General features: G+C 40.3%; 3 protein-coding genes across 3 annotated transcripts in view; 2 read left to right on the forward strand and 1 right to left on the reverse strand.

Annotated features, from left to right (window-relative positions):
* The first annotated feature begins 5,249 nt into the window (after window positions 1-5,249).
* Window positions 5,250-35,626, forward strand: LOC138963166 (uncharacterized). Its single transcript, XM_070335203.1, has 8 exons — window positions 5,250-5,379; window positions 13,277-13,436; window positions 21,455-21,676; window positions 21,922-22,073; window positions 22,888-23,019; window positions 24,393-24,572; window positions 28,852-29,085; window positions 35,346-35,626. The coding sequence occupies exons 1-8, from the start codon at window positions 5,269-5,271 to the stop codon at window positions 35,583-35,585; spliced, it is 1,431 nt and encodes a 476-aa protein (XP_070191304.1). The 5' UTR covers window positions 5,250-5,268; the 3' UTR covers window positions 35,586-35,626.
* A 7,577-nt stretch (window positions 35,627-43,203) lies between these two features.
* On the reverse strand, window positions 43,204-55,954 carry LOC138963172 (dehydrodolichyl diphosphate synthase complex subunit nus1-like). Its single transcript, XM_070335210.1, has 5 exons — window positions 55,578-55,954; window positions 53,909-54,040; window positions 51,587-51,748; window positions 48,914-49,013; window positions 43,204-46,886 (listed from the first exon to the last, which is right to left on the reverse strand). The coding sequence occupies exons 1-5, from the start codon at window positions 55,852-55,854 to the stop codon at window positions 46,796-46,798; spliced, it is 762 nt and encodes a 253-aa protein (XP_070191311.1). The 5' UTR covers window positions 55,855-55,954; the 3' UTR covers window positions 43,204-46,795.
* An 8,895-nt stretch (window positions 55,955-64,849) lies between these two features.
* Window positions 64,850-72,089, forward strand: part of LOC138963173 (polycomb protein EED-like) — a 21,296-nt gene continuing 14,056 nt past the window's right edge. Inside the window, exons 1-6 of the mRNA XM_070335211.1 lie at window positions 64,850-64,973; window positions 65,774-65,914; window positions 68,058-68,150; window positions 68,751-68,816; window positions 70,208-70,333; window positions 72,064-72,089. The exon at window positions 72,064-72,089 is cut by the window's right edge and continues 148 nt beyond it. Coding sequence (XP_070191312.1) covers window positions 64,851-64,973; window positions 65,774-65,914; window positions 68,058-68,150; window positions 68,751-68,816; window positions 70,208-70,333; window positions 72,064-72,089 — 575 coding nt within the window. The 5' untranslated portion in view covers window position 64,850. The remainder of the gene's footprint in view (window positions 64,974-65,773; window positions 65,915-68,057; window positions 68,151-68,750; window positions 68,817-70,207; window positions 70,334-72,063) is intronic.

Raw genomic sequence — 72,089 nt, forward strand, 5'->3', positions numbered from 1 at the left:
AAAATCAAGTACACAGATATGCTGTTATTCTGCTGTGGCGGTAAAGGCAGATATTGTGTGTTCTGTTTATGTTTTAGTATCGCTTAGTAAATGTTCTTTCGTCAAATGGGACTAGCAGACGAACTTTTGCACCCGTGTTCCAACGTTAATTACTGTATGAAGTTCAGTTTTCTGGGGAAAATAGTGTATGAAACCGCTTTATGTTGTTTAAATTGATGAGATGTGTGCATTTGGTTGCGTGTGATCTGTTTATAAAATGAAATATTGTTGAAAACTGACCGTCGGATTGCAGTCAGTGTTGTCGAAGAAACTGCGTTAAAAGAAGGGGAACTACTCTTGTCGCCAGAGTATGAGTTACTTGCCGTGGGAATTTGCTTGTGATGAACGGTTTGTGCACGGCAGATCTAGATTCAGAAAACAACCGAACTCATGGATTTTATATGGAGATTCATGTGTTCAGGCCTGTAGTTGTTAATTTAAATGCGGTATGTTTGTATTGTTTGCTCCAGAGATGTATACTTCGTACGTATAGAGCGTTCGGAACTTTTCAGTCGCAAAAGTAGTACCGAAACAGAACAGCTTCTCAACCCATTGCACTATCGAGGATTCAGGCTGTTGCTGGCTCGTTATTTGTTTGGTTGCTGGGTCATTATCGAAAAATAACTAGCTCTACAAGTTTACAGAGGTAAAGAAGCAGAGGGGGGAATAAATCTGGATATCTGCCACCTAAAAGTGAGTGATAGCCGGACATATGACCGGAAAGCTGTAAATACTATCAACTTTATCAAAATGGCGTTACATATGCGTGGTAGTACAAAAAAGCTACCAGTAATCCCAAATTATTTTTTTTTTGACAGGGACAAACCAAGGGGAACTTTGACGCCTCTCGGCGTATTTTTTTGAGACAAATGTCTCCGCAGCTGATAGTTGGTAGCCTTTATTGGATGTCGTTATTCAAATGCAATCCGTCAGAGACAGAAAGCTTAGAAAGGAATTACGTTGTATTGTTTTCCTGCTTTGCCTGGCTCAGGTCGGGAAATTCAGGACCGAAATGACCCAAGGTGCAACTCATTCCTTTTGATGAGTTTCAAGTTTCTTATAAAAGTTTTCGCAGCTGTTGGTAGACTTTATTGGATGTCGTTATTCATATGTATCCCTCAGAGACAGAGAGCTTAAAAAGGAATTACGTAATTGGTAGACTTTATTGGATGTCGTTATTCAAATGCAATCCGTCAGAGACAGAGAGCTTAGAAAGGAATTACGTTGTATTGTTTTCCTGCTTTGCCTGGCTCAGGTCGGGAAATTCAGGACCGAAATGACCCAAGGTGCAACTCATTCCTTTTGATGAGTTTCAAGTTTCTTATAAAAGTTTTCGCAGCTGTTGGTAGACTTTATTAGATGTCGTTATTCAAATGTATCCATCAGAGACAGAGAGCTTAGAAAGGAATTACGTAATTGGTAGACTTTATTGGATGTCGTTATTCAAATGCAATCCGTCAGAGACAGAGAGCTTAGAATGTTTTTGTTTTTGTGGTTTTTTTGCGCATGAAAAGACTTCAGGCCAGATTTTCTTTACAAAACCGGGGAGGTAGGGTAGGGGAAGGTTTTTTTGGTTTTTTTTTAGCATGAAAAGACTAGGTGTCTAAAGCAGAGTTTCACTATACTTTTTGGTTTGAAACGTTCACAAATGCTTTGGGTATTACCAAATGTAGGCAACCAGATGCTACAATGAATATATATTTTAACAAATCTCGGAAGAAAGTCTCTGCTGACTTTCAATTGTTTCTTTCACAATTTCTGATGTTTTATATATATATATATATATATATATATATATATATATATATATATATATATATATATATATATATATATATATATATATATATATATATATATATATATATATATATATATATATATATATATATATATATCGCAATAATTGATCATTTATGTCAAAAGGTGGAGATTTGTGCGCATGTTCGGGGTTATGCTCGATACAGACTAACACAGAACACCCAACCCCTAATGGGGAGCTGGGCCAATGTAAAAGCAATGTTTTGGCGTCAAAACATTTTTCAGATTGCTTCTAGATTTCTCTCAAAATTAATTAACTAGTTTAATCGATGTGCCAGCTCTGAGCAATAGCAAAATGGGCGGAGCTTAGGTTTGTTCCAGCTCTGACGCAATTCGCAAAACGGACAATATAAGGCCCGTATAGATGAAATATGTACTCCTGATGATAGAATAGCATATATTTAACACTTCCTATCAGTGGATGCATCAAAGTGGTGAAATCTTCATGTTATGCGGCAAAAACGAAATGTTCCAGCTCTGAGGTGTTTGATCTCCCTTTCCCCGTCGCGATATAACCTTCTTGGTTGAAAACGACGTTAAACACCAAATAAAGAAAGAAAGAAAGAGCCGGGGGAGTAACGAGCTGATCCCGAATATATGATAAATGTTATGCCCTTATGTTTTAAAATAAAGTCACACAGATGCGTCTATACAGTAATACAGTGCTCAGAGGTCCTGGATTTTGGAAGTTTAATAATGAGTTATTACATGATCTGCAATATGAACACTTTATGAGTTCGGCTATAGAAGAGTTTATGCGTGAGCAAGAACAAACGGATGTCCAGTTAAAATGGGAATTGCTGAAGAGACAAATACGAGATGAGAGTATAGAATATAGTAAAAGTAAAGCAATGAAAAGAAAAAACAAGAGGCGAAGCCTTCAAGGCTCACGTAAGAAATAGACAAACAGTAACACAAACTCAATCACTCCGTCACACATACACACCCACACACACAGTAAGCTTAGGTGACACAGTAGTTGCGCCTTTGCACTTGCACCCATCGGAAAGCCATACAATGACAAATTCTGTCCACCGTATTTCTTTTTCTTCATTCCACTGTTGCACTTGCAGTTGCAAACACAACAGTTTGCCTCGTCGTCTCCGCACTTTACTTTGCACCAAGCCTCGTTATCGATTTTTCCTTTTGCCCCCTAGTTCCGGTAGATCTGACAATGCCAGCGCATGAGCCAAAATTTAAGTGGAAAAGGTCTATTTGTTTTCTATAATGACGTTTGTCTCGGTGACTTTGGCATCATAAGCAGTGGAAAAACAGGTCCCTGCCAGACTTGCTTGACATGACCTCATTTACATGATATACACACGTGTGATTTGAACGATTATTATCTCACGAGTGTCTCTCTCACGTATGTAGGATAAATAAATATTTCTCTGTTAGGGGAAGGGCTCCTAATATGGACCGGCTCCTAATATGGACCACCTCCTGTTCTGACAAACTAACGGCGCTAGAGCGCTCAAAAAAATTTCGTTCGTTGTATTCACCCTCTCTTGATAACTTGCACATGTCAAAACAGTTGTAGAAACACAAACCTCAAACCCGTTTGGCTTTTTCTCTTTTTTCACTTTTGGCAGCGTTCACTCTAAATGTGCCGCCTAAAACGGACTCGTTTCTGTCCACAGCCAAAGCTTTTATAAGACAAAAATGGCTATATATGACAGCTAAGACAATATTTGTTACATTTTAACAGTGTGTAGACTGTGTACACCGAGTTTCTAATGCAAACAAAAAACAAGAGGCGAAGCCTTCAAGGCTCACGTAAGAAATCGACAAACAGTAACACAAACTCAATCACTCCGTCACACATACACACACACACACACAGTAAGCATAGGTGACACTGTGCAAGAAAGCGAGACTCTAGATCTGTCTGTCTGCATGTAGCCTACTTACAGGGACACGACTGCCAACTAGTCTCGGCCCGCCCAAAATAACAATGACCGAGACTTTCAGTAATTCCTTCGCGTGACGTCTAACCCTCTTACGTCATAATGTGACGTCTTAAAATGTTAAAGTTTCTACCTCAGACATACATACATACATACATACATACATACATACATACATACATACATACATACATACATACATACATACGCACGCACGCACAGACAGACAAAAGTTAGCATCGCATAGGCCACACTTACGTGAGCCAATAATAGCAAAACCTCAAAGTATGTGTGAGTCCACTAATATGGACCACCTTCAACAAATCGAATAAAATAAAGCAATTTTAATTAATTTATTAAGAAGCTTGCTTAAAATAACCTATAACTAGCCCTCGAAATATCAAAAAAATATAACACATTTTTGGAAGTTGATAATTATCACATCTCTCTGTGAATCTCTGAAGGAAACATGCTTTTCACATGTAAAACAAAACATTCTGGTGAATTTCAACAAAGCAGTACAATTTAGTTTATGTAGCTACTGCACTATGTTATTGGAACATCGCAACAACAGCAAAAGCTCACTGCTGACATGCTTGACTGAGCATTAATCTCGAAAGAGCCGTTTTCAGGAATTTGTATTCGAGTTTTATTCGCTGTGAGCTGCCGGTAACAATTAGGTGTAATGTAAGGCTTTCATTACTCTTAATGTCTGCTAATTTCAAAATGTGTCTGATCCATTCAGAACACAACAGGCAATGTTTATCAGTGATATCACTGTCCATCATTTATCCTTATCTCACCCTCTTCACCACCCCCACCCCCTCCATCTACCATCACCCCCTCACCCTTCTTCAACAGAAATAACACAACCTATGATAGGCTACTTTGTGCGTGTGTTAGTGTGTCCGAGAGAGATAGACAAGAAATTTCAAGCATCTCCACCATCTTGGTAGTATTATGACATTTATTAAAATTAAAAGTAACAAAAAAAAGCACCTACGCGGTTTCTTCGCAATAGAAACTGAACTCTGATGAAAGCAGTTACTGTAAAGTCACAAGCATCCGCCCTATCGCCAGGGGCGAGTACAATATTTGCCGGACTATGAGAAACCGCCTGGCAACTAACAGTGCTAGCCAATGCAAATGCTATTCTAATGCAACACTTTTGGTGTTAATATCGAGTCTTCAAGCCACATAACACGGCAAATCAACTGTGGTATGTACCGGGCTAGTGACATTTCTGCCGGGCGACTTTCTTGAAGTAACTCGCCCGGCTGGCGAGTAAAATGTGTTTGTATTTGGCCATCCCTGTAGACTCAGATCAATCACCACACCAGACAGGCGTACTGGGCGTCAAGGACACGCCCACTTAGCACACGATTGATGTTGCATCTAATACACGTGTGCTTCAAATGGCGTCGTGGTCACGTGAACATCTCGTCCAATCAAATAGTACCAAGGGTCTCTATTTAACTGCGGGCTAGGGGTTGGCGTCCGCATGTATGGAGACCAGTTTGCAGCAGATTGTGATTTCAGAACACTGTCAAAAATGGCTGTCTCACTCAGCTTCGGGGCCTGCTTTCTGCTGCTGGTTTGCTTGACCAACATGGTGAGTGGTATGCCGGGAATGTTTGTGTCAAGTTTAAAATCCATTTTTCTTATTTTTAATTTGACTATTTGTTTCAGTTGTGATTCTTCTTCAAAAGTCTGATACCATAATGTTGGAGTTCTATACGTTATCTTTGTGTGTGTGTGTGTATGTGTGGGGGGGGCCGGTAGCTCAGTTGGTAGAGCACTGGACTTGTGATCGGAAGGTCGCAGGATCGAATTCGGGCCGGGACGGACACGGGTCAACTTTATGTGCAGACCCAGTGACGGAAGCCATGTCCCACCCCCGTGTCATCACAATGGCACGTAAAAGACCTTGGTCATTCTGCCATAAGTGTGGGTGGCTGAATACACCTAAACACGCAGACACCTGGGTAGCGCGACTCCGTTGCTGCTAGCTTTCCACTGGGAGGAAGCGACCCGAATTTCCCAGCGATGGGACAATAAAGTAATGAAAATGAAAATGAAAATGAAAAAAAAAGTGTAAGTGTGAGTGTGTGTTGTTGCTCATGAGCATGTTAGGCCGCTTGATCATATTCATAACTGTATCCCGGCATATTGTGTTGCCACAAACATGTGAACGAATTGTTGATGATGCATTCCTTCCGTATCTTACAGTACTTTTTTGCAACTCTATCTCTGGATGTTATTACATTTAGACGCTTCATTCAAAACTTACTGCAACTACTTGCAGTTTTTCTTTCTGCTATAACAGCTACCAAATTCCTTTTCAGTTATTATGAATAACTTAGATAACTCTTTTTTTACCAAAGCCTGTATTGTACATATTTTCCCCCTGTTTGTGTATTCCCATTTGAGAGAGATGACTAGCCAGACAAGCACCCTACCACTGGCGACCTTCTTGTTTCTTACTTTGTTGAATCATGTCAGTTGATACGTGCACATACAGAGCCAGAATAGGGTGTTTTCATTCACGAGCAGCAGCTCAGGGTAGGAAATTGGCGTTTCTAAGCATAGACATGATTTCACCGTTTTTGATACTGTTGTTGCTGAACAAAGCAAACAGCATCACCTTGGCTGTTTTTGTACATATTGTACACAGTTCTGACTTTCAACTCATTGTCAACGCGAGAAGAAGATGTTTAAGGACTGACAAATGTAAACAAGTTTGACGCGACACAAGTGTTTTGTCTCACTATTTTGGTTCATTACGTAGAGGTTACATGCCGAGTCTCAGTGATTATTAAAAATAATGGTCGAAGTTGGCGGATCATGAAAAATGCGAGCTTCAGCGAGCTTTTTCATGACCGCGAACTGAGACCATTATTTTTAATAATCACTGAGACGAGGTGTGTAACCTCTTTATTCCTCCTTTCTTCAGTTATTCAAAGAAAAGAGGAGTTTTTGTGCGAAAGTTTGATCGAATCCGAATCACTCAACCAGTCAACCTGCGCAGGCGATCGATTAATGCGCGGTTGTATAGTTCCGTGCAAATCATTCCATTCTGTTAACACTTCTTGTCAGTTTCCCTGTTTTAGACTAAAATCAAGTACACAGATATGCTGTTATTCTGCTGTGGCGGTAAAGGCAGATATTGTGTGTTCTGTTTATGTTTTAGTATCTGGTTCTGGTTTAGGATAATGTTCTTTCGTCAAATGGGACTAGCAGACGAACTTTTGCACCCGTGTTCCAACGTTAATTACTGTATGAAGTTCAGTTTTCTGGAGAAAATAGTGTATGAAACCGCTTTATGTTGTTTAAATTGATGAGATGTGTGCATTTGGTTGCGTGTGATCTGTTTATAAAATGAAATATTGTTGAAAACTGACCGTCGGATTGCAGTCAGTGTTGTCGAAGAAACTGCGTTAAAAGAAGGGGAACTACTCTTGTCGGCAAGAGTATGAGTTACTTGCCTTGGGAATTTGCTTGTGATGAACGGTGTGTGCACGGCAGATCTAGATTCAGAAAACAACCTAACTCATGGATTTTATATGGAGATTCATGTGTTCAGGCCTGTAGTTGTTAATTTAAATGCGGTATGTTTGTATTGTTTGCTCCAGAGATTTATATTTCGTACGTATAGAGCGTTCGGAACTTTTCAGTCGCAAAAGTAGTACCAAAACAGAACAGCTTCTCAACCCATTGCACTATCGAGGATTCAGGCTGTTGCTGGCTCGTTATTTGTTTGGTTGCTGGGTCATTATCGAAAAATAACTAGCTCTACAAGTTTACAGAGGTAAAGAAGCAGAGGGGGGAATAAAGAATATTATGCTTCTTCGAGCTGGCGATGTGGAAAGTAATCCAGGTCCTGATAAATCGGAACTCAGCATTGTTCACATCAATGCAAGGAGTATAAAAATAATCTACCTTTTAGAACCAGAATCGCAAATGTTTGACGTAATAACAGTATCTGAAACTTGGCTTTCGCCAACAGACGAAAATAGCTCTTTACTTTTAGTTTTCACCCACCAGCTAGACTTGATAGACCTAACGATCCCCATGGAGGTGTTGCAATATACGTTAAGAATAACCTCTATTATAAACACCGCCCAGATCTGACTGTCCACAATTTAGAAGCTGTATGGGTTGAAATTAAAATCGACCAAGAAAGTCTTCTCATCGGTTCCTTTTATCGCCCACATAACGCAACCGTACTGTACTGGGACCTTATTAAAGAAAGCATTCAACTTGCAAACGATACCATGAAAAAGTTCATTGTCCTTGGCGACTTTAACTACGACTTTTTCAACGTGCCGACACCGCACCTAGTAGACATTCTACATTTATTCCAACTGCATCAGATTGTGAACATGCCAACTAGAATTACGAACAACAGTAGCACCTGTCTGGACCTGATTTTAACTCAAACCCTCCATTTAGTAAAGAGCGTCGACGTACTGGCACCCATATGCAGTGACCATAGCGTACCATGTGTTATTATTCATAATACAGCAAAGACCCAGCAGCCATTTAAAAGAAATATATAATAATTATGACAGATTAAACGTACAACATTTTTGTGCAGATTTATCAGATGTAAATTGGAATGACATTATCGGAAGCAACTCTATCGATGGTTGCGCCGATATTTTTTCAGTTACTCTTATGAACATCGCCAAACAGCATATGCCTGTCCGAACAATAACAGTTAGCCCTAAAGACGCGCCGTGGATAAACGCTGACACATTGTCACTCATAAATACACGAAAGCGGATTCATGCCAAAGCAAAGAGAACAAACTTACCAGAAGATTGGCAATTATTTCGCGAGGTACGAAATTACGTAACCGACAAGAAAAGAGAACGGATAACAGACTATTACAATGAAATGGATTCGAAAATATGTAACTCAGACAATATAAATAAAAAAAGATTGGTGGAAAATTGTGAAAAGGTTTATGGACAAGAAAGGAATTGGTTCTGATGAAATACCACCTATTGAGCATAACGGTAACATTTGTTATGACAACGAAGGAAAGGCAAACGTTTTTAACGACTTTTTTGCACAGCAAGCCACTCTGGATAATGTAAATGATGACCTGCCGATTGTTCCTTTCCTTGATTGTGAATTGAGCGAGCTAAACCTGTCCGTCGAAGAGGTGATTAACATTATAAAAAGTCTTGATACTAGTAAAGCATGCGGCCCAGATCACGTACATAATAGGCTACTTAAAGCAGCAATCAGTATTATTTCACAACCGCCATTACAGCGCTGTTTAATCGTTGCCTGAACGAAGGACAACACCCTATGTTATGGAAATATGCACATGTTACTCCGATATTTAAAAAAGGATCCAAAATGAGTTGTTTGAATTATAGACCTATATCATTGTTAAGCTGTGTGGGGAAAGTGTTTAAAAAGTGTGTCCACAACCATATATCTTTAATTTTGTGAAGTTGAATAACATAATAACGCCTGTGCAATCTGGTTTTATACCAGGTGACTCGACTGTAAACCAGTTACTCTGCACCTACAATGATCTATGTACAGCTGCTGATAAGGGACTCCCAACACAAGCCATTTTTTTTGATATGTCAAAAGCCATTGACCGTGTGTGGCACAAAGGCCTATTGTACAAATTAGAGGCCATTGGCATAAGAGGACGCTTATTACGTTGGATTAGAAGTTATTTAAATGACAGACTACAGAGCGTTGTTGTAAAAGGACACATGTCGGCCCCACAGACTGTACCAGCTGAAGTTCCCCAGGGATCTGTGCTGGGGCCACTACTGTTTTTGATATATATAAACGATATTGTCTTAAATGTTCAATCCACTGTTAAATTGTTCGCAGATGACACAAGCATGTACCTATCAATGAACGATTCCCAATTGCGTAAAGACATTTTGAACTCGGATTTACAGGAATTAAGTAGATGGGCCAACGACTGGAAGGTAAAATTTAATAATGAAAAAACTGAGCTGCTAAACTTTAAACGACGTGATTGCGACTTTGATTATTTGACATTTAATGACATTGATGTTCAGGACACTGCCAACCACAAACACTTGGGCGTTTTTTTACAAAATGATTGTAAGTGGAATGTTTATATTAACAGTTTTGCAATTAAAGTAATGTTATTGACTAATTGTTTGAAATTTTAATAGCACAAGTTTAGTAAAAAATCTTTAGAAACTATGAATAAATCCTACGTATTACCACACTTTGACTACGCCGATGTCGTCTGGGACAGTTGTACAGAAGTTGTATCTAACATTTTGGAACAGATCCACCTCGAGGCCTTAAGGGTAATTGTCGGAGCAGTTAAAGGAACAATCCACCAAAAATTATATGATAAATCAGGCTTCAGTAGTTTAAAACTAAGACGGGAAAAACATAAATTGATTTTGTATCATAAAATGGTACATGGGAAATGTTCTCAGAACGTGGCTGATTTATTGCCTCCTCTTGTCTCGACTGTAAACCCCTATCATAGACGGAACCCACTTGAACGGGTCGTACCACCACACAGAACTGAATTGTATAATAAGTCATTTGTTCCCAGCACTACCCGAACATGGAATTCTCTACCAGATAATATCAAATTAACAAAATCAATTAGCCAGTTTAATCAGTTTTTATGTCGTTAAGATAGTAAAGTTCCTCCTCAATATTATTATGGCAAGAGAAAAGACGGAATTATACACCGCAGACTAGGATTAAAATGAGCGATTTAAATGATGATATGGTGAAACGCCACTTAAGTGATATCCCGACTTGTCAGTGCGGATATCAAAATGAAAATGTTGAACATTATTTATTATTTTGTAGTAATTACGATGATGTCCGAAGACTAACTATACACACATTACCGAATGATCATGAAAATGTACAATGTTTATTGTTTGGTCTTCTAAACCTACGTTTTACCGAAAACATTGAAATATTCGAAAAGGTACATAGCTTTATAAGGTTAAGTGATAGATTTTGATTACCCTGTGGTCACCATGTCAATGATCCAGTATTTGATTATTGACCCCCCGCGGATTAGGGGGAAGAACTTACCCGATGCTCCCCAGCATGTCGTAGGAGGCGACTAGCGGATTCTGTTTCTCTTTTTACCCTTGTTAAGTGTTTCTTGTATAGAATATAGTCAATTTTTGTGAAGATTTTGGTCAGGCAGTATGTAAGAAGTGTTAGGTCCTTTGTACTGGAAACTTGCATTCTCCCGGTGGAGTGGTATATATGTTGTACTACGTTGCAGGCCCCTGGATCAAGTTTTTGATTGGTTGTTTTGGTTTAAACAAGATTTTATTAATGAAATACAGGGTGGCATGTATATACGATATAAACATTTGTGGCCACACAAATGATTGGTGCTTTTGTGAACTAGAAACAATTGACAAGTGGCTCTATCCCATCTCCCCCCTTTCCCCGTCGCGATATAACCTTCGTGGTTGAAAACGACGTTAAACACCAAATAAAGAAAGGATTTGATTATTGGCAGGTCATGCTGTTTTACGTTTTTACTGAAGGTCAAGTTTTGAGTAAATCTTTTTATTAAAGGTTTTTCTGTGTATTCACAGGACTAACCTCAGCTTAATAAATTAGTTTGTACGACAATGTAAATGAAATGTTTGCTGCTGCAGTAGGATTGATCTAGCAAGTCTGTGAAAGTCTCTCATCGTCTCTCTGACACCCCCCCCCCCCCCCACCCTCCTCCCCCGGGATCTCCCCGATATTGCAGTCCTTCCCGTCCTCTGTCACATCCTCTGATTATTTTGCTGCATTTTTTCCTCTTTTTTTTTGTGTGTGTGTGTGTGTGTAATTTTTTTTATCTTGTCTGTCTTGCGTCCTCATAAGGGTATAAGTGATTCTATGACCTTGACATAACGTGAAATAACAATTCCTATCTAGATGTACATATTTATAACCACACTTAATATAAGCTTAGCTTGCTGTGTGGCCACAAATGTTTATATCGTATATACACGCCACCCTGTATTTCATTAATAAAATCGTGTTTAAACCAATTGAATCCCGACGGGGCGAGGCCACGGAGTTAGTTAATGTAATTCAATCTGACGATGATCTCATTCCTGCTTTCATGCGGTTGTAAACAGACCAGAATTGGTTCTTTTCGATTCACATATCATTTTCAGTCCACGTGTTTCCGGACAGCAAACTCGAAACAATATTACCTGTTCATCCCAAAAGCGATCTTTGGAATTGACTGACGTAGTCTGGAAGAATTCATGCATCAACTTACGTCAAATATTCGACCTCATCACTTCGCATAACTTATGGTCTCGGTATTTCGTAGGCCTTGTTCATTTGTGAAATATCGAGGTGGTGATTGGGTTTGAGCTTCAGGTGAAACGTGGATGGCCAAAGTAAAAGCCAATCAGGCTGATTGTTTGATGTGTGGAACCATCGCGGCCTTTGGGTTCGTGTTTCCGAGGAAAATGTTTGTGCGCATTCACTCTCAAAGTAGACACGACCAAGCTAAGAAAAGGTCACACTCTCGCGGAAAATCGGAAGTTCTGAAAACTGAGAGAAGGTGTCTTTTGCGTTGTTTTGGGTGTTAAATACTGACCTACAATTACAGAGCAGACGTCGGCCTCCAACTGCACCTTTTTTTATTGAATATTTTATCTGCAAAAATTAATCACGATCATTAAGACTTGAAAAATAGAATACAGTCTGATGAAAATACGATTTCTTGGTTACAGTGAAAATGTCTTATTTCTCAGAATAACAATTGGTTCTTTTAAACGTAAGATCGGGAAAACCCTATCTAGCATCACACAGAATAATTATTGTTCATTACTCAACTATTTCTGCAAAAACTATAGTCTGTGTCAAACATTATAAATCGAGAAAACTAGACACTTTGATTTTGAACAAAAGTTAGTGCAAGCAAAAACCCAGTTGTCCTGATCACGAATCATTGTGTGAAACTTCCTGATTAACATTCTTTCATGAAGTGTACGTAATTTGCTAGCAATAGGCGTGTCCCCTGCTTTTAGCGAACACTGTTTTCGTGGTGCACTACCTGTGTTTTTTAGAGAGAAAAAAATTGCAACAATACACAACAGACATTATTTATGTTTATTTGAATGCATTGCAACATTGTTTCAGAGTGCAGATAAGAAACAAATCATTGTATGAAGCATTTGAAAACAAGTTGGTTGTATATATACTCAAAGACCCATCCAATCAATGTAGATGATTAACGCAACGACTCATGGTACGTTTGCAACTTATCTCCGCTGTAATCTCAATATAAACAACGAAAAGAAATAAGATGGCAGCTCTGTACAAAGTTACCACCTACTCGGCAAAGAAGTCATGGAATAGGCTATATACTTGTTAATATTGTTACATTGTTATGCATTTTTATCAACTGGTATTTCTCCTGGAAAGATCGCTATATATAATTATAATGATGGGTCAAGACCAAGGTCTCATGATGTAATCTCAGCTCTTTGGTCAAGGTCACAGCGGAAGGTCAAGCTCTTCAACTTCTAAACACGCAGCGCATGGAGTCCGCGGACAATACGACCTTCACCTTCACCGCCCAGTTCAAGGCGAACAAAAAACCGACAGCAGATTGGTGGGAAATTCACGAATCTACCGGGAATAATATTCTAACACGTAACTGGTTCATTTTCCGAATGAGATAAGAGAGTGTGTGCGTGCGTGTACGTGTGATTGTGTATGTGTGTGGGGGGAGGAGCGTATATGTGTTTGGGGGGGAGTGTGTGTGTGTGTGTGTGTGTGTGTGTGTGTGTGTGTGTGTGTGTGTGTGTGTGTGTGTGTGTGAATAGATCTCCTATGGTTGGGTTTATCTATAATAATAATATAATAATAACGGGCATTTATAAAGCGCCTTATCAAAAGTTCAAAGCGCGGGACAACAATACATGTATACAAAAATCATACAATCACTGTCAGATTCAAACAACACATCATGCACATCTCACATCCCCAGACTCTATACTAAGGAACTATCCGTAGTGTTGTTGGAACAAGTGAGTTTTCAAATTGGACTTAAAAGATGAAATGGATGGAGAGTGACGTAATTGAAAGGGGAGTGAATTCCATAACTGAGGTCCATAATACGAAAACGTGCGGAAGCCATGAGCCTTGCGTTTAAAGCGACCTTGACAGAGAAGTCGAGCATCATCAGAAGAACGAAGGGTGCGAGAGGGAGTGTAGAGAGAGACCAGTTCAGAAAGATAGGCAGGTGCCGATTCAGAGATGATATTGTAGCAGAAGCAGGCAGCTTTATACCTAATACGTTCAGATACAGGAAGCCAGTGAAGTTCTTTCATGAGAGGAGTGCAGGGTTGTCGATGCTGTGCTCTGAAAATGAGACGTGCAGCAGAGTGTTGTACTTTTTGCAAGGGTTGGAGAGTGGAGTCAGGGCAGCCTATGAGAAGGGAGTTGCAGTAATCTAATCTGGACAGAATGCAGGATGTAACGAGAGTTTTAGTGGCATCAACAGTGAGAAATTTTCTTATGGAACCTATTCTTCTGATCTCAAAGTAACATGTCTGACAGACTTTTTTGATGTGTTGTTTCATTGAGAGGTGGGAGTCCATGATGAACCCAAGATTCCTAGCACTATCAGAGAGAGAAATGTCACTAGAACCTACTGTGATGGAGGCTGGAAGGGAAGTGGTCGAACAGGAAGCTCCAGAGAAAAGAAGAAATTCAGTCTTGTCATCATTTAACTTGAGCATATTGTTTGTCATCCATGATTTAATATCTGAAGTGCAGTTTTGGAGAGTGTGCGTCACCGCTTGGATTTCTGTAGGCTTGCATGCTTGTTGGAGTTGTGTGTCGTCTGCAAAGAGGTAGTGATTGACTGCGTGTTGCTTGATGACGGCAGAGAGAGGAGTGGTGTATAGTACAAATAAAACTGGGCCTAGAACTGATCCCTGGGGAACGCCGAAACAGAGAGGAGATGGAGGAGATGAGAGATTATTGACAGACACATACTGACTACGGCCCTGTAGATATGAACTAAACCAGTGAAGAGCGGTAGAGTGAATGCCAAAAACAGATTCGAGACGAGAGAGCAGAACAGAGTGATCGATCGTATCGAACGCAGCTGAGTTATCCAAGAGAAGCAGAACTGATAGGTCATCATTATCCAGAGCAGAAAGAATGTCATTCACAACACGAAGCAAAACAGTCTCGGTGCTGTGGCCAGCCCTATACGCTGACTGAAGAGGGTTGCAGAGGTTGTTGGTTTCAAGGTGGGAGAGAAGCTGACTAAGCACTACTTGTTCCAGAATTTTAGAAATGAATGGCAAGTTGGAAACAGGCCTATAGTTTTTCAACTGATTTTTATCCAGAGATGGTTTCTTGATCAAAGGTTTAACTACTGCAGTTTTCAAGTCCATTGGCACAGTGCCAGAAGTGAGAGAAGAGTTGATTATGTTGGTTATGATGGGAAGAAAAAGGTCAAGGTTTTCATAAAACAAGTTGGTGGGGATGGGGTCTAGCTCACAAGACTTTGGCACTGTGTTCTTCAAAATCTTCAAAACAAACTGCTCAGATACAGGAATGAAGCTATCCAACAAAGAACCAGAGAATTGTGAAGCCGGAGGCGAAGCCACTGGTGGAGGAAAGCTATTTCTGATGGTTTCGATCTTCTCAGTGAAGTAGTCAGAAAATACAGTTGGCAGGTCCTTGGGGTCATGGGTGGTGGGGAGGCTGGAAACCGTCTGTTTTCCAAGCAGAGAATTGAAATTTTGAAAAAGTTCTTTGCATGTTCTACTACCTATAATCTGGGCAGAGAAGAAAGCAGTTTTAGCGCCTTCAACTAAGTCATTTACTTTGCGTTTGATGGTTTCAAAAATCTCTTTGTGAACAGTGAGTTTGGATTGAAGCCAGCACCTCTCCGCCTGACGACGTTCACGTTTCAGTTTGCCAAACTGCTCAGAGATGCTACTGAACCACGGGTTAGATTTCCGCTGACGAACCGTGCGTTGGCAGAGAGGGGCGTGCCTATCAAGAATTGAGCGCAACGTCTGGTTATATTCAGTGACAGAGCAATCTTGAGATAAACCAGCTACATCATGTCTAAAAGACTCCTTATCAATCTTCTTGATGCTACGAAAAGTTATTGTTACAGGGGCAGACACAGGCTTTGGAACATTTAGACGACATAATACGGCGTTGTGGTCAGACTTAAGGTCGTGACTGACAAAACATGAACTGACAATGGCATCAGAAGGGCGATGAATGACTAAATCTAACATGTGACCATGCTTATGAGTCGGAGAGTCAACAGACTGGTGAAAACTGAACATGTCGAACAAATCTGAGAGTTTCCTGGTGTTGGAGTCCTCAGCATTTTCAAAATGAAAATTAAAGTCACCCATCACAAGAGTTTTCCCAGGCAAAGAATCACAATGCTCAAGAAAGTCTGGAAACTGGTCAAAAAACATAGTGTTCGTGAGCTTATTCTTCTTGCTTGGAGGTGGCCTATAGACACAGGCGATGTTGATTCTAGAATCCTGAACGGTCATAGTCAGAGTAGCAGCCTCAAAGGTGGGGTGGCTCAGAGGTGATTGTGTGACAGTGCAATGTTTCTTCAGAAATCCATCTTCATTGCTTTCCGGCTCGTCAGATGATTTTGTTCAATTGATGGACAATGTGAAAAATAGACATGTTAGGTAAAATATGTTATTAAAAGTGAACCTGATTGATAAGACTCCACCATACTTGTTAAAATTGTCTCTGCTCTATACCGTGGAACCTCTCACCTACGTATACAATGTGTGTCAAATCAAAATACATATCCTAGTACTTTTTAAAATGCTAAAGTCATTCTGCTCCCGAAAATGTAAGACACCACTATGACCCTATTGATGTCCGGCACATCTCTCGATCTGCTCCCAATTTTATCTAAACCACTGTTTGAAAAAAACATATTCATAAACACCTGTTAGAATATATGGAGGACCAAACTATGTTCAACCCGTTTCAATCTCGATGTCGACCTAACCACTCATGCCGTGCAGCTCTCACGCCATCGTGCGATACTTGGCTATCTGCTATTAATAGAACTGATATAAATCCATGGTGCAGTGTAACTGGACTTTAAGAGTGCATTTGACCTTGTAGACCATTCTGTTTTATAAAACAAAAGCTAGATATATATGTCAGAAACAAGTCTGTTCGGTCTCTTTTTTTAAACATATCTTCTTGAAATAACACAATATGACTCCTTATTTGGTAAGACATCAGCTGAAGGTACTGTAGGGTCCTCTTCTGTTTTGTATATATATATATATAAATGATTTACCACTTCATATTTCAAATGATGCAGTAAGATGCGATTTGTTTGCTGATGATTCCTCACTTCACTCGCAGGGTGAATATATTGATGTAATTGAACAATCACTCCAAGCAAGTGAAGTAAACAGTTGGTGCTCAGCAAATTCAAGGATCATTCATCCTTCCAGAGCAAAGATCATGGTAATAGCAACAAGGCAAAAACATCAGCTGCAGTCTCTGAATTAAAAACTTTTGCTTCACTCGGATCTAATTGAACAAGTCAGAGCATCGTGTACTGGGGGTAATCATCGACCAAGAGCTGAAATGGCAATCACATTTGATCAATGTATGTAACAAAAATGTGTTAAGAAATGTGTATGTATTATCACAGTTAAAGCATTACACTGACGTTAAAGCATTTCACTGACGTTAAAGCATTACACTGACGTTAGCATTAAGTATGTTTCATCCTCCCCACGTAATGCCGCAAATCAATTATGCTTCGTCTCTTTGGGAGAGCTGCAAGGGTGTCCACATCAGTAAATTTACTGATGTGGACACCCTGCAGAATTCTCTTAATCGTTGTTTTGACCAGTGATTGCACCAGGCTATCCCGCTGTATTTAAAGCCTGTCCTTCATTGGCTGAAGACGACTGCGCCAAGTTAACTTCGCCAATCTGGCCGCACGAAGCTGTAGCACTGAGGGTTTGTTAAAAGAAAGACTTCGCGAAACCGACTTCGGGCTCAATTAAGGACAGGTTAAATATGCTAGTTACCAAAATATACAGGTAAATATAATATGCTAGTTACCAAAATATACAGGTAAATATAATATGCTAGTTACCAAAATATACAGGTTAATATAATATGCTAGTTACCAAAATATACAGGTAAATATAATATGCTAGTTACCAAAATATACTGGTAAATATAATATGCTAGTTTCCAAAATATACAGGTAAATATAATATGCTTGCTACCAAATTATACAGGTAAATACAATATGCTAGCTACCAAAATATACAGGTAAATATAATATGCTAGCTACCAAAATATACAGGTAAATATAATATGCTAGCTACCAAAATATACAGGTAAATAGAATATGCTAGTTACCAAAATATACAGGTAAATATAATATGCTAGTTACCAAAATATACAGGTAAATATAATATGCTAGCTACCAAAATATACAGGTAAATATAATATGCTAGTTACCAAAATATACGTATAGGTTACAACACGAGTGGTTTTTTATATGGCTTGTATTTCAGTCAAGACCCAGCGGATGAATATCATAGGGATTCACGAGCCTCTGGCGAGTGAATCCCGATGATATTCCCGCTGGGTCTTGACTGAAATACAAGCCATATAAAAAAACACGAGTGTTGTAAGCTGTATATCCCATGCGTACACCAAAGACAACGTGGACCACAATAAAGCACTGTAGTTGTCTGTGGTGTGTAAAATAGGTGAGCCAGCGAGGTGTGTTCCTCTTCACTACCCCATGCTAAAGCCACGTCGCCGAAGAAATGAAGTGCAAACAAGTGCATCCGTAAATGTGTGTTAAATCTACATTCAAACTACTGTTCGATTTGCTTTTGAATGCATTTTAGTTTCAAGATAGTAAAGAAAGCACACACAATCAAAGTTTTCATTGAATCAAAGACAGTTTCGATTTAGGTTCTGAGTCCGTCCAAGGTCACAGTTCCAGGCTACGGTTGCCAACACCGGTTTGGTTAACTCGGATCCCAATTCTAGTTTAATTTTTGTGTTGGAGTGTAGAATTACGAAAATAAACTAACATTTTACTGAATAACTTCCTTTAGATTTAAGCAGTCATTTCATGTTCGTGAAATATATCTCTTAGTTAATTTGTTCGATCGTGCTTGCGTTAATCAACCCATACCGGTAGCGTCAATTCTGTCTAAAACGGTGTAATGGCTGCTCCTTGAAACTGCGTGTTGAATACCGTTTGGACTGATTTTACTCCATCAGGATGAAATACACGTTTGCTGAGCTCTTGGATACTTTCATATAACCATGAACTTACGTCAGTGTAAAGCAAAAAAGTTGGACATGCTCGAAAAATGGATGAAACAGCCTGTGCTGGATGACGAAGCGAACCGGCCAGTCAAAAAGGTACACTCGTAACACGCAGTGCTAGTGCATCTTTGCTTGTTGGAACACACGGAGGAAGGGAGGTTACTCTAGCTTCACCTCAAATGAACAGCGAGGTTCGTTTGCTGTCACTATCAGTTGATTCTTCGCTTTTGTTCTTTTTTTACTCGACCTGCACCCAAAGTGTAAAGATAAACGCTTTGTTTACTGTATCGCATACCACAGATACGTATCATGGTTTTGTCCTCTGTGAATGTTGTGTTTTCTTTTGTTTAGCCATGTGAGCAATGCTCTTCATCAATCCACTGAAACATGTTCGGTGCAGTGTCAAGTGTAGGCAGAAGTATAGTTCCTCGGCCAAACCGGAATCGGTACGATGATATATTTTTTTGAGCCCATTATGTATTTATTGAAGCCGAAAAATACAACATATATACCCATAGTAGCATTACAGAGACAAAGAAGCAGCTCATGGGATATAGGTAAATATCCCATGACCTCCCTTCTTTGTCTCTGTTACTTCAGTATGGGTATATATGTTGTATTTTTATAGCTCAATAAATACATCATGGACTCAAAAAAATATATGATAGTGCAGATTCCGATTTGGGCGAAGAACTACTTTGCTCCCGACCTTTGACCTCGCGCCGAACAATGTGACACATTTGTATGAAGTTCCAAAATCGTATTGCACGGCTCAGAAAACCATATCAGTTGCACGCAAAAATGAATCTCAGAACTGATCTGATGTATGAGATGCAATAAGCAAACGTTTCTTTCATTATGAAAGCAATGCAGGTCGAAAAAAACGAACATTCAACTTACAAGATAACCAGATGCTAGCGAACCAAAACAAAAACACGAGTACTCTCCCTTGCTTCGTTAGCAGACGACTTTTGAGACCGTCCTTACCTGGCACGGTTGGGCTTCGCTATCAATCTATCGGCTGTTTCACGTGTTTCGCGAGCAAGTCTACTCTTTTGCCTGGCTCTGCAGTAAGTCCACATTGGCGATGAAGGTATCCGATAACTTAACATGTGTGTATTTTTCCGTAATCCAGTCATATTCCTTCAAAATGCAATCAATCGGCGGTGACAGACGTGTCGGTCGCGTTTTCCTCACACCCCATACCAGTTTAAGTTCATCCATGCAAACACACTCGCAAAACAGTTTATCACGTAGATACATTTCAAATAGGGAGCAAATGGTTAAATCTAAACCTACATATTTGTTCCCTAAAATTTGCTTCTCTGTCAATAAGTCTAATAACACACGTTCGAGAAAAACAACGTGGAATCGATTCTGAATCGAGTAAGCCAAATGGGTTTCGCCCGTTCTGCCGACCTGAAACGCAAAACAAAAGAATTGTGCGCTTTAACTAAATTAATTTCTATACGACTTCATTACTTTCTTGCAACTTATGAACCTTTACTTAAAGCTTTTAAATGGTCTGAAAGTAGTGTTACCGCGTACTTATCGATGCACTCATTCGTTTTATTTTTTCAGCGACGGTCACTTAGTTTAAGGTTGCAAAAGGGCTAAGTCTCGCTGGCAACAATGTTTTACACTGCACAGATCGCAACAGTGCCGCTAGTAGTCTACACTTTGTGTTTGATGGTAGAATGGGATATACAGATTACAACACTCGTGGTTTTTTATATGGCTTGTATTTCAGTCAAGACCCAGCGGGAATATCAATCGAGAGCCACTCGCCAGAGGCTCGTGTCTCCCGATGATAGGCTATTCATCCGCTGGGTCTTGACTGAAATACAAGCCATATAAAAAAACCACTCGTGTTGTAACCTACACATATAATATGCTAGTTACCAAAATATACAGGTAAATATAATATGCTAGTTACCAAAATATACAGGTAAATATAATATGCTAGTTACAAAAATATACAGGTAAATATAATATGCTAGTTACCAAAATATACAGGTAAATATAATATGCTAGTTACCAAAATATACAGGTAAATATAATATGCTAGTTACCAAAATATACAGGTAAATATAATATGCTAGCTACCAAAATATACAGGTAAATATAATATGCTAGCTACCAAATTATACAGGTAAATATAATATGCTAGTTACCAAAGAAAAATGTTTAAAGGGAAAGGGCATCTATGACGTCGCGCACATTGAAAACCACACGGTCTATGGCGATTTCTCCCGTTCGCTCTCACGTGAACTCATTCCTCTCGGAATTGTGGGAGATAAAATCAAATGTTGTTGAATGTTGCTTGGATCCAGGCTCCACACTGACATACGACGAGAGAAGCAAGGAAGGAACGACGTCCATCACGGTCACAAAGGAAGGTCACAGAGCTCGTGTTCGTTATCTGAACATCGGAGACAGAGGGTCTCACTACTTCCACCTGTTGTGGAAGACTACAGGCGAGGGCAATCTCAGTATGGACGTCAACTGGCCTGCGTCTCGAGTCACGCCTGGCACAGACGTGCCCTACTCTGCTGGTAATCGTGTGTGTGTGTGTGTGTGTGTGTGTGTGTGTGTGTGTGTGTGTGTGTGTGTGTGTGTGTGTGTGTGTGTGTGTGTGTGTGTGTGTGTGTGTGTGTGTGTGTGAAATAAAATATAACAAGCATCTTAAAAGATACTCCTTGCGCACTTGTCATTAACCAAGTATAGCCTATCTTAACAATCATAATTCATGTTATATGGCGTGTTTCTCATGAACTAATCTGCTCACTTTTTGTGGCAGGTAATCTCACCCCGGTAATTATTCAGGTGAATCAAAATGGAAGCAATGATGTTACCGATCGGTATGCGGGAAGGATGTTTCTGTTTGAAACACTGTATCACAATTCCACTGCCAATGCCGTGCAGGGAGGCGACCATCGCGAGTTCGTCAAGGTACAGTTCCTAAGTAATGTCCGCGGAGGTTGGTACGTCTGTCTCCGTCTGTGATTATTTATAATGTGAAAGTGTGTGTCCCTTTTAATTCAAACATAATACTGATAATAATGATAATAATAATGATAATAATAAAACATTATTCTATAGTGCTGTTCACCGTCAGATAACAGTCTCAAGGCGCTTTACAAATCCATCATACAATACAAGCATTAATAATTAACATCAAATAATTAACATAAACATCAAAATTTATTTTTCTCATAATGTTTTCGTGTAGATGACATTCTGTCGTATACAATCCTATGGTTATCTCGGCTTCTCATATACACTCCTGTGGTTATCTCGGCTTGTCGTATACACTCCTATGGTACTCTCGGCTTGTCGTATCCACTCTTATGGTTATCTCGGCTTGTCGTATACACACCTATGGTTATCTCGGCTTGTCGTATACACTCCTATGGTTATCTCGGCTTGTCGTATACACTCATATGGTTATCTCGGCTTGTCGTATACAATCCTATGGTACTCTCGGCTTGTCGTATACACTCCTATGGTTATCTCGGCTTGTCATATACACTCCTATGGTACTCTCGGCTTGTCCTATACACTCCCATGGTTATCTCGGCTTGTCATATACAATCCTATGGTTATCTCGGCTTGTCGTATACAATCCTATGGTTATCTCGCTATTGTATTCGCATTTGTGTTTACTGATTATGTTTGAATGTTTGTTTGCTTGAATACATGTATTATTTTACCGGATGCTTTCGCTTTGACTATTTAAGATGTATTTTCAACGTTGCATGCACAGACTGAAATGAGCAAGCAAGACGGACAAGTAGTGAATACACTCACGTTCTACGCAAACGAGACAACGTTCAACGGCATATTGAAGGGCGTCATATACACTCTCGTTAATCAAACGGCCGAGCCTGTAACATGGGTAAGTAACATACAAAACCCGTGATGAAAGGCAGCGTCAATAGTTTGAATAATGATTGTGCAAAACCAGTGTTTAATGGTAGTGTCAATAGTTTGAATAATGATTGTGCCTCACCAGTGTTTAAAGGTAGTGTCAATAGTTTGAATAATGATTGTGCAAAACCAGTGTTTAAAGGCAGCGTCAATAGTTTGAATAATGATTGTGCCTCACCAGTGTTTAAAGGTAGTGTCAATAGTTTGAATAATGATTGTGCAAAACCTGTGTTTAAAGGCCGCGTCAATAGTTTGAATAATCTCTCTCTCTCTCTCTCTCTCTCTCTCTCTCTCTCTCTCTCTCTCTCTCTCTCTCTCTCTCTCTCTCTCTCTCTCTCTCTTTCTCTCTCTCTCTCTCTTTCTTTCTCTCTCTCTCTCTCTTTCTTTCTCTCTCTCTTTCTCTCTCCTTCTTTCTCTCTCTCTCTCTCCTTCTTTCTCTCTCTCTCTCTCTCTCTTTCTTTCTCTCTCTCTCTCTCTCTCTCTCTCTCTCTCTCTCTCTCTCTCTCTCTCTCTCTCTCTCTCTCTCTCTCTCTCTCTCTCTCTCTCTCTCTCTCTCTCTCTCTTTTACCACACTTAGTATTACGTCAAAGATATGCTGTGCATTGTATATTCTGAATATATTTTTGTTGTACTATTAATTGCTACATGTTCGATTGCTACCAGTTTGTACTTATAATTACCTGCATAGTATGCATCCGATTATATGAATAACCACATATGTATGCTCTTCATGCCTCATCTTCATCATCATCATCATCATCATCATCATCATCATCATCACCGGCACGGTTGGCCTAGTGGTAAGGCGTCCGCCCCGTGATCGGGAGGTCGTGGGTTCGAACCCCGGCCGGGTCATGCCTAAGACTTTAAAATTGGCAATCTAGTGGCTGCTCCGCCTGGCGTCTGGCATTATGGGGTTAGTGCTAGGACTGGTTGGTCCGGTGTCAGAATAATGTGACTGGGTGAGACATGAAGCCTGTGCTGCGACTTCTGTCTTGTGTGTGGCGCACGTTATATGTCAAAGCAGCACCGCCCCGATATGGCCCTTCGTGGTCGGCTGGGCGTTTAAGCAAAAAAATACCCAAAAAAATCCTCATCATCGTCATCTTTATCGTCACGTGCTGAAGTTTTCCGACCTCCTTTTGTTCTTAAATTTTAATTTTAACTTTTTAAATGTTATCATTGTTCGTCCCATGGACAGATTGTAAGAAAAGGCGTAGCCTTAAATCTTAATCCTTGTTAAATAAAGTTCAATTCAATTTGTTTAATTATCTTCCAGTGCATATGAGTCATCATTTTGAAGCGTCGGTGGTTTACTTGTCGCGTTTTTTTCCTCCGCAGTGTTTTGAGATAATTGTACTGAGACTGCACGAAGACCAGTATGCTGGGCCCTTCCCAGATGGTCAGGTCTACGCCAAATGGGTCGCAGAAAAAACTGGATGCGCTGTCGATTCGGTTTACCCTTGTGGCTTTACTTGCCGAGCGTTCGGAAATAACCTGGACTCCATGCAAATCTACAAGGTAATCAAGCATTGACATTGTACTTATGCAACAATATATACTACCCGTCCTAACAAAACTAGGCAGATACGTTTAGTGCAGATGGTTGTGATGAGACGATTAATTTTATTAATTGTAAAATATATGGCTGGAAAGGCCATCCATTCTCGTACTAAACTAAGCAAAATAAGTATTGCACCCATTTTCGTAATTACTTCGGCGGTGGTCACGTGATACTTATAACAGAAATCTTTTGATCCGAAAAGTGTGCCAGGTAGCCAAGTGAAAGGCCTTTTATTGAATATATAGTTTGAATAACATGACACAGGAATGAATGTTTTAGTTGCCAGTTGGGGTACAAAAATGAGTACAATAATTATTTTGCTCAGTTTATATCCCGCAAACAGATTTATTTGACAGAATGCAGTGCCTCTGCATTGGATCCTTAAACACAGAAACCCTTCAAAATTAAATTCACAACAGCAAGGTTTCAGCGTTAAATTCGACCCACAAAAAACCCACCAGAACAGCTTAAACGGAACAAGGTTTGCTTGTCATTGAAAAGAACGATCAAAAGTGTATCCAAAACAGTCAGTTGTGCTCCTTCATCCATACTGTATCGTTACTAGTAGTGAATAGTAGTAGTAAGGAAGTAAGGATGAAGGAGTAAATCGAGACGAGGGTGTGGTGTGTGTGTGTGTGTGTGTGTGTGTGTGTGTGTGTGTGTGTGTGTGTGCGTGTGTGTAGAGCGATTCAGACCAAACTACTGGACCGATCTTTATGAAATTTTCCATGAGAGTTCCTGGGATTGATATCCCCGAACGTTTTTTTCATTTTTTTGATAAATGTCTTTGATGACGTCATTTCCGGCTTTTCGTGAAAGTTGAGGCGGCACTGTCACGCTCTCATTTTTCAACCAAATTGGTTGAAATTTTGGTCAAGTAATTTTCGACGAAGCGCGGACTTTGGTATTGCATTTCAGCTTGAAAGCTTAAAATTTAATTAATGAGTTTGCTCATTAAAATTGTCATTAAAATCGATTTTTTGCAAATTTAAAAGTTAAAACTTAAAATTGATTGCATCGTATTCTTCATCACATTCTGAATCTAAAAAAAATACATATATCATGTTTACTCTTAAAATGTGATCACAATTAACGAAAATAGAATAATTAGTTTTACGATTAAAATCTAAGAAATCGATCCAAAAATAATGTCATCTTATTTGTGATCATTTCCTGATTCCAAAAACATATAGATATGATAGGTTGTATTCAAAACAAGCTCAGAAATTTAACAAGAATACAGAAAAGCGCGCTTTCCTACTTAGCACAATACCCTACCGCGCTAATCTGGCGTGTCAATATCACTACGTTTTGCACGTGGAAGGTGAGCGATTTCCTTCACGCGGGGATTGACGAAGCTGTCTCAGTGAATAAATACAGTGCGTTCAGTTTCATCCCGTGAGTTCGACAGCTTGACTAAATGTAGTAATTTCGCCTTACGCGACTTGTTCATTTTTTCGATAAATGCCTTTGATGACGTCATATCCGGCTTTTTCTTGTGTCAGAGCAGTTAGGTTTTGAGATTGTGAAACCTGATATTACACCAGGTTATTATTCTGATCACTCAATTGTTGGTGTAAGTTTTAGAACTGATGTTGTTGAACGTGATAGACCCTTCTGGAAGTTTAATAATTCACTGTTGACAGATATGGAATTTGTAAATATAGTGAAGAAGGTTATTGTTGATGTAAAGATACAATATGCTTTACCTGTTTATAATGTGGATAATATTGATTTGATTGATGATGATGATTTACAGTCATTGATCGATGATCAGTTGTTTTTTGAGATGTTATTGATGGAAATAAGAGGTAGATGCATTTCATATTGCTCATATAAAAAAAAGGAAAATAACAGAAAAGAAAAAGATCTTCTTTCTCAAATATACACTTTGGAAAGCAATTTGACAGAGTATAATATACAACTTTTAGAGCAAACACGACAGGAGTTAAGTCAAATAAGGCAGAAAAAAGTGGATGGTATGATAATTAGATCCCGTGCTAAGTGGATTGGAGAAGGGGAAAAAAATACAAAATATTTTTGTAATTTGGAGAAAAGACAGTTTGTCCAGAAGTCCATGTGTTTTTTGCAGAAAGATAATGGTGAAGTTATTCATCATAATGCTTTGATTGTTAAAGAAGCACAGACTTTTTATGAGGAGTTATATACTTCAAGAGAAGCCGAACTGGTAAATCAAGAGATTGATGAAAACCTTGCTCATCCTGTATTAACAGATGCCGAGAGTAAACAATTGGAAGGTAGACTTACTCAATGTGAGCTACTCAAAGCTTTGAAAAAATTAAACAACGACAAAAGCCCAGGATCAGATGGGTACACTGCGGAATTCTTCAAGTTTTTCTATTCCGACTTAGGAAAGTTTATGTTACGGTCTATAAATTGAGGATTTGAGAAAGGAGAAATGTCAGTGACTCGAAGAGAGGGCGTTATAGTATGTATTCCAAAGGAAGGAACAAATAAAACACTTTTGAAAAATTGGAGACCAATTACTCTGTTAAAAACGGTTTATAAGATTGCATCAACATGCATTGCGGAACGGTTTAAACGTGTTTTGCCAAATTTGATTCATGATGATCAAAAAGGCTTCTTGAAAGGAAGATATATTGGTGAAAACGTCAGATTAATATATGATACCCTGTTCTACTCAAATAAACATAATATACCTGGCCTACTTTTGATGGTCGACTTTGAAAAGGCTTTCGACAGTGTTGCCTGGTCATTCATTGACAAATCTTTGAGCAAATTCAACTTTGGAAATGACATGAAACGATGGATTTTTACTTTTTATTGCAAAATTAAGTCCTGTGTTTCAGTTAATGGTCGGTATTCAGCATGGTTTAACGTAGGTCGAGGCACCCGGCAAGGGGATCCGCTGTCACCTTATTTATTTTTGATTTGTGCCGAAATATTGTCTCTTATGGTACGCCAGAACAAAACGATTTGTGGTATGAATATTCTTGGAGAAAATATTTTATTGTCACAATTCGCCGATGATACCAGTCTGTTTCTTGATGGTACAGAGCAATCATTTTGCGAAAGTATAAAAGTGTTACAACTTTTTGCATCACTATCAGGTCTGAGAATGAATTATGATAAAACAATTGTAGTTTGGTTAGGACCTTTAAAGTTTTGCAAAAGAAGATTTTTGCCTGATATGAATTTTACCTGGAACCCGGATAATTTTAAAGCACTTGGTGTTATTTTTTTCAATAAATGTATCCGAGGTTGTTTTTCTTAACTATAAAAATAAGTTAAAGAAAATTCAAAAACTTCTGAATTCATGGACCAGAAGGATTAACCTGACACCTTTTGGTAAAATAACAGTCCTAAAAACCTTGGCTATTTCCAAATTGACACATTTGGTTACGAATTTACCTGATCCTGACGAACAGTTTATGATGGAGTTAAATAATATTTTTTTCAAATTTCTTTGGGATGGAAAAAGAGATAAAATTAAAAGAACTACGGTCACCCAATCCTATGAAGATGGAGGATTAAAGATGGTTGACGTGAAAAGTTTTCTATCATCTCTAAAAATTGTTTGGTTAAAAAGAGTTGTTGGTCTTACTGGATTAATATCAAGATTATTGTTTAAAGCATGTCCATCTGTTATAACAATTAATATGAGAGGAGAGGAATTTGCAAATGTTTTGATGCAGAGAATGGAAAACCCGTTTTGGACCGATGTTTTTAAACATTATGAGAAACTACATGGAAAATGTGACCCTACAACCTTTAACGATTTTGTATCAGAATGTTTACATTATAATGTTAATATTCGCAGAGATAAAAAGACATTCAAAACTGGATTGACAATGGAATTGCTCAGATTGGTCATATTTTGGGACAAAATGGATACTTATCCTATAATGCATTTAAAATTAAATATTCAAATGTGCGAGGAGATTTTGTATTGTATCAAGGTGTAGGTAAGACACAGCTTATTTAAAAAAAACTGATTGAACATGTTACGGTCCCAAAATGTATAAAAAAAATGGTCTAAATCTTTAGACTGTTAGATAAGAAGGCTATTTTTCAACATGTTTTTAAAACAACAAAAGACACTTGTCTGAGATGGTTCCAATAATTATCATCTAAGTTTTGATTAGAATGGTTGATGTGTCAATGTCTGATAATCATTGCATGCACGTTATTTCCTGTTTGCAACATAGTCTTAAAATGCTGCCATAAGTGACCCGTAATTCCGTGTGTACCCAGCTGGACGATGATAGCACACGCACCCCAGTTGAAACGCAAAGCCTCCTGCTGTCGACAAGGTACGATTGGCAGACCTACTTCACACTTAACACGACTCAAGACTTTGGTGGAACGTACGTCTGTCAAGTCATGGGGAACAACGGAACAGTCGAGACAGAACTCCGACAGAACATCGTCAAGATTGAACAAGGAGCCAAGGTTCAAGCCTTCACAAACAAGACACTGGATGACGGGGTTCGTATGCCATGTAAACCATCGTTTAAACATACAATCCTTGCGGTGTAAACCATCATGTAAACATACATTCCTTGCGGTGTAAACCATCATGTAAACATAAATATCCCATGACCTCCCTTCTTTGTCTCTGTTACTTCAGTATGGGTATATATGTTGTATTTTTATAGCTCAATAAATACATCATGGACTCCAAAAAATATATGATAGTGCAGATTCCGATTTGGGCAAAGAACTACTTTCCTCCCGACCTTTGACCTTGCGCCAAACAAATAGATTGTAATACATTCTTAATTGCTTTGCTGCTTAAGAGTTCTATCCGCAGTTTTATTAACCCGTGCATAACACTAGTTTGAACAGTCGAACACTATCACAATGCCCATGGCTACAAACCAAAACAAAAAAACGAGTACCATCCCTTGCATCGTAGCAGACGACTGTTTGTGAGAGTCTGTCACACAGGTCTGTCAGCAGTGTCGGTGTGGGAACTGACAGAAGCTAGGGAGCACAGATAATAGAAGCCCTGTCACATAGACTAATCACACAATCAATACACATTTGGCTCATGTTTTAAATGACAGTTTCGAGTTTGTTAGTCAAACTCAAAGCAACAACACTGGTCTGTGACATGCGTAGCGGGACTGAGAAGCGTCCTCTTACCTGGTTTGGCTTCGCTTCGTTATCAAAGTTAACATCGGCTGTTTCACGTATTTTGCGAGCAAGTCTACTCTTTTGCCTGGCTCTGCAGTAAGTCCACATTGGCGATGAAGGTATCCAAGAACTTAACATGTGTGCATTTTTCCGTAATCCAGTCATATTCCTTCAAAATGAAATCAATCGGCGGTGACAGACTTGGTGTCAGCAATTCGCGACTTCACCAACTTGGTCCCGTTTTCCTCACACCCATACCAGTTTAGGTTCATTCATGCAAACACACTCGCAAAACAGTTTATCACGTAGATACATTTCAAATAGGGAGCAAATGGTTAAATCTAAACCTACATATTTGTTCCCTAAAATTTGCTTCTCTGTCAATAAGCCTAATTGTATAATAATACGTTCGAGAAAAACAACGTGGAATCGATTCTGAATCGAGTAAGCCAAATGGGTGCCAAACCGGTTTCGCCCGTTCTGCCGACCTGAAACGCAAAACAAAAGAATTGTGCGCTTCAACTAAATTGATTTCTATACGACTTCATTACTTTCTTGCAACTTATGAACCTTTACTTAAAGCTTTTAAATGGTCTGAAAGTAGTGTTACCGCGTACGACGGTCACTTAGTTTATGGTTGCAAAAGGGCCACGTCTCGCTGGCACCACTGTTTTGACACTCCACAGATCGCAACAGTGCCGCTAGTAGTCTACACTTTGTGTTTGATGGTAGAATGGGATATACAGATTACAACACTCGTGGTTTTTTATATGGCTTGTATTTAAGTCAAGACCCAGCGGGAATATCAATCGAGATCCACTCGCCAAAGGCTCGTGTCTCCAATTACAAACGTGAGGAGAGAAAAAAAAGAGATATTTCACCGGTTTGAACCCAAAACCCCGAACAAAAGGAGATATTTCACCGGTTTGAACCCAAAACCCCGAACAAAAGGAGATATTTCACCGGTTCGAACCCAAAACCCCGAACAAAAGGAGATATTTCACCGGTTCGAACCCAAAACCCCGAACAAAAGGAGATATTTCACCGGTTCGAACCCAAAACCCGGAACAAAAGGAGATATTTCACCGGTTCGAACCCAAAACCCCGAACAAAAGGAGATATTTCACCGGTTTGAACCCAAAACCCCGAACAAAAGGAGATATTTCACCGGTTTGAACCCAAAACCCGAACAAAAGGAGATATTTCACCGGTTTGAACCCAAAACCCCGAACAAAAGGAGATATTTCACCGGTTTGAACCCAAAACCCCGAACAAAAGGAGATATTTCACCGGTTTGAACCCAAAACCCCGAACAAAAGGAGATATTTCACCGGTTCGAACCCAAAACCCCGAACAAAAGGAGATATTTCACCGGTTTGAACCCAAAACCCCGAACAAAAGGAGATATTTCACCGGTTCGAACCCAAAACCCCGAACAAAAGGAGATATTTCACCGGTTCGAACCCAAAACCCCGAACAAAAGGAGATATTTCACCGGTTCGAACCCAAAACCCCGAACAAAAAGAGATATTTCACCGGTTTGAACCCAAAACCCCGAACAAAAGGAGATATTTCACCGGTTTGAACCCAAAACCCCGAACAAAAGGAGATATTTCACCGGTTCGAACCCAAAACCCCGAACAAAAGGAGATATTTCACCGGTTCGAACCCAAAACCCCGAACAAAAGGAGATATTTCACCGGTTTGAACCCAAAACCCCGAACAAAAGGAGATATTTCACCGGTTCGAACCCAAAACCCCGAACAAAAGGAGATATTTCACCGGTTTGAACCCAAAACCCCGAACAAAAGGAGATATTTCACCGGTTTGAACCCAAAACCCCGAACAAAAGGAGATATTTCACCGGTTCGAACCCAAAACCCCGAACAAAAGGAGATATTTCACCGGTTCGAACCCAAAACCCCGAACAAAAGGAGATATTTCACCGGTTCGAACCCAAAACCCCGAACAAAAGGAGATATTTCACCGGTTTGAACCCAAAACCCCGAACAAAAGGGGATATTTCACCGGTTCGAACCCAAAACCCCGAACAAAAGGAGATATTTCACCGGTTCGAACCCAAAACCCCGAACAAAAGGAGATATTTCACCGGTTCGAACCCAAAACCCCGAACAAAAGGAGATATTTCACCGGTTCGAACCCAAAACCCCGAACAAAAGGAGATATTTCACCGGTTTGAACCCAAAACCCCGAACAAAAGGAGATATTTCACCGGTTTGAACCCAAAACCCCGAACAAAAGGAGATATTTCACCGGTTTGAACCCAAAACCCCGAACAAAAGGAGATATTTCACCGGTTTGAACCCAAAACCCCGAACAAAAGGAGATATTTCACCGGTTTGAACCCAAAACCCCGAACAAAAGGAGATATTTCACCGGTTCGAACCCAAAACCCCGAACAAAAGGAGATATTTCACCGGTTCGAACCCAAAACCCCGAACAAAAGGAGATATTTCACCGGTTTGAACCCAAAACCCCGAACAAAAGGAGATATTTCACCGGTTTGAACCCAAAACCCCGAACAAAAGGAGATATTTCACCGGTTTGAACCCAAAACCCCGAACAAAAGGAGATATTTCACCGGTTCGAACCCAAAACTCTAGTCCACCACATGAGAACGTTCCCACACCATTCGTTTTCATTGTCTCAAACAAAAGAATATTGCTTACATTATGCCTGTTCGTAACTGAAATACAAAAAAAGAAAGAAACATTGAACGCTAAAATTCTGTCGTCTGCATCGAACAACACACATATAATAGTGTGTCATGGGATATCATATAACAGTACCTGCTATTCAGACTTGGTCGTGTGACAGACGTTTTCTTCCACACGAGATTAGTTGATTGTCTAACGAAGCGTCAGGCACTAATCTCGTGTGGACGAAAACTCTGTCACACGACCAAGTCTGAATAGCATGTATGTCTCACAGCTTCAACAGAGGAGAGAACAAACACGTGTTGCGTACTCACGCTTTGACAGGGCCCACACCAGCCATGACTGTAGAGAGATCTACTTATTTTACGGAAGTGACCGAACAACTAACAAGTCGCGTAAGGCGAAATTACTACATTTAGTCAAGCTGTGGAACTCACAGAATGAAGCTGAACGCACTGCATTTTTTCACAATGACCGTAGTCCGCCGCTTGTGCAAAACGGAGTGAAACTGACGAGCCTGTTTAGCGCGGTAGTGGTTTCGCTGTGCTGCATAGCACGCTTTTCTGTGCCTCTCTTCGTTTTAACTTTCTGAACGTGTTTTTAATCCAAACATATCATATCTATATGTTTTTGGAATCAGGAACCGACAATCGATTTTGGAAATTTAATTTTGATCATAATTTTTATATTTTAAATTTTCAGAGATTGTTTTTAAAGGCACAGTAAGCCTCCCGTAAACCCATCCCAGATACTGTCAGGCTTTTACACACAGTACAAACACCCTTCCATTTGAACGCTCACCAAACGGGAACATCCTAGGTGCCCTACGTAAAGAGCGAGCAATTTTCAAAGAATTTATTTTTGCGTGGTTTATCTTACCCCTGAGCCATCGTGAACCCGTGTGATCCAGTTTCCCTTTTTCACAATGCAGTCGTCAGTTTGTAATTTGAATGCGGCTCGCTGTGAGCTTATCTGCAATAGCACGTTATTATGTACCTCTGACTTTTCACGAAACAAACGAATGTGGTTCATAAGAACTCGAGCGATGGCTTTTGACTGCCTATAAACCGTCGTCTGCTACGAAAACCACGACCTTGCGTGACCCTGCTTCCGGGCTTTTCTTTTTTCAAACTTTCAAAACTTCGAATTGTACTGATCTTGTCTTGATGAAAAAATAATTCTTTTATTATTTAAGAATGTTTGTGTAACAAGCTGTCAATTTATTATTTAGATTTTAAAAGTTAGGTCTAGCGCCAAAACGCACAATCATCGCTCCACGGCTATCGCCAGTTGAAGGGAAGTAACTCATTTTTGACCTGAGTTCAGGATGGGTCCGATTGAGATGGTCTCAATCCGAAAAATTAATTCTTTAAAAATTGCTCGCTCTTTACGTAGGGCACCTAGGATGTTCCCGTTCGGTGAGTGTTCAAATGGAAGGGTGTTTGTACTGTGTGTAAAAGCCTGACAGTATCTGTGATGGTTTACGGGAGGCGTACTGTGCCTTTAATCCAAATATAACATATTTATATGTTTTTGGAATCAGGAAATAATGTAAAATAAGATGAATGTAAATTTGGATCGTTTTATTTAAAAAAAAATGTATTACCATTTTCAGATTTTTAATGACCAAAGTCATTAATTAATTTTTAAGCCACCAAGCTAAAATGCAATACCGAAGTCCGGCGTTCGTCGAAGATTCCTTTACAAAAATTTCGATCAATTTGATTGAAAAATGAGGGTGTTACAGTGCCGCCTCAACTTTTACAAAAAGCCGGATATGACGTCACACACAGACAGACAGACACACATACACCACGACCCTCGTCTCGATTCCCCCTCTATGTTAAAAATGACGTCTCGGTATGTGTGAATGACGTCACAGTCACCGTCACAATCTGTATCTTTTGAAGCATCGCATTCTTTAGGACGTCTTTCTGTGTCTGCATGCGCGAAATGTTTGTTCTTTTTGATTTGTTTGTCTTATCTGTTCACAACTCTGTCCTTCATAATTTAGACTGACAGGCCCCATGAGCAAGCCGGTTTCCAATGGCAGCTAAACTCGCGTATGAAAACAGAACTGTCGGGTGGGATGTCGTTTGCAGTATTCTCGGTGTTGTCGAATTTTTCAAGAAAAGAAACGATAAAACCTGGAGAAATGAAAGCCATGTGTGCACTTTCGGGCTTTTGGGGGGACGATTGCGAGTTTGACTCCGTTCTTGTCATGCTCCAAAGTGTGTAACATACAATCTTGCACACGTTTGCTTTAGTAGTGGCAAAGAAGGAAAGCGTGTGACATTGTGTCATGTCATATTTACGATTCACACTTGTTGTCAAATGTCAGCCATGACGTGTGTATAATGTGTGTAATGGCGTCATGATTTTAATGCAAATAGAGAATACTACATGGCTTGCTGTGTCGTACCAGATTTACACGAGTTGTTTGTTTAAATATTGAACTGCGAGCACTGCAAAGCAACGAGTGTAAATCTGGTACGAAGCATCAAGCCATGTAGTGTTCTGTTTATCTTACATACTGTTCTTACGTGTATTTGACTGAAAATGTCCTGCAGTCGAGGCAGCTAAATTGAAGACGCTTGTTTTGGAACCTCGATCTCTTCTAAAGCCTCGTGCAATCTATAACGTCAAAGCAAAGAAACGTCACTCTGAAAGTATGGCGTGACGTGTTTGTTCTAAAAATTCATCCAGAGTAATTAGCGAGCGCAATTTGTTTTTCTATAATGACGTTTATTTCGGTGACTTTGGCATTATAAGCAGTGGAAAAACAGGTCCCTGCCAGACTTTCTTGACATGACCTCATTTACATGATATACACACGTGTGATTTGAACGATTATTATCTCACAAGTGTCTCTCTCACGTATGTGGGATAAACTTAAGTTTGCACTACCACTGTTAAATGACTATCACACAGACGATGGAGCTGACCTGTACCGCAGAAGGCAGCGGACCTTTAATGGTTTGGCTGGGGATGCCCACGGTGGACCCTCTACAGGCAGGGAGGGGCGGGGTGGTTTCCTACTCTGCCGCTGCACCGTCTGTTGAAGGTTCGAACCACACCGTCACCGTTGTGGCCGTCGTCAACACATCGTCTCCCACTTACCACTGTGTTGCTACCAACAGGGGCAAGCAGGATGATTGGGCATTCTTGTAAAGCCGAGCGGATATAGCCTCACATAAACTTTTAACTTCCTGCGTCTGTGCCTTTGATGTTGTGGTGCGATTGTATGTGAAAGACTCTTCTCAGGATGACATTCAAAACACACGCACCAGACGAACAGACGAACGAAATATGAATTCAACAAGAATGTATTAGAGTTCCAAATTGTTTTAAGTTAAAAAAAACAACCAATCACAAAAAACATACATGTGGGTTAATTCACACAAAAAACATACATGTGGGTTCAATCACAAAAAACATACATGTGGGTTCAATCACAAAAAACATACATGTGAGTTCAATCACACAAAACATACATGTGGGTTCAATCACAAAAAACATACATGTGGGTTCAATCACAAAAAACATACATGTGGGTTCAATCACAAAAAACATACATGTGGGTTCAATCACAAAAAACATACATGTGGGTTCAATCACAAAAAAACATACATGTGGGTTCAATCACAAAAAACATACATGTGGGTTCAATCACACAAAACATACATGTGGGTTCAATCACACAAAAAACATACATGTGGGTTCAATCACACAAAAAACATACATGTGGGTTCAATCACACAAAAAACATACATGTGGGTTCAATCACACAAAAAACATACATGTGGGTTCAATCACAAAAAACATACATGTGGGTTCAATCACACAAAAAACATTCATGTGGGTTCAATCACAAAAAACATACATGTGGGTTCAATCACAAAAAACATACATGTGGGTTCAATCACACAAAAAACATTCATGTGGGTTCAATCACAAACAAGTCGCGTAAGGCGAAAATACAACATTTAGTCAAGTAGCTGTCGAACTCACAGAATGAAACTGAACGCAATGCAATTTTTCAGCAAGACCGTATACTCGTAGCATCGTCAGTCCACCGCTCATGCTCATGGCAAAGGCAGTGAACAAGAAGGGCGGTTTAGAAGTTGCGCTGAGAAGGATAGCACGCTTTTCTGTACCTCTCTTCGTTTTAACTTTCTGAGCGTGTTTTCAATCCAAACATATCATATCTATATGTTTTTGGAATCAGGAACCGACAAGGAATAAGATGAAAGTGTTTTTAAATTGATATCAAAAATTTAATTTTGATAATAATTTTTATATTTTTAATTTTCAGAGCTTGTTTTTAATCCAAATATAACATATTTATATGTTTTTGGAATCAGAAAATGATGGAGAATAAGATAAACGTAAATTTGGATCGTTTTATAAAAAAAATATTTTTTTACAATTTTCAGATTTGTAATGACCAAAGTCATTAATTAATTTTTAAGCCACCACGCTGAAATGCAATACCGAAGTCCGGGCTTCGTCGAAGACTACTTGACCAAAATTTCAACCAATTTGGTTGAAAAATGAGAGCGTGACAGTGCCGCCTCAACTTTTACGAAAAGCCGGATATGACGTCATCAAAGACATTTATCAAAAAAATGAAAAAAACGTCTGGGGATATCATACCCAGAAACTCTCATGTCAAATTTCATAACGATCGGTCCAGTAGTTTAGTCTGAATCGCTCTACACACACACACGCACAGACAGACACACACACACACACGTAAATGTAAGAACATACATGTGGGTTCGTTCATAGAAACTATGTCTAGACTTAGCCACAATATTATTGCAACAAATGTTGCACCACAATTACAGCATTAATTCAGTCCCGTGTCCTCTCATTAAAACTTTATATGCCAGTTAAGGCTTTTCACATAACTGTCAGGATAACTTTTTGTATTAAATATTATTTCTTTAACATGGATCATGTGACCGCCGTTCAAATAAGGGTATCCTCACAATCGACTTGACAAAAATGGAAGGGCCAAATAAAAAATCGACAAACAATCACAATAGACAAAACTTTGCAACTTTGACGTACGAGAAGAAAGTCAAATGAGTTATCTACCCTGAACAGATTGTTATGTTTAGCTATTTTGCGTTGGCAGTTTGCGTATTTCGTTTGCTGCTGTATTCCTACTGCTGCAGGTGGCCATCGCAAGAGCGGTCCGACAAACACGGGACTTTTTGCGTCATTTTTTGAGGAGTATCATGTAAAAAAAAAAAAATTAAAAAAAAGCGCTGCACTTTGCCAATCACACACACACACACACACAAACGCACGCACGCACGCACGCAAGACTCAAGACTCAACATGTTACTGTCCTAATAAAACCGAGGAAAATCGCCATGCAGTGTCAGGCGATTACAGACATAAAATACATCACAATTAATAATTAATAAGAATTGCACGTACGAATTGAGTGTTGCACTAAAACACATCTAAAAATCCTAAGCAGTCTTCCACGCGCAAACACACACACACACACACACACACACACACACACACACACACACACACACACACACACACACTCCCATCTCTCTCTATCTTAGTTCAACTTGAAACCAATACAATATTCTCAGATTAAAGTGCGTATAATAACACACCTGCATGATAGAATAGTTCATGAATAAATAACACATGAGCGTCTATCAAGACCAAGCGCATCCTTCCAACTCGCACACACACACACACACATACACACTCACACACACACACAAACACACACACACACAAACACACACACACATGTGCGCGCGTGCACTGCGAACGAATGAATAAATGAACAGACGCACACCTACACACGCACGCACCCACGCACACACACACACACCCACACGCACACTCTCACACAAACACACACTCACACAAAGACGCCCATTTTCATTGAAACAACCCCCCCCCCCCCCCCCCTATAAGCGGGGGGATGAAATTTTAAGAGTGGTGGCCAGTGACCCAGAACGAACAAAAGTCAAAGCTGGCAACTCAGGTTTGTATTCAGGGAAATTTACACGAAATGCACGCACGAGATACGACTTTTCTTTCTATTTTCTCTCTTTGGGACTTTCATTTGCGTTAGATCGGTTTTATATGAAAAACCGAAGAAAAGCCCTGCTATTTTGCACTGAGAAACTTTGGAAACAGCGTGTTCACTCCTGGGTTTCGCTGTAGTACAATTACCCTCACTTACTTCCTCGCTTGCTTCAAAAGTAAGCACTTTTTTCATCCCATGCATGCGAAATCAAGTTGAGGATGTACTTCTGTGCCCGTATGCTTATGGGGGCCGGGGAAGTTCGCGAAAACTCCCGAAGTTTTGAGTGACATCGGAAGAACTTGCCTCACTTTCGTATGCATAGGCCGGAAGAAGGGCTTACTTCGAAGCAAAACGAGGAAGTAATTGATGGTAGTTTGAGACAACTTCCTACGTTTTGAGCGACATCGGAAGTATATCTTCAATTTCGCATGCATGGGACGGAAAAAGTGCTTACTTTGAAGCAAGCGAGGGAGTGAGTGACTTTTGTTCGTTCTGGGTCACTGGCCACCACTCCGGCTTAAATTTTCATCCCCGCTTATAGGAGGGGGTGTTTCTATGTAAATGGGCGTGTTTGTGGGCATGTGTGAGTGTGTGTTTGTGTGAGAGTGTGGGTGTGTGTGTGCGTGCGTGCGTGCGTGTGTAGGTGTGCGTCTGTTCATTCATTCATTCGTTTGCAGTTCACGCGCGCACATGTGTGTGTGTTTGTGTGTGTGTGTGTGTGTGTGTGTGTGTGTGTGTGTGAAAGTGTTTGAATGTATTTGTGCGAGTGCCTGCCTGTGCGTACGTGCGTGCGTGCGGGTATAATTGTGCGTTTGTTTGTGTGCGCGCGCGTGTGTGTGTGTGTGTGTGTGTGTGTGTGTGTGTGTGTGTGTGTGTGTGTGTGTGTGCCTAAAGTGTGGATGGTTACCTAAGAGGCGGCACTGGGTGTAGTGCCTTTCTAGTGCACTTGCACTACAACAGCACTGGGTGCAGTACTCGCTCCGGCATCGAAGAATTTTGCACTAATAAATGCACAAAATTTGACCTATTTCGTCGCCTATAGAGGACGGAAAGAATGTCATTTTGAACATTGTTATGACATTCTTTCCGTCAAAAAAGTCAATTTAACGGTGTTAAATGAAGCGACCATCCACACAATTAGGTTGCCATCCAGAGTTTAGGTTGCCATCCACGTGTGGATGGTTGCCTTATGGTGATTTAGGCAACCAAACCTGTGGAAACATGGGTACACCCCCACCCCACACCCCACACACACACTATTATGAGCTGATTATTTGCGCCTCGATATTTTATTTATTTTCTTACGTTTTATGTTGTTTGTCACTGTGATTCACCACACCCGAGTTTCTCGAAATTGAGATAATAAAGTGTTCTATGTCTAACACACATGCACACACGCGCGTAGGATAAACAAATCCAATCTTGACTTTCAACTTTACATAAACATACATCCTGTTCAAACACGAGGACAAACATAATTTACTAACACCTAAGTACAACATTTTATCTTTTGTAAAACTTTGGACACACATTTTCCCAATTAATATGAAAGTTACTGAACTTATCTTCGACTCGTCGGCATTATACTTGTCTCGTCTAAATAGTCGGACCCTATTGCTACGCTGAAAACACAATAGCTGTTAATACAATTACAATACAATAATACTTTATCATGTCAAAATGTGAAATTATATTCAGGCTGGTCATGAGTACACAACAATATTAAAACACATCCATATAAGGAACTATTACAAATATATACACATAAATGTGTGTGTGAGTGTGTGTGAGCCACGGTGACGGTGAGTGTGTGTGTGTGTGTGTGTGTGTGACGGTGAGTGAGTGTGTGTGCCTGTGTGTGTATGTGTGTGTGTGTGTGTGAGTGTATGTGAATGCGTGTGAGTGTGTGAGTGAGTGAGTGAGTGAGTGAGTGTGTGTGTGTGTGTGTGTGTGTGTGTGTGTGCGCGCGCGTGCGTGGGTGCATGGAATCTTTTTTTGTTAACAACGATCGATCTTCTCAATGAAGTTCATTGGTGCCATTCAAATGGGCAACCGCCTGGTGTTTTGTACATGAGTTCTGGAACTTTTGTAACAGTATCGCATGCAAATGTAGATTTTTTTTTAATTGCTGTCGCAAAAACTCTGCTGTATAGGTACTAACCTTCAATTTTGTTCATACTTCAGTTACATTGTACAAAGTCTATACGGTTTTTTGAATGAAGAACAGGGTGAAAAAGTATTTTCTTGGTGTGTATATATATGTGTTTGTGTGCAGGAGTGGGAACGCTGCTTACAATACAGTGGAACCTCTGTGTTTAAACACTTAATTACAAGACTCCTTGTACTACACCTTATTTTTTCAGACTTTTTTTTCACGTAGTCACTAAATTAACTTACTCCCTCTCTTTTAAGATCTACATTTCTCAGATCTTGGGAGATCTTAGTCTGTGCATGGTGCCACTGTACCAACTTTTCACTCTCTGTGAGACACTCGCACATATTCTACAACACTTAACTCTCTCTCTCTCTCTCTCTCTCTCTCTCTCTCTTATCTCACACACACACACACACACACACACACACACACACACACACACACACACAAACAAATATGACCGTGGATCACACATTTTGCTTCATATCATTTTATAGTTCAAGGTCCCCATCCGCCATGAAAAGTCATTAATTCACACAGTTGGTGTAGATTTTCCATAATTATAATAACAGGGACTTCCAAACAAATCTTCACACAGACATTTCTACTCAAGCATGGATCCCTATAATTATTCACTGACGAAAGACATCAAAATGATGCCACGAAAATCTTTTAATTTTATCATCGACAGACACATATTGTTTGGAGCACACACAAGCAGCCATACTGAGCCAAGTAAACACGCATTCAGGAGCACAAGCCCACACACACATTCCAATGAACATGCATGCTATGCCTCAGAAATGACATAACCCAAGAAGCCATTAAACGACTTTAAATTCAGAACTGTAAATCTGGTTGGCAAACAGCCCTGCCTCAAAGTGTGTTTAGTTGGGGTCGGCCCGCTATTGCGCGGGGCCGCTATTGCGCGAATCTTTAGGGTTAGATTCGCGCAATAGCGGCCCTGCGCAATAGCGGACCCGCGCAATAGCGGCCCAGCCCCGTTTAGTTGGCTGGTTTTTATATTTAGTCAAGTTTTGACTAAATATTTTAACATCGAGGGGGAATCGAAACGAGGGTCGTGGTGTATGTGCGTGTGTCTGTGTGTGTGTGTCTGTGTGTGTGTGTGTGTAGAGCGATTCAGACTAAACTACTGGACCGATCGTTATGAAATTTGACATGAGAGTTCCTGGGTATGAAATCCCCGAACGTTTTTTTCATTTTTTGAGTCACTTGAGAAAAAGTGACTCTATGTAATCGGTCAGTGTTAGTCTGTTCGGCCGGCCGTCCGGCCGGCCGTCCGTAGACACCACCTTAACGTTGGACTTTTCTCGGAAACTATCAAAGCGATCGGGCTCATATTTTGTTTAGTCGTGACCTCCAATGACCTCTACACTTTAACGATGGTTTCGTTGACCTTTGACCTTTTTCAAGGTCACAGGTCAGCGTCAAAGGAAAAATTAGACATTTTATATCTTTGACAAAGTTCATCGGATGTGATTGAAACTTTGTAGGATTATTCTTTACATCAAAGTATTTACATCTGTAGCCTTTTACGAACGTTATCAGAAAAACAAGGGAGATAACTAGCCTTTTCTGTTCGGCAACACACAACTTAACGTTGGGCTTTTCTCGGAAACTATAAAAGTGACCGGGCTCAAATTTTATGTGAACGTGACTCATTGTGTTGTGAATAGCAATTTCTTCCTGTCCATCTGATGCCTCATATAATATTCAGAACTGCGAAAGTGACTCGATCGAGCGTTTGCTCTTCTTGTTTGATAAATGTCTTTGATGACGTCATATCCGGCTTTTCGTGAAAGTTGAGGCGGCACTGTCACGCCCTCATTTTTCAACCAAATTGGTTGAAATTTTGGTCAAGTACTCTTCGACGAAGCCCGGGGTTCGGTATTGCATTTCAGCTTGGTGGCTTAAAAATTAATTAATGACTTTGGTCATTAAAAATCTGAAAATTGTAAAAAAAAATAAAAATTTATAAAACGATCCAAATTTACGTTTATCTTATTCTCCATCATTTGCTGATTCCAAAAACATATAAATATGTTATATTCGGATTAAAAACAAGCTCTGAAAATTAAATATATAAAAATTATTATCAAAATTTTTTTTTCGAAATCAATTTAAAAACACTTTCATCTTATTCCTTGTCGGTTCCTGATTCCAAAAATATATAGATATGATATGTTTGGATTAAAAACACGCTCAGAAAGTTAAAACGAAGAGAGGTACAGAAAAGCGTGCTATGCAGCATAGCGTAACCACTACCCCGCTCTTCTTGTCAATTTCACTGCCTATGCCGTGAGCGGTGGACCACGAGTATACGGTCTTGCTGCGTTGCATTGCGTTCAGTTTCATTCTGTGAGTTCGACAGCTACTTGACTAAATATTGTATTTTCGCCTTACGCGACTTGTTTTTTTCAATTTCGCTGGGTGTGTGTGTGTGTGTGTGTTTGGGGCGTCTTTTACTCTCTTACATATTTATCTGTGGTGTACTTTATCTGTGGGAGACGTTTGAGCTGACGATGAGCGAGTGCAGTGTACCCTGTTTCTGGCTAATAGTTCTACATGCTATTATCCACCTGAGAAGTAGTTATGTGACAGGGGAGGCTACCGCTCCTTTCACAGCAGACTCTGCACCCGAGTTGTTGGCCTTTAAGTCAACATCGATAGATTGTGGAATTCTGTTTGTGATGGGGTCTGGTGGTTTCCAATTGTATGTTCATGGAAACCTTCGGGTTTGCATAACAGTTTTTATAGGGCTAAGAAATTAGCCCTGATATTTTCAATCCTGTTTGATTGCACTTCGCCTCCCGATGTGATCATAGTATTACGGCATTCGGTTACAGTTATTTAAAAGTAACTCCACCCCATTTTGGTTTCCGCTCCCTTTCAGGTGTTTGTTTAAACAAGGGTACGTGTTCCAGCTCATTTACACACAAAAGCTCAATTTAAGGAGCTATACTGAAAAATGTTAGGGTGCTGGTGAATTTGAGATTTCGCCCACCTGGTTTGCTACTGGAGAAAAGTTAGTTTTTACATAACATGGAACGTACATGCATGCAGTGCATACACACACACATACAAGTCAGTCATTCAATATTGGGCTTCCCCCACTTGTTATCAGTCAAACAGGTATGGTTCTCGATAGCTTTTTCTCTCTCTTCATCAAATGCACAAATCACACGAATAACTTAGCAGTCTCTTCCATATTAAAGCGCACACTCAAACTTTTTTTTCTTTATTTGGTGTTTTACGTCGTTTTCAACCACGAAGGTTATATCGCGACGGGGGAAGGGGGGAGATGGGATAGAGCCACTCCCCTTCAACCAAGAACACGCATAGCCCACCATACAAAATTCATCCAGACAAGAAAGCAGGCACATTCACCCTTGTGACTGACCAAATATTATCAAAGCACCATGCACACACAAGACAACACGTCAATGCTTACACTTACAGGCTGGCAAGACCAGGAATTTGTCAGCAAACTATTGGTGTAGCTACTAACGTGACATTATTGTTTGTTTGTTTGTTTATTTGTTGCTTAACGTCCAGCCGACTACGCAGAGCCATATCAGGACGAGGAAGGGGGGGATGAAGGGGGCCACTTGTCAAGCGATTCCTGTTTACAAATGCACTAACCCATTACTTGTGTCCCAGCAGGCTTTAGTAAAACTAAATTAATACCTACTGGAAGATTACCAGTTTCCAGTATGTTAAAATAGGCTTAACCTATCTACTGCTGGACTTACATCAGAACACTAACAGATTAAACTATACATGAATCGCGAGACAAGCGGCAAGAGAAGAGATTTTTGGAAAAAATACAGGTGAATGAGCAAGAAGGCAGAAAAAAGAAAAGAATTCATGAAGAAAAAGAGAGCATGACAGGAAAGAGGAACCAAAAATCTACCTAACAGCAAACTAGAAAGCTCCTGCGGTTCCAAAAACAGGAGGGGCCTTTAATTTCATAACCGCAGTGCCCCACTGCGGGAGTGACATTATTAACAAGCTACGCTCAACTAACATATACAGTATATATACTGCAGGATGTTTGATACTACGCCATTAAAACTATCTAAATTTTATCAAGAATACAACTTGACTACATCAGTATATGAAATGTCAGTTTACACACCAGTGATGTATCAAATCATTAGCAATGTTTTCCTCTTTTGAATAATAATAATAATAATACGAGAATTTATAACGCCCACATATCTCACCACAAGGCGACTCAAGGCATGTCCAGAGTGAGCATACACATGCGCTAAATGTCATTCGGTTATACATGTATGTCAAGTTCAATATTACATCACACAAGAATGGTTGACGACAGAATGGTTGTTGGCACTGAAAAACACAATACCTTACAAGTTAAAAAAGTGAAAGCAGCATGAAATTACTTTCTTTCTTTCTTTATTTGGTGTTTAACGTCGTTTTCAACCACGACGGGGAAAGGGGGGGGGGGGGGGGGGGGGAGATGTGATAGAGCCACTTGTCAATTGTTTCTTGTTCACAAAAGCACTAATCAAACATTTGCTCCAGGGGCTTGCAACGTAGTACAATATATTACCTTACTGGGAGAATGCAAGTTTCCAGTACAAAGGACTTAACATTTTTTACATACTGCTTGACTAAAATCTTTACAAAAATTGACTATATTCTATACAAGAAACACTTAACAAGGGTAAAAGGAGAAACAGAATCCGTTAGTCGCCTCTTACGACATGCTGGGGAGCATCGGGTAAATTCTTCCCCCTAACCCGCGGGGGGGTTGGAAGGATGGTAAAAGCCCGGCCAGATATGTGATGGTCAGCCAAACTGCTTTCACGGGAAGGAATGATTGCCTTAAATGTTTATGTCTTCTTCACAGAAAAGGTTTAAGAAATCATTTAACTGTTGAACAAAAAAATAAAGCAAACAAACAAATCATACCAGAGATTGTACACTGTGAACATTTCAGCTCTTATATTTCTCAGAACTGCAAAGAAATGAACACAAGATTGTGGGAAGAATGGAAATTAAGTGAAAGTAGGTGACCTTATGTAAAACAGGATCCATTATATGGCGTTGCAGGAAATGAACAAAGCTACGTCTCTGGGTGGCAACAGCATTTAAATGAACTGATTCCCTCACATCACAAGTCAATCCACATACTTCAGTAGGAGGTACAAACAGTCACAAAGTATAGCACTGTCTCGAAACTAACGTGATAGTCGGACAGAGTTGCGCCCCTGGAATGGCAGGTAGTTCCGGTTTGTGTTTGCAAAATAGAACCGCATGACAATCCGCCCTTCAACTTCTTTACCCACGTAGTTTGAACAGCAGACACAGTAACGTTTCCCTCCACCACTAATCTTCTTCTCTCGTTCAACCATTTTGGACGTAAACAAAACAACCAGAACTACCCTCCGACGGCTATGGCAGGGACGGACAACTCTTATCACTTTCGTTTTGAGACAATGCTATAGCACACACATGGACTTTAGTTGAAACAAAGAGTGAACATTTTTATCTACTTTCAATCTGAAATGTTATTTTTAGGTAAGGATGGAATCAGATGGCACATGATCAAATTAATCTCCTCATCTTTCACAACAAACAGTAATGAGACTCGGGTAAAATGAAAAGAAAAACTTACTGAATTGGAATGCCAAAAAACTCTGAACAAATGTTTTCTTCCGTGCGCAATTTATGGTGTCAGTTTAACACTCGGCATGATAAAAAGAAAGGTTCAAAATCACCACAGACGATAACACATGGGTACTTCTTAGTATTTATTTTTGTTAACATGATAAGCAAAGCAATCCTTCTGACACAAAGGTGTTACCATTTGTCCAAACATACTCACATTCTGGCACCAATGCTCACCGACTCACATACCCACAACACACACACTCTCTCATACACACACACACTGTGACCCATGCCCACACACACACACTGTCTAAAACTCAGCTGACATTTAACATTACCCACACCATGCAAGTAACACTAATAACATTTATATTATTACATCTTGGGGTTTTTTCACAATGGAAGTCATGTGTGCAGTCCCTTGCCCGCACTTGATGCAACAGGGCATATGTTGAATGATGAGCGACCCACTGATGTGGAAAACCTGATGCTTCACTTGCCGAAGCGCTGTAGTGTGTTGGCGTAAGAGTGTAAAGATGAGATAAATCCTTCATAGCTCAGTCCCTTGTGTGATGCAACATGGCTGAAACACAGGAACAAGAATGAAAGTTAAAGGCATACTAACGCACTCCCGTGTTTACAAAGTGTAGTTTGCCCACAATCGATGTCAAACGCACCATAAGACCATATAATGACGATATGTCACCATGCGCGGACCATAATACATGCATTACAGCTTGTTCTAGCCTCTGAAAAAGTGAGGATGTCAACAAAGCCGCGGTGTTAGCTCCCTTGCATCAACGTTACATGTGTTGCCAAATCTATAAATAGGACCATCTAGATCAAAATAAAAATTCAAATATCTCAACATTTAAGGGCTCCTAGACCACAATATTTTGCAGGGAACTTAATTTGGTCTGTCTCCAGCTCTGGGTAAAGCAATTAGCGTGTATATTCATCAGCTTTCTATGCCTTTAAGCATGTTCAGAATCAAGAAAATCTGCCCAAAGACCATGCAGCTCTGAGTTTGTTTGTTTTTCAAGTTTTGTCCTGATTCTTACACCCCTAATGGCTCGAACATTTGGAAAACAATCAGGACCTCATTTCTTCATTCAGGAATATCCAATTTCCACATGGGAACTTGTATCTCTGCATAACAATTCATAAGTTGGACCAGTTTCAAAAACTACCATGCTAAGGGAAAAATTAGGAAGGACTCGGGCAGGAAAGATCAAAACTATTTAAGACCAAAAACTGGCGAAGAAGCGCATGCACACACACACACACTCATTCACGTGTAACGTGCTTTTCTTCACCAGTTTTAGGCGGACACAATGTTTACTAATTAACTAGCGATTGAAAAAATATATAGGGGCACCCCATCTTCCACCATCCAGGATAGTGTCCCCTGAGTGATAAGCATGTGTTTGTGTGTGCGCGTGCGTGTGTCACAACCCGTCCTTGCCAAGTCTCCCATCCCATTCAGCACCCCTATAAAAAGCCAAAGCAACTTTAACAAGTTCTCAGTTATATACGTTACTGTTTGTGCTGCTCAGTAGACAAGCAATTCTTTCACCGTGGCTTCTTGTTTACAGAAGTAAAAGGCTCAAGGTATGCAGTCAGAAAAGAGCTTAATGAGCGCTTCTGGGGTGATAACACTAGACAACTCCTGTGATCTTGCCGCGAGGTAGCGCCAGTTACCAACCGAAAGAAAGAAGGGGCATAACCTCACCAGAACCGACCATTGTCTGTTTACCGTATAAAATGCACGACTTACACACGAACTGTTATATGCTATTTGGGACCAATGCAATTTTTTTTTGCTTTCTCGTGTGATCTTGCCGCGAGGTGGCGCCAGTTACCAGCCGAAAGAAAGAGGGGGCATAACCTCACCAGAACCGCCCATTGCTTCACAGCTAGGTGTTTTATGTGAGTGCTGAGTTTGAGGTTTGGCTAACACAGGTGGGAGACACTACTGCACATCAGGGGACACTATCCGGGCTAGTCAAAGCTGAACTCGTGCTGCCCATGTCCTTTCAAACACTTAGTAAAAACGTACAGTGATGGCGCTAATATTTTTTCAAACTGGTACACAAACTTTTATGATGAAAACTATCCAGAAAAAAAGGTAGGCTAGGCATTGGAACCAGTAAGAGTCCAACTCAGAATACTGGTTTTGTTGTTTTACCAGCGAAAAAAACGGTAGTTCTAAAAATCAACCGGTAGGTTATACCGGCAGCCAATTATTTTCTAGTATTTTCTCATTTTAACCGGTAAAATACTGGTAATTACCGGTTAACGCCAATACTGAAGTAATAACTGTTATTCTTCTGCTTTCAGGCACATGCTGTCACTTCCCTTAGGCAACACAAGCTACACTCAGGGTCTTATGATTCCTTTACACGGACAAAGCAGAGTGCAGAACTCTACTGCTGTAAAGAAAAATACTAAAAGTGATGTTGCTCCCTAAAAAGAATTTTTGTTTTAAAACAACCCATGGAGGTTTGAACAATGACATATCTTTATTCCAAAATGCTATCATTTCATTAAAAATTGCTGCTATTTCTTGTGTGTAAAATATTACTAGAAGGTAAACATTGATAAACTTACATAATTTCTGTGAGCCGTATCTGCCAAGGGAGATAACCTAGGAGACTGAGGGTAGGTCCAAACGTCAGCAGAAGATCAGGGTCTGGGAACTGATGTGAATCTGAAGCAAACAACACAACATGCTTGCACTGAAGATGAATTGAAACGAGTAACATCACAAACAAGTGAAACAACAGACTTTCTTTCTTTCTTTCTTTATTTGGTGTTTAACGTCGTTTTCAACCGTTCAAGGTTATATCGCGACGGGGAAAGGGGGGAGATGGGATAGAGCCACTTGTTAATTGTTTCTTGTTCACAAAAGCACTAATCAAAAAATTGCTCCAGGGGCTTGCAACGTAGTACAATATATGACCTTACTGGGAGAATGCAAGTTTCCAGTACAAAGGAATTAACATTTCTTACATACTGCTTGACTAAAATCTTTACAAACATTGACTATATTCTATACAAGAAACACTTAACAAGGGTAAAAGGAGAAACAGAATCCGTTAGTCGCCTCTTACGACATGCTGGGGAGCATCGGGTAAATTCTTCCCCCTAACCCGCGGGGGGAAAAACAACAGACATCACAAACATAAAACTGAAAGTAAATAGAAGTTGAACACAGAATTGTGCATACTGTTAGTTTTTCAGTAAAACCTCCCATAACAACCCCTCCTAAGAAAGACAACCCCCCCCCCCCCCCCCCCACCCCCGGTTTTCCAACAGATTTCCTTGGCATGGATGCCTCTACTAACTGACAATCCGAATAGCGACATCCCCAGTTTTCAAACGACCGGCCGACCCACAAAGATTTAACATCAACTTTTACCTCAGTTTACTCCAGGCAACTGCATGCATGGGAATTCCAAAATAGAAAAAACTCTGAAAATAGATCGAGGTCTTGGGACCGCCTAGGCCCCGGCGGGGTACAGGGGCAGGGCCCCGTTGGGCGGACCAGGGGGGAGAAGCCTCCCGGAAGGAAAACAAATTTTAGCATTTTAGACCAATATTTTGATAGTTCTTGTGTAAAAAAAAATAATGGATAGAGAGACAATAGTATACATATAATTTAATTTACCTTTTTTTTTGCCGCGGACAATTATTTTCGCTGAAACGTAATTTCCTTTTCGCAGAAATTCGCGGACAATTCCCATGCCTGAACTGTCTGTCTGTGTGCGATGATGTCTGCCTGAACTGTCTCTGTCTGTGTGCGATGATGTCTGCCTAAACTCACGGAAGTTTGAGCAGAGAGTGTCTTGGTTTGTTATCAACCCACACACGTCCCTCAAAAGTCATTAGTCATGTGTCGCGGAGAGACTGGCAGGTGCAGCAGTCCATCCTGTATGTACATGTATCAAAATTCTTGTGCTGGTCATGTCAAATGCTTAAAACCTCCACACCATGGTCTTTAAGGTGGGCTTTGTTCAGTGCGTGTGCTTAGTCTGTTGCAGTTGCAAAATCTTGTCAGTAACTGATGTGCGTGTGCTTAGTCTGTTGCAGTTGCAAAATCTTGTCAGTAACTGATGTGCGTGTGCTTAGTCTGTTGCAGTTGCAAAATCTTGTCAGTAACTGATGTGCGTGTGCTTATTCTGTTGCAGTTGCAAAATCTTGTCAGTAACTGATGTGCGTGTGCTTATTCTGTTGCAGTTGCAAAATCTTGTCAGTAACTGATGTGCGTGTGCTTAGTCTGTTGCAGTTGCAAAATCTTGTCAGTAACTGATGTGCGTGTGCTTAGTCTGTTGCAGTTGCAAAATCTTGTCAGTAACTGATGTGCGTGTGCTTAGTCTGTTACAGTTGCAAAATTTTGTCAGTAACTGATGTACGTGTGTTTAGTCTGTTGCAGTTGCAAAATCTTGTCAGTAACTGATGTACGTGTGCTTAGTCTGTTGCAGTTGCAAAATCTTGTCAGTAACTGATGTGCGTGTGCAAGTGCTTGACGTAATTGTGAGAGCATGTGTCTGCATAACAAGAAAGAGAAAGAGCAATCAATGCCATCTGGTCACTTGGTTAATTAGGCAAAACAAAAAAGTTGTATGTTTCTGGTCACCCGACCATACATAGTTTTTTTCCCGCTGACCCTAGACTTTTTTTTATTGCATTTGTAAAAAAAAAAGAAAAAAAAAAGCGCCAAAACGAAAGTAGCAGATGACACAAGGGGGATAACCCTGCATCCCCTATGTCTCATTTGTTTTGTAATGTGTTGTCTTTCTCTTTGTATAGTAAGTGCAGTCTCTTTGCGTCACTGTATAGTTATTTTCTACCCTGACCAACAAAAAAATTTTAAATAAAAAAATCCCTACCTACCTACCCTATTTTTTGTAGCCATGTTAACAGAAACATACAACTTTTTTTGGGGGGCCTTATATCACACAATGAACCCCCCCCCCCCCTCCCCCCCACACACACTTACATGTACACACACACACTGAAAGACCCCACACACACACGCATACAGTGCCCGCACACACACACACAGAATCAGAGAGAGAAAGAGCAGCAAGGAAGAAAGGGATCAAAATGTCAAGCCGTTTTCTCGCTTCTAATGAAACAACCAGGAATCTTTATGAGGGGAGGGGTTCCAAAACCACAATTTTATTACCCATGCATTTTTCTGAAAATGTTGATGGTAACAACTGGGAGGTTTTAGTATACTGACAGTGTAAAGCTACCAACAGCCAAACTACCTCCTACCATGTATAAGAGCAGTGACGCTGGCCGGGGTAATGTCGGACACCAGGCTTTGTTGAGCTGCCACCTTGCGGCTCAAATTGCGGGCCACCTGCACCAGCGAATGGCATCCATCTTCTGCGCTGAGTAAATGAACACTGGCTTTCTTCATCCCCCGTCCCACAGCTGAAACAACACAGGTGGAGGCTGTGCTTAGATCAATTCATTCATAATTTTATGTTGATAATATAAAATATCGTTTACCAGTATGGTCCCTAACATTTCACAACCAAACATATACTTCTTATTACAAGCACAGACATACAAGGACACAAATACATATAAAGAATGTTCCTTTTGTATTGATTTTTGTTTGTGTGCGTTTTATTTGTTTGTCTAATTGGAGAGGCGTCTTTAAAACTGTCCTTGAGATTATCAGACCTGTGCACACTCAAAACGCTCATTAGTAAACAAACCAAATTTCAGTAGTTTTTAAAATGTTTCAGTAGTATAGTAAGCTGTAACGACAGTTCAAGACATAATTCTGCTCACAAAGCACACAAACTGAAACACTATGACGCAGTAGAATGGGAATTACTATTTATTAACAAGCCAAGGTGAAACATCAACACTGTTGTAACATTTGTTCTGAAAATGTCGTTGGTCTCGTTATTCTGACATTCATTCATCACTGGACTGTTTGCCAGCAGCTTTTTCGGCAGCAGCTTTTTTGACAGCAGCAGCCTGGCGTTTCTTCGCCTGCACAGTGGGCAGATTTTAGCTTTGCAAGCTCTTCTTTCGTCAAGTTCTTGCAGGTGTCGGATTTTACGATCTCAAGGCTGTCTTGAGAATAACTGGACTTCCAGCACTGTTGTGCCGTTTTCTTCTTCTTTGGTGACAGAGCTGGTGTCTCCTCTTCACTATCTGAATCTCGCACTCTTTTTTTCTTTTCCATGTTTCACTTCAATCAAAAGTTGCCACGCAGACGCTGGGCGAACTAAGTCTAAGAACAAAGACTCAATGCTGAGAGCACGTGCGCTTCCGGTAAATCGGAAAACGTCTTTTCAGCGCAACGGCCAAATAATTGGTCAAAACATCTTAAAACAGAAAAAAGTACCAAAAAAATTTGTTTGAGTAAAACATCGGAATTTTAATTAAAAATCTATAGCACCGTATTCTGCTATATAAAAATCAGAGAAATTACGGAGAAACCGTAGATGTGCACAGGTCTGGATTATACACTAAAGCTTTCAAGATGTTTGCGGTGCACATACATGTATGCACAGTTTCAAGGACGTAGATATAACAACAACAAAAATGTAATGTCTGAATTTTTAATAATAACAGAAACAATATATATATTAAACAAGAAGAGCAAACGCTCGATCGAGTCACTTTCGCAGTTCTGAATATTATATGAGGCATCAGATGGACAGGAAGAAATTGCTATTCACAACACAATGAGTCACGTTCACATAAAATTTGAGCCCGGTCACTTTTATAGTTTCCGAGAAAAGCCCAACGTTAAGTTGTGTGTTGCCGAACAGAAAAGGCTAGTTATCTCCCTTGTTTTTCTGATAACGTTCGTAAAAGGCTACAGATGTAAATACTTTGATGTAAAGAATAATCCTACAAAGTTTCAATCACATCCGATGAACTTTGTCAAAGATATAAAATGTCTAATTTTTCCTTTGACGCTGACCTGTGACCTTGAAAAAGGTCAAAGGTCAACGAAACCATCGTTAAAGTGTAGAGGTCATTGGAGGTCACGACTAAACAAAATATGAGCCCGATCGCTTTGATAGTTTCCGAGAAAAGATATAAAATGTCTAATTTTTCCTTTGACGCTGACCTGTGACCTTGAAAAAGGTCAAAGGTCAACGAAACCATCGTTAAAGTGTAGAGGTCATTGGAGGTCACGACTAAACAAAATATGAGCCCGATCGCTTTGATAGTTTCCGAGAAAAGTCCAACGTTAAGGTGGTGTCTACGGACGGCCGGACAGACTAACACTGACCGATTACATAGTCACTTTTTCTCAAGTGACTCAATAATTAATACATGTATGAGTTATGCGAGTAGCAGGGCAACATCAGACGAGAATCTTTTCTTTGCTATTATTATCAATCAGAAGGGAAAAAAACATGTCTTTGCTTCAATTATCAGAAAAAAATGTATTGCTTTTCCACAATTATAAGAAAAAAACATGGTTTTGAAATAATTATCAGAAACAATCATGTCAACCACTCTGAATCTGGTCTAAAGTCCAGGGTGTATTCTTGCAGCAGTACTTCTATGATTTATTATCGAGTAATACATTTTGCATTAATATAATAATAAACTAACCCATCTTTTCTGTATATTGTGGACTGTGGGTAAAAATCTGTATTTCGTGGGAAACACTGTCGTTATACACCATGTTCTCTTTGCTCCTCTCCACTTCTTTTTGTAAATTTCCACTGTTCCGCTTGATCTCACCTGAAACAGATTGGAAATGTGCAGCATATATAACAAGAGGCGAAGCCTTCAAGGCTCACGTAAGAAATAAACAAACAGTAACACAAACTCAATCACTCCGTCACACATACACACCCACACACACAGTAAGCTTAGGTGACACTGTGCAAGAAAGAGAGACACTAGATCTAGATCTGTCTGTCTGCATGTAGCCTACTTACAGGGACACGACTGCCAAATAGTCTCGGCCCGCTCAAAATAACAATGACCGAGACCACACACACCACGCGAGAGAGAAAGACTACAGGGAGGCATGCCGTCATGATGCATTAATTGACGTCAAACACTTTTGACCGTGACGTAATCTTATGCGAGCTTTATCCATAGTCTTGGATAACCACTCACACATAGACTCGGAAATGTTAAAGTTTCTACCACAGACATACACACGCACAAACACACACACACACGCACAAACGCACAAACGCACAGACAGACAAAGTTACGATCGCATAGGCTACACTTCGTGAGCCAAAAACTGTCCAAATGAGCACTTGTTTACTATGCATCTATTGCATTATTTTATAACACTATGTTTATCTTTCAATCTTGTCTAGCTGGTTGTATTTTCCCATCAACACTCAGACCTGGGAACCCCTGTTTTGCACTTGGAGTATACTTAGACAAACTAGTATTTTCAGAAAAAATGAGCGTACTCGATCACACCGCATTTGAACACCCATGATTCAAACATGCTTCACACACGTCCGTCGCACCGTTAATTAAGTTTACAAATACATGTAAAACAAATTCGTCTTTCAATGTTTACTGACAACTAATCATGTGTCAGAATACTGGATCGGCCTCGGGATGCGCTTGTTGAGAAAAGTAGCCTTGGTATTTTTCTCGTCGTATTTTGTTCCCACTGAACGTACTGATCGTATTCTAGAAAACCATGCGTACAAAATACGGCGAAATCGTATGGGTTCCCAGGTCTGAACACTACCCCTCTCCACCTGCGAGTTCTATTTGAATGAAAATCAACATCTTTTCCATACAGTTGCTTTATAGAACTGTCATGGCAGCATGGTAGTTTCTGGCAAAAGCATCCAGCTTCAGACTCGATCATTTCGGAGTGATCGACTGACCAAGCTCAGTATGATCGACAGAAATTAAAGGCAATAAAAGAAAAATATCAAACTTTAACTTGGTTAAAATATTCATCTCCATTCAGAAAAAAATAACCCTGACACTCAATGACATTTTTCTGTGTACCTTTTACTTCCTTCCAATAATGTCCAAGGAGATTTTTTAAATGTATAATGCATGTAAAGGAAGTTTTAAATTCCTGCAATTTCCATGGAAATGAGTGCTAATACAAACAATAAATATCATCTTAACAAACATGCTGGAGAATTCGTGAGCCCTGCCATAGCTCGGATTCTGATGTTTTAAGTTCAAAGTGCATCAGTAAGAAAACATTATTATGTGCAGGGGGATTACATCAGACGGAGCAGGTGCCCGCAGTGTCCACTCAAACCCTGCTAATCCAACATACCATTCATATCATACACGCTGACGTATGAAATGCCCATTGTCACAGACCAGACGATCAGGTTTGCCAAATCTTTGTAGGACATTTCATTTTCAATGACCAAAAATCCGACGTGCAAGGGGAGTTTGCGAAGTTTCTTGGCGTCTGCTTCTACCTTCGATGCAAGGTGCTTTTTCGCGAACAGTAACTCATACTGAGGGATGTACTTCAAAACTCCAAACGCAAATTCTCCTAATGCAATCACATAATGAATTAATCGAAGAACAAGCATCCGCAACATATTTGTTTGCTCATATCACAGCAAAATAACAAAATAATCACAAGCGTAGACGACACTCGTGGACCGGTAACTTCAGTCTCGCACACAGCAAGTCCGCAGTCATTATGTTTCAGTAACACTATTTGCTAAATAGTCCATTTTCAAACGCAAGTTGTCCAGACAAAAATCCAACCAATATCAGATTAAAGTGACAAAACTTTTATCTGCTTATCAGTTCAGTCGTACTGATATTTTCTATCAAAATAGGTTTACGAAGTCATTTTCCGGGCAAAGGTCACGCGCCAGATGGAGACCTGTGATTGGCTGGACTTGGATACGGTACAGCTGTACACACAAGGATGTCAACAAGAACAACTCAAAGCCGATGAAAGAATTGGTTTTTTAGTTTTCGCGAGCCATTTCCCCTCCTTCACGTCCTACTTTCTTTAGGCAAAAAAAAAAAAAATAGGTGTGGTTACGGTAACATAGCCAAAAAAAATAGGGTAGGAAGGGAGGCAATCACTTTTTTTTTTAATGTGTACAAATTAAACCTACTTGACAGGGAAATAAGTGTGCGACTCGAGCGCTTTCGCTTTCATTGCGTTTTCTGCACTCAGGTGTTTTTTGTTTTTTTGTTTTTTTGACAAATGTAAAAAAAAGTTATAGGGTCGGCCCCTAAAAATAGGGTAGGTCGGGTTACCGTAACCACACCTATTTTTTTTTTAGGCCTTATTTCTGTTTCGTCTTTCTTTTGATTTCAAATACCAGCACTACCGTCTTGTTCTTTTTTTGCACAAAAACTCACCTGGCAAGTGATTTATGGTTAATTACTTCACTGTGTCAGTGCCTGGCAGTTAAAAATGTTATTACTCATGCAGTTTCCGAATACACATACATTGAAGTGGAAAAGGTTTACAGGATTAAATACAGCGTTGCTTTACAAAAAACAAAAAAACTAAAATACAGCGGCAAATACTCTCAGTACCAACATTCAACAACAACGACTTACCACTGATCGAAGTGTTCTTGGTCGGCCGCGTAGCCTGGTGGTTTTTGTGTGGTGTTTTTGTGTGTGTGTCAAACCATATAGGTCTATGGTCAAACCAGGCTGAATGCCGCTCTGATTTTCTTTCGGTAAGGCCAAAAAAAATAGGTGTGGTTAAGGTAACATAGCCCAAAAAAATAGGGTAGGAAGGTAGGCAATCACTTTTTTTTTTTAACTTTTTTTTCTAATGTGTACAAATTAAACCTACTTGACAGGGAAATAAGTGTGCGACTCGAGCGCTTTCGCTTTCATTGCGTTTTCTGCACTGGGGTTTTTTTTGTGTTTTTTTTTGTTTGTTTTGACAAATGTAATAAAAAGTTATAGGGTCGGCCTCACTGTCTTTTTTCCGATTCAGTAAGTAGGCCTGAATGGCATTTTATCCATCTGATCATCTTAGCCGTTCTTCAAAGTTTTGACTCGGATACCGTAGTGAGTAAAAATTGACAAAAATCGCCGTCAGTTCAAAACTCGGAATGCTTTATTTCTGTGAAGAAGTCCCTGTATTCACCGGCAGGTCACGAATTGCTTTGAATTAGGCTACATGATAAGCATTTTGTGGAATGGACTCTGTGTTTCCGGGATTACGAATAAAATGCACTACGGGTGGATGATGGGTAACTCAGTTAATTGTAGATGTACGAGTAAAACTGACCTTGAACAAAGTACCTTAAAAGCACTCTGGCTCTATTACTCGCCGCATTCACTGATATTCATTTGCTTCAATCTTTCTCAGTTCTAAAGTTTAACTCATAGGATCAGACATATGATTATTAGTACGGTTGCTAGAAGCGCTGACCAACAAGTGTTCAGATATTTTTTCTAATTGTCGTTTCTAGATAGTAAAATATGTGCTGAAAACGGTCAGCTATCGCACCATCAAGAAATCGGTTCCCTCGTACCCCTTTAAGGCTCTGGAACCACCCCGGGTGGCAATATCGGGTCGCAACAAAGAGTGTTCCCCATAGCCGGAAAGAGCCTCAACCGTGAAAGATAGAAAGAAAGGTATTGAACAAAAAAGACGCACAACACCAATGTGAACCATTTGTGTTATCATACTTATATTAAAATATTGATGACCATGGAATAAATGGGTTATTTTTAGATTTCTGACAAAAAATCGCGAAAAACATGACAAATTGTCTTTTTTATAGCCTAAACTATGAAAGATTTAAAGACAAGTATTGAACACAAAAGATAGCAATGGATAATGGCAACAACATTTGCTCTCATTGTTGTACAAAATTGTTGATTGTTTTTTAATACTTTTCCGTTTTTGTGGATTTCACAAAGCATACCAATTAAACGGCAGTCTAGGTAACTCGTTCGAATTTTTGCGGCAAAGAGCCTCAACATTTGAAGATAGAAAGACTATCATTGAACAAAAACTATGGTAAACACTAATGTGAATAACTTTTGATCTCACACTGAAATATTGATGACCATGCAATTAATGGGCTATTTTCAGATTTGTGGGTACAAAATCGCCCAAAACATGACAAATTGTCTTTTTTCTAGCCTAAACTATGAAAGATTTAAAGACAAGTATTGAATATAAAAGATTGAACGGGATAATAGCAACAACATTTGCACTCATTGTTGTACAAAATTGTTGATTGTTCTTGAATATGTTCCGTTTTTGTGGATTTCACAAAGCGTACCGATTAATCGGCAACCCGTGTCAATCATCCGAATTATTTCATGCTGCGCCAAAACGATTGAAAATGGATGGAATATTAGTGTTTGAAGACAAAAGGCGCACATTGTCATGTTAAGCATATCTTGTTACACCGTACACACATCAAAATCGTGATAGCTCTTGGTTTGAATGTTACAATGTTTGATTTTGTGCAAGTTACACACATTGATACTGACAAAATGTAATGGTATTCCAGGACAATATATCCAGCGCGCTCTTTGGGTCCCCAAAACACTGTACATGGTGAGTCCCATTGTGGTGCCAAAGTAGAAAATAATTATATTCACTTTAGCGATAGTCCGCAGTAGACGACATCAAATGACACAGACTGTAATGATAACTCAAAACTCGTCATCGCTTTCAGCAAACGCGTCAAAGTCAACCTCCTCATCTTCTTCCTCGTCTTCCTCGTCATCCTCTTCTCCACAACCACCATCTGCCAGAAGATCGATCAGCGACACAGGTAGGATGGGCTTGAGGCACCACACGGGTCACCAGGACACCGTCTGCATTTTTCGTCCATCCCTGCCCCTGGTCGTAGGGGTTGGGCCTCTCCAGAATGCCTTCATGAGCACGCTTGTACAGGGCAACGCGGTGGTTTACTCGCTGAATGTGCGGCATCAGAGCAGATTGGCAGGGAGGCATGCGGGCTAGATCGACCTTACACTTGGACGTGAGTTTCTCGTTGTCTCTCACCATCTTGCGGAGTAGCTTTCCACGAACGACATCAACTGATTTATCACGACTGTAATTGTACATCAGGCACGTAAACTCTTCCAACTGCTTCACCACCCGAAGTTTGACATCCCAGTCGTCACCAAGCTGCCTGAATGCCGTGTGAAACTTGGGGTTCTTCTCCAGTTTCTTAAGGGGCCCCACCTTCCCCTTTCCTTTGAATGCACTGGTGCAGTCCTCTCCGCTGTACACATAGAACCCAAGAAGAGTGGCACAGTAGTCATGCCCCAGGGACTCTGCAAGCTCAGAGAGGTTGATCAGTTGCCGATGTTTTCCTGATCCCGTATCCAGGTATACAGTCAACTTGATGGCTTCAGCGTGGTAGAGAAGAATGACAAAGATGTCCGTGTCCGGGATTCTGACCACAGCGTTCTTGTATCCCAGCGCTGAGTCATGATGGAGGTACAGCACCACCCTGGTGTCAGTCTCTTCCTGGTTGCTGTAGATATTGGGAACCTCATGCACCTCTACCTGAAAACACAATGGCCATTAGAACATTTAGATTGGAGTCTAAACTGGAAAATATATGAAGACTCCAATCTAAATGTTCTAATGGCCATTGTGTTTTCAGGTAAAGGTGCATGAGGTTCCCAATATCTACCACGCTGAAGCCATCAAGTTGACTGTATACCTGGATACGGGATCAGGAAAACATCGGCAACTGATCAACCTGCTCTGATGCCGCACATTCAGCGAGTAAACCACCGCGTTGCCCTGTACAAGCGTGCTCATGAAGGCATTCTGGAGAGGCCCAAACCCTACGACCAGGGGCAGGGATGGACGAAAAATGCAGACGGTGTCCTGGTGACCCGTGTGGTGCCTCAAGCCCATCCTACCTGAGTCGCTGATCGATCTTCTGGCAGATGGTGGTTGTGAAGAAGAGGATGACGAGGAAGACGAGGAAGAAGATGAGGAGGTTGACTTTGACGCGTTTGCTGAAAGCGATGACGAGTTTTGAGTTATCATTACAGTCTGTGTCATTTGATGTCGTCTACTGCGGACTATCGCTAAAGTGAATATAATTATTTTCTACTTTGGCACCACAATGGGACTCACCATGTACAGTGTTTTGGGGACCCAAAGAGCGCGCTGGATAGATTGTCCTGGAATATCATTACATTTTGTCAGTATCAATGTGTGTAACTTGCACAAAATCAAACATTGTAACATTCAAACCAAGAGCTATCACGATTTTGATGTGTATACGGTGTAACAAGATATGCTTAACATGACAATGTGCGCCTTTTGTCTTCAAACACTAATATTCCATCCATTTTTAATCGTTTTGGCGCAGCATGAAATAATTCGGATGATTGACACGGGTTGCCGATTAATCGGTACGCTTTGTGAAATCCACAAAAACGGAACATATTCAAAAACAATCAACAATTTTGTACAACAATGAGTGCAAATGTTGTTGCTATTATCCCGTTCAATCTTTTATATTCAATACTTGTCTTTAAATCTTTCATAGTTTAGGCTAGAAAAAAGACAATTTGTCATGTTTTGGGCGATTTTGTACCCACAAATCTGAAAATAGCCCATTAATTGCATGGTCATCAATATTTCAATATCAGTGTGAGATCAAAAGTTATTCACATGTGTTTACCATAGTTTTTGTTCAATGATAGTCTTTCTATCTTCAAATGTTGAAGCTCTTAGCCGCAAAAATTCGGACGAGTTACCTAGACTGCCGTTTAATTGGTATGCTTTGTGAAATCCACAAAAACGGAAAAGTATTAAAAAACAATCAACAATTTTGTACAACAATGAGAGCAAATGTTGTTGCCATTATCCATTGCTATCTTTTGTGTTCAATACTTGTCTTTAAATCTTTCATAGTTTAGGCTATAAAAAAGACAATTTGTCATGTTTTTCGCGATTTTTTGTCAGAAATCTAAAAATAACCCATTTATTCCATGGTCATCAATATTTTAATATAAGTATGATAACACAAATGGTTTACATTGGTGTTGTGCGTCTTTTTTGTTCAATACCTTTCTTTCTATCTTTCACGGTTGAGGCTCTTTCCGGCTATTGGGAACACTCTTTGTTGCGACCCGATATTGCCACCCGGGGTGGTTCCAGAGCCTTAAAGGGGTACTAGGGAACCGATTTCTTGATGGTGCGATAGCTGACCGTTTTCAGCACATATTTTACTATCTAGAAACGACAATTAGAAAAATATCTGAACACTTGTTGGTCAGCGCTTCTAGCCACTAAACTATATGGGGTTTACCAACAGCGGCAAGTGAGACGGGTGAAACAAAAAGGCTGGGATTGCGCCAGTGGATTGGTATTTTCGCTCGATAAGTGTAGGAATCGAACCCACGGTCCTTAGCCTCAAACGGTGACTAAGGGTGGTACCGATACCACCACGGACACGATGTATCCACTCCGACACGGCTACGCCCGCCTAACGCGAAACTGGCCATCCGTAGCTATTCCGATAGATGATGAGGTCTAACGAATGACGTCTCACAAAGTGCGCCGCGCGGGTCGTCCTTGGCGGTCAAGAAAGCCGCCGCGATCATCAAGTTGCGTAGACGACACTTCTAGACAGCCAATATTTTTTGTGGGCATCACGTGCTCAGTCCACATAACTCGGCCGGAAACGAAGCAATTGGGAAACCTGGAACCCTATTTCGACTATAATTCCATATTTCTACAGCAGTTGTTCAATATGCTGTATATTGATTAGCTGAAGCTGTGGGCACAAGTGCTTGTGCCGATAGCCACACAGCGGCAGATCGCAGCCATTTCGGCGCATATCCTACTTTTCACGGCCTATTATTCCAAGTCACACGGGTATTTTGGTGGACATTTTTTATCTATGCCTATACAGGGCCGGACGAGAGGGGGGGGGGCTTTAGCCCCCCCCCCCCCCCCGCAACAACAACAAAAACCACAAAAAAAGAGAGAGAGAGAGAGAGAGAGAGAGAGAGAGAGAGAGAGAGAGAGAGAGAGAGAGAGAGAGCTTATTAATAATAATATTGCAAAAAGCCGCTACCGCCTCATCAGTTCTACAAACACTCCCATCACGCTCAACCTGCACCACCCCTTTGAACCCATTACGGTAAGATTGAAGTCTAGATACTTTCATTCAATGTTTAAAATGCCAAGAGTAATGTAAACAGACTAACATTGTAAAGTTCATCTTATAGTGGCAAAATACAGTATAATTTGATTTTGGAATGTGGTTTTTTTGGCATAAAAGTAGAAAATTTGTTTCGTTGATGTTTAAGACAAGCTAATCTTTTCTTCATGCATCAATTCTAAATTAATATGTTAAATTTCTGGTGGTGCTATTTCATTATTTAAATGACTTTTTTGTGCAAGAATAGGATAATTTTTCATGTTAAAATTTCTTCAGCTTATGGGGGCCTCCATACTCCCACGGGGGCTTCGCCCCTCGACCCCCGCTTCAACATTTTAGCCCCCCCCCCCCCCCCTGGTCCGGCCCTGCCTATACAATTTTGCCAGGAAAGACAATTTTGTCAATCGTGGGATCTTTAACGTGCACACCCCAATGTAGTGTACACGAAGGGACCTCGGTTTTTCGTCTCATCCGAAAGACTAGCACTTGAACCCACCACCTAGGTTAGGAAAGGGGGGAGAAAATTGCTAACGCCCTGACCCAGGGTCGAACTCGCAACCTCTCGCTTCCGAGCGCAAGTGCCGTTACCACTCGGCCACCCAGTCCATATACTCGAGACTGAAATGCTGTTTCCTGGTAAAATTAACGAAGGGAAATTATTTAAGGACAAAAAGCATGTCAGTTTCTTGCATGTGAAGAAAATTGGTGATGACTTGAAATTATTAACAAATTTCACCCCAAAAATCGATTTCTTCGAAAACGTGTACCGAGTCGGGCTAAGTGAGTACTGGCTGATTTTTCAATGTCTGTTTCAAGGTGGTCGTCTACATTTTTGCTTTTTTTTCAATAATCTTAAGGTTAGATTTCGATACAAAATTATGTCAAATGATGAATGAACCATGGAAAAAAAGTTATAGAAAAAAAAATATTATGTTAAAAAAAGATTTTATTTTTGGGTAGCGTGACTCACGCTTCCAATATTTTGTTTTCTGTTTGCTGAGAACGTGTGCTTTGTCTAAAAATACTGACCAATCAGTCATGTCACTATGCTAAGTTACAGCCACGCCCAAACAAGTGCAGCAACAGTCCAAGCTTTTCAAGTTTTTAAACGCACGAAATGCACGGGATTTGAGAGGAGTTTTGCGCTTGGCATTTTCCAAATAAGGATATCCTACTATGAGTACTACGCTGGAATACTACAATGAATTTTCAAACTGAACGGCTACACTGGCTTCGTCTTTCCTAATCATCGAAAGGGGGTGTATCAGGGCCGGACTACCGGGGGGGTTATGGGGGTTGCGCAACCCCCCCCCCCCCCCTAGCCTAAACATGTACCTTACTTATTTAATTTTTTTTATTATTGCTTATTTTATGCCGTTTCATGCAAGGAGCGACCATTTTCCTATCTCAGAATATGACCTACCCATCAGCTTCAGGGGGCTTCGCCCCCTGACCCCCTCAACGAGGGGGGGGGGGGGGGGTTCTAGGGTTTCCGGACCCCCCCCCAGCCAAAAAATAAAAATATTGAATGAGGTATGCATTTCTTTATTTTACATTGAGTTTCAATTTTTGGGGTATTAATCAGTGACAAAATCTGCTGCCTGAAACAGGTAATGATCATCCTCAGAATGCACCAGATTGCACCATTTTGCATCCTTTTTTTCAAAATTTTCCGGGGGGGCATGCCCCCGGACCCCCCTAACAAGCTAGGCGCTTTGCGCCTTCACACCCATATCTTCACAATATACTTTTGAAAAAAAACACCCATAAAATGAACTGATCCGCCCCTGCCGCCAGGGGGGACATCCCCCTGGGCCACCACTGGCAACCCCCCCCCCCCCTCCTCTTCGCCTAGTCCGGCCCTGTGTATTGTTGATATTTGTAGATAGACTCTGCATTTTAATGGTCAAATGGCGATTTCGGTATAAAAATGTTGACAAGGACCTTTAAAAAAAAAAAATCTGTTATCAGTGCGCAATAGGGGCCCCTACCGGTGATGTCGATTTTGTGATTACGCAACTAAAATCGTAACAGAAATAGTTATATAAACATACACGTAAACACTGAACATAGGAGAAGGTTGCCTAATATGAACCGGCCGGGTTCTTCAGTAGTCCGAGTAATGATATGGACCACCTCCTGTTCTAACAAACTAACTCAGTTGACGGTGCTGTATTTACCCTCACTGGATAACTTGCACATGTCAAAACGGCTGTTGCAGAAACACAAACCACAAAACCATTAGACCTTTTCTCTTTTTTTTAACACTTTTAGCAGCGTTCACTCTAAAATTGACGTTTAACTTGAACGGCCGACTAGTTAAAAAGAGAAGGACTAACCGGCTTAATACCAAACACAAAAAGGAAACTTCAAGTCTTTGCAAGAGAAAGCTAAGTTATGAGCGCGAAGAGCCCGCCAAATGCTCCTTATTTGGAAGTCACGTGATGCCCACGTGGTCATTATCTGTATCAAACATGTCGGACAGCGAAGAAAGCACGCTACCTTCCATGAACAAAAGACAACGTTTTTCTGCTCCGATTTACAATGATCGGTCAGAAGATGAAATGGTAATAATGTCAACGATTATTTGACTTAATGTCTGCGAGTTGTCGGATCCAGTCTCTGGGCAATTTGTATTAAAACTACCGAATTAACATCGAATCGATTTTGGTATTCTGTCGTTCTGTTAGCGCCATTCATCCGTATTATCAATATGAAAGACATTGGATGATTGTTTTCACTTTGATATCGAAACCCGAGAAAACGTGTGTCTCATAAACTGTGTGTTTGTGTGGCCTCTTTTGGGGGCGGAGCTGGGGTGGGGGGGGGGGGGGGTGTTAGAGGGCACCGCGGGACTCGGACCACTCCCAAGAGTAGGCTACAACTACAACTCTCTCTCTTTCGATCTCTCTCTCTTTCGATCTCTCTCTCTTTCGATCTCTCTCTGAATACAAATATTTCGTACGTTATTTTGATCATGCTGTAATACTGATCGTAAGTCTCCTTTGCATGATAGCACCCATGCATCATCTTTGAACATACACATAATTGGAATCTTTATCTTAAATATTAGTTATCACAATAAACTTGTTAATGTTCAGGGTATCTTTGTGATATATATATAATATGTTGTTGTGATTGGGTTTTTTTCTCTCCTTTATTTGTTTGTTTGTTTCTGGTACAGCAATTTAATGAAAATCAAAGAGAAAATTAGCAATTTTATAGCGACTGGTATACATGTCCATATCACATTTAGCTACTATTATAGACAGTATATTTCTTTCTATGTCACTGCTTATAGTTATAGTTATACCTTATAATTATATAATTCTAATTATCGAACTTTATAAAGGATTTCTCTGAACAGGATGACCTCTCCAGCACAGCCAGTACGCTGGAAGAATCTTCACGCAGCGACACACCTACACTGCCAGGCCGCCGTGGTCGCGTTGTGAACAAGCCACCCAAAAAATGCAAACTCCAGTTCAGATGCTCCAACTTCTTGAAGGTCTGTATACTCAGTGGAACTCACTTGGACAATTGACCTTTTCGGTATCTGAGCAGCTCTCGCAATTAAGATATCCTCGAGCCACGCTGTTTGTTACGCTTTGAACGTCATGCGAACTTCGAACTTCAGCTTTTGCAGCTCGCTTGAGATCGCTATACCACACGCTTTAATTGCTATGCTCTGAAGTTTGCGAGAGATTACGAGAGCTTGGAATACCAATAGGGTCTATTTATCAAAGATACAAAGGGACATAAGCACTCTATGAGCAAGTGAGAGTTATACGGAACCAATCTCCTGGCACCTAAGAGGATAACAAGCACTGAATTGAAAAAGCGACTTTCCTCCCCAAAAGACCTATTTGGCATCTAAACAGACTTCAGGAGAAATCTGCGAGACATGTTCTCTGTAAAGTGTAATGCTTAGAAAGTCATGAGAACTTCACTCTTCGGCCTTTGTAGATCTGACCAGATAGCCGTACATCATGCTTTGCAATATGTTCTGAAGTTTGCGAGATCGAGAGCTTGGAATACTGATAGGGTCTATTCATTTGGCTATCTCCAGAAAGAAGAGTAAACATTTTGAGATTTTTGCAGTGTGGCTGCTATTGGGAAGATCGGTTGACTCATTTTTTAAGTTGATACAAGGACCTGCAGAAGAGGGTTTGGAAATTGTCCACTCTCTTGGGTTTTGATTGCGATTAGCATACATATATATATAAGTGATACCTGAAAAGGCCGAAGGCAAAGGTTCAAATGAGATGACACCCTCAAGTCCTGTTAAAAAGTCCCAAACTGTAGTGTAATTTACTGTAATCCCATTGTCCGTTGTCTTTTTAATTAAAATTTATATACCTGTCATGAAAGGACTTGCACACCCACCAGAGATGCAGTGCAGGGACGTTAATTACTTGATATTATGTCAATCATAACTGGTGTAACTGTAAGGACTAAACCTCTTCAGGGGTGGCTGCTGAGAAGCTTGGAGTGCCCGTCACCACATGATCATTTACAGGATTCAAGGAGAAGTGTGTGTGTTAAATGACTTAAAATGTGAACATTTTGATTAAGTATAGCGGAACCCCCCCTTTTAAGACTGGGTGGCCGAGTGGTAACGCACTTGCGCTCGGAAGCGAGAGGTTGCGAGTTCGACCCTGGGTCAGGGCGTTAGCAATTTTCTCCCCCTCCTTTCCTAACCTAGGTGGTGGGTTCAAGTGCTAGTCTTTCGGATGAGACGAAAAACCGAGGTCCCTTCGTGTACACTACATTGGGGTGTGCACGTTAAAGATCCCACGATTGACAAAAGGGTCTTTCCTGGCAAAATTGTATGGGCATAGATAAAAATGTCCACCAAAATACCCGTGTGACTTGGAATAATAGGCCGTGAAAAGTAGGATATGCGCCGAAATGGCTGCGATCTGCTGGCCGATGTGAGTGCGTGATGTATTGTGTAAAAAAATTCCATCTCACACGGCATAAATAAATCCCTGCGCCTTGAATATGTGCGCGATATAAATTGCATAAAAAAGAAATATAAAAAAAAATAAATAAATACAAAAAAAATAAATACACAATTTTTTTTTTTAAATCCCTGCGCTTAGAACTGTACCCACGGAATACGCGCGATATAAGCCTCATATTGATTGATTGATTGATTGATTGATTGATTGATTGATTGATTGATTGATTGATTGAAGACCACCTGATTTAAGACTCCCTCCTTTTTAAGACCCATTTTTGTATCAGATATTTGGAGGTCTTTAAAGGGGGGTTCCACTGTACGGTATAATGTTTTTCATTTTGACGACTTTATTGTCCCATCGCTGGGAAATTTGGGTCGCTTCCTCCCAGTGGAAAGCTAGCAGCAAAGGAGGCACGCTACCCAGGTGTCTGTGTGTTTAGGTGTATTCAGCCACCTGCACTTATGGCAGAATGAACAAGGTCTTTTACGTGCCATTGTGGTGACACGGGGGTGGGACATGGCTTCCGTCTCTGGGTCTGCACATAAAGTTGACCCGTCCCGGCCCGAATTCGAACCTGCGACCTTCCGATCACAAGTCAAGTGCTCTACCAACTGAGCTACTGTGCCCCCTTGTGTGTATTGTGTGTAAACTTAAGATTTTGATTGTGTTAATTATGTGTTTCAGGAGAACCATGGTCAGCCAATCTTTGGTATTCAGGTCAACCTGAACTGTTCAGATTCGGACCCTGTCATCTTTGCCACAGCTGCTCACAATAGGGTCAGTCACATTTCTTTTAGTTTTACAGGTTGATGCAACTGCTTCGAGCTCCAGCTTATTGCTAATACATCTGTGTACATGGGTGTGATTTGTACACATTTGTGGAACTACACGTTTTTCTGTCATTCAAAGCAAACAGGCTTGTCTGTCTAATGATGTTAATTTTGTGAAGAATATTAATCGGTTACTTTATAAAAAATAAAAAATAAAATTAAATGTTAGTTTTTGTTAGTTGGAGAACTTTTTTTTTTAAATTGACTAAACAAGACATTCACAAGTACATCAGTGGTCTTTTTGGTGGACAGACAGACAGATGATTATGAGAAAAAGGGGGAAAATAGAAGATTTAGCTAAGTGTGCGCTTGATGTCTGGCAAGATGGTTTGTCCTTACTTTCAGTTTTCCTTTTTCCCAGTGGTTTCTAATTCCAGCTGCATGATTTGTTGTAAACGTTGTGCTGTTCAACTCAGCAAGTTAGTATTGTTTAAACTTTGAAGTTAGGGTTTGTATGAAGCACATGTCTTAAAAAGAAAAACTCTTTAGGTTTTATTCTTCTAATGCTGTTGTTATACTTTTAATGTTTTTACATTTTGTATTGCAGGTGTCAGTGTACGAATGTCAAGAGGGAGGCAAAATCAAATTACTCCAGGCCTACAGTGATCCCAGTGTATCCTTTTGGTCTGCATTGGACTGTCATTCTTTTATCTTTTGTACATGTATGGCCAGGAATCTGTCAGTGTGTCCAAAAAGTGTTACACAAACACCATTTTTCAGACTTGCCTTATCTTATTAATGTTGTTGTGGGTAAGGAAGGAGATGTGGTTTTTAGCAGAATAAAACTGTTTTTATTGGTTTGGGCCGCCTGGGGGGGTCAGTATAGTGCCTCGAGCACTTAAGGTATGTATGTTACATTTACACCAAAACACATACAATAAGTATCATGGAATCCCCCCTGAGTAATTTCCCCCATTAAAACTCTGCAGTCATGTAGTCTTGTGTTTGGTACTACTGTTACCACAAACATGGCAAGTCAGATGTCTATAATTAGTGTCTGCCAGGATGTATAGTGGCCGTATGTTACTTGTCTGTCTGCCAGGATGTATAGTGGCCGTATGTTACTTGTCTGTCTGCCAGGATGTATAGTGGCCGTATGTTACTTGTCTGTCTGCCATATATAGTGGCCGTATGTTACTTGTCTGTCTGCCAGGATGTATAGTGGCCGTATGTTACTTGTCTGTCTGCCGGGATGTATAGTGGCCGTATGTTACTTGTCTGTCTGCCAGGATGTATAGTGGCCGTATGTTACTTGTCTGTCTGCCTGTGCAGCTGTCTGCTTTCTTCTTTCCATCTGTCTCTCTGTAACCCCCTTTTAAATGAAGTGGGCCCATGGCCTTTTTCTATCTATTGTCATTTCATTTCATTTTTACCTTTGACTGTATTAAAAGCCTCCCCCCCCCCCCCCCCCCCCCTCTCTCCCGAACATAACACTATCAGGCGCACATGCATACTCGCACTCATGTGCAAGCAGAAAAACTCCGGAAGATGTTTTTAAGCTTTTATTTATCAACAGGAATGTGAGAAAAAGCAAGGACTAGTCTCGTCAGAAATGACCATTAAAGCCAGTATTCTGTTGTCAGTTATGACTATGATTGTGTATTTGTTAATTTATAGATTGTTTTCGTATGTAACGATTTTTGTCGTTGTAATTAAGAGTAATTTATTTATTTAAATGTTCATGATGTGCATGATTGTGTATTTGTTTATTTGTGTGTTGCACTTAGAACTATGTTAGAATATGTGTCCCTTTGTGTTGGTTTGTGAGTCGTAAAATGTGAACCGTCAAACTGTAGATCTTCTTTCTGTTCTGTCGTCTGTCTTTTTCTTTTTTCTGTGTTTTGTGCCTGAGGAAGACCCTGGTGGTCGAAACGTCGTGATTTGTTATTCGTTTCGTCTTCGTCAAACACGTGAGTACAGTATTTTTTGGTCTTTTTATGTTAGGATTTGCGCCATATCAATACCATCATTATCATTATGAAAGACCCTTGACAGCAAGTGCAGACAGAGGAAAACTTTTACTGCTGTGCTTGGTCGTTCAACCCTGTGACCAACCAGCCCATCCTGGCCGCGGCGGGGTTACGAGGGGTCATTCGAGTCCTGTCTCTCTCTCAGATGCAGTGTATCAAGGTTTGAGGCAGTTTCTTTGCAGATGCATGGTGGGATTCTTCCGGTATATTCCAGAAATCCGGATTCGTAATGTCTGTGGTGATGGTTTTTTGGTTGTTAATTATACAAATCCATCAGCGTCTGGGGGCCCCCAGACCCCCCCCCCCCCCCCCTTAAAATTCTTCAGGATACATGACATTTTTCAGTCCCACCCATGCAGATGACTAGTGAAAGATAATAGACAATACATGTAGTTGGCAATTAATCTGTTGGGTTTGTATGGGTTGTGGGTGGCCGAGTGGTAACGCACTTGCGCTCGGAAGCGAGAGGTTGCGTGTTCGACTCTGGGTCAGGCCGCTATTTTCTCCCCCCTTTCCTAACCTAGGTGGTGGGTTCAAGTGCTAGTCTTTCGGATGAGACGAAAAACCGAGGTCCCTTCGTGTACACTATATTGGGTGTGCACGTTAAAGATCCCACGATTGACAAAAGGGTCTTTCCTGGCAAAATTGTATAGGCATAGATAAAAATGTCCATCAAAATACCCGTGTGACTTGGAATAAAGGCCGTGAAAGGTAAAGTTTTGCCTAACAGGCTTGAGGTTTGCTGGTCGATGTGAATGCGTTATATATTGTGTGTAAAAAAATGTTTGTTTGTCTGTCTGTCTGTAAAAAAATCCATTTCACACGGCAGAAATTAGTATGTAAAGCGCGGAGAGCACAGTTAATTGTGGTTCGCGCTATATAAGCTCACCATAATAAATTAAAAAAAAGGGTGAACACCCTTGCTTTTTGTGAAACAAACAAATCGACACATGCTCCCTGCCACATGTGTAGAGACACACCCCTCGTTAGTGACTGGCCCTTTGAATTGTTTGTCTCACTTAAAAAGCAGAACCCATACAAGTTATTTTCAGAATTCGTCTATCAGCAATTGTAATCAGTCTGTTGATTAGTGCAGTTGGTGAGCAACTGAGAGCACCAGAGAAAAATGGTCAGAGAGAGAAAATGCAAATATCTTGAGAAAAAGAATCAGACCGATGGCATAGTCCCAAATTAACCCTGCGGAAGTAATGTCACATACTGAAAGAAGAGTGATAGCTTGGGTGGGGTTCTTTCGGTATATGCCGGAAATCCGGATTCAATTATGGCCTCTTTATTTTTCTCTATTTTTTTCTCTCTTTGTTTTTTGTTGTTGTTTGGTTCGGTTGAGGTTCAGGATTCATGACACTTTTCAGTCCCACCCATGTGATAGTTTTATATTCACACAGTGGGACCGTGAACCTCACACAGGGCTAAATTGAGTTATTGCCAGTGCCACCCAGATTGAGAACTTTTTTCAAGGACAATGTAAGGGGAGAGCACACTTATGAGTTCATATCTTTTATATTGATCCAGTGGTATTAGCATATGGATAGGCAGCTGATCTTTCTAAATGGTTCAAAATACAACATTCCATCAGTTTTCTGTTCATGAAGATCATATTTTTTTTAATTCTGGCAGATGTAATATAATATCATATGTTCCTATTCATGTGTGAAAAACAAAATGAAAAAAAGAAAGAAAATTGAGCTTTCGTAGCATTTACATATTTATGTATCTTTGGTCTCCAGTATGTCAGCTTTGTTTTTGTTTGTTTTTTGGGTGTGTAATTTTAGGTTTTTACATACAGCTTAGTCTCAACATTGTCCAAACCTAGATTTTTGACCATTCTCAAACACTAACAGTGTCACATTTGTTGGCCAACTGTTGCAGCATTTTGTAGGTCATGGAAACGCCGT

The sequence above is a fragment of the Littorina saxatilis genome, linkage group LG3 (genome assembly GCF_037325665.1).
Source record: "Littorina saxatilis isolate snail1 linkage group LG3, US_GU_Lsax_2.0, whole genome shotgun sequence".
Taxonomy (NCBI): domain Eukaryota; kingdom Metazoa; phylum Mollusca; class Gastropoda; order Littorinimorpha; family Littorinidae; genus Littorina; species Littorina saxatilis.

What these genes read in the sequence shown, in the direction of transcription:
- LOC138963172 (XM_070335210.1), bottom strand. Translation starts at nt 55,854, where the DNA reads ATGTTGCGGATGCTTGTTCTTCGATTAATTCATTATGTGATTGCATTA. An exon ending in CAGCGTGTATGATATGAATG is followed by an intron (nt 54,041 to 55,577) that starts GTATGTTGGATT and finishes AATCTGTTTCAG; the next exon opens with GTGAGATCAAGCGGAACAGT. An exon ending in CGTCACTGCTCTTATACATG is followed by an intron (nt 49,014 to 51,586) that starts GTAGGAGGTAGT and finishes TGTTTGCTTCAG; the next exon opens with ATTCACATCAGTTCCCAGAC.
- LOC138963166 (XM_070335203.1), top strand. Translation starts at nt 5,269, where the DNA reads ATGTATGGAGACCAGTTTGCAGCAGATTGTGATTTCAGAACACTGTCA. An exon ending in ACCATCGCGAGTTCGTCAAG is followed by an intron (nt 22,074 to 22,887) that starts GTACAGTTCCTA and finishes TTGCATGCACAG; the next exon opens with ACTGAAATGAGCAAGCAAGA. An exon ending in ACTCCATGCAAATCTACAAG is followed by an intron (nt 24,573 to 28,851) that starts GTAATCAAGCAT and finishes GTGTGTACCCAG; the next exon opens with CTGGACGATGATAGCACACG.